This window comes from Gadus morhua, chromosome 22 (assembly GCF_902167405.1).
Source record: "Gadus morhua chromosome 22, gadMor3.0, whole genome shotgun sequence".
Classification (NCBI taxonomy): domain Eukaryota; kingdom Metazoa; phylum Chordata; class Actinopteri; order Gadiformes; family Gadidae; genus Gadus; species Gadus morhua.
The window spans coordinates 858,259-928,258 of record NC_044069.1 but is presented as its reverse complement, the minus strand read 5'-3'; the positions used below and the strand labels follow the sequence as shown (position 1 = coordinate 928,258).

Sequence of the window (70,000 nt, the reverse complement as noted above, 5' to 3'; positions counted from 1 at the left end):
AAAACAACTAGAGATCCACTTCAAACTAAAGAGATCCACCGTCATCTATAGCCACGATAGATCCACTTATCTATAAAGAGATCCACTTCAAAAGAGATCTACTTCAATCTTAAGCGATCCACTAAAATCTAAACCACTAGAGATCCACTTCAATCTAAAGAGATTCACTACAATCTAAAGAGTTCCACTTCACTCTAAAGAGATCCTCTTCAATCTAAAGAGATCCACCTCAATCTGAAGAGATCCACTTCAATCTAAAGCAGAGGTCTTCAACGAGGGGTCCGCGACCCCTAGGGGGTCCGCACAGGTACTGCAGGGTGGGGTCGCGGTCGTTTGGGTTGATTAGACATTTTTTTAAATCCCCCCCGTAATTCTTTCCACAAATTGAAATGTCTTTAAATACACATTAACATGAATCCAACACACTAGCCGCGTTTCCATGGACACTTTTGATCCGATTTCTAATCAGAATAGATCTATTCCTATCATGCGATCCAAATGTACTATATATATGGGATTTACAGAAGTGGTAAGCATACATTCGTACGTACGGTCTCTCGCGCTCACCTGACACATCTGGACTGGGTGCGAAATTGCATGCATTGGATTTTAATGAAAGCCCAGCAGGAGAGAGCTTTTCTCTGCCTCCTCCTTCAAATAAGAAGAAGGACAGCACAGCGACGTCAGTTTCTCATCTGGTCTTTATGTCTACCTCCTCCTCTGCCGAAAACAAAACGTATTTGGATGAGAGTGAGCAGCGAAGACTGTTGGGAGAGAGAGTGTGCTGTTAAGGGATAATGTACAGAACGCCGGTCATTATCGGGAAAATAAGTGATCAGCAGAGAAATAGCCCGCCAAAGACGTTGACGTTGCTTAGCAACCGGACACGCTGGGGTTGATAAGTTACCGGACTACTAGCGGAGTAAAAGAAAGACACTAACAAACATCACTAATTTTCGTTTCCACATTTATGTTTTAAGAAATGTCCATTTGACTAGCTTTAATGCATGATTACATGCAACTGACAGACATTGTTGATCTTGGCAGGTATCAGTTCATTATGTTATGTTCTGTTTATGAATGGCAGTGGCATGGCCACCCTACTCACTGTACCTTGCACATGTTTAAAAGGAAAACATGAATATATGAACCTGTGTATTATTTGAATATCTTAGTATTGAATGCAAAATAACACGGTACATTTATACATGGCACTATAGGACCAGTTTAATATCAAACACATTGTATACAATATATAAGTAGGGGGTCCCCGCTCCATCTCTCCATCGGTTTGGGGGTCCTTGAGGACCCCTGCTCTAAAGCCACTAGAGATCCACTTCAGTCTAAAGAGGTCCTCTTCCCCCCCAGACCGCGGGCTTCCTGGCGCGGTGCGGCCGGGCCGGGGGTCCGGAGGCCCCGGGGGGCATCGAGCTGAACCACGGGACCACCACGCTGGCCTTCAAGTTCCGCCACGGGGTGATCGTGGCGGTGGACTCCAGGGCGTCGGCGGGCAGCTACATCGGTGAGGCTAACCCTGCTAACCCCCCCCGCGGCGCGTTAACCCCCCCGCGGCGCGCTAACCCCCAGCGGCGCGCTAACCCCCAGCGGCGCGCTAACCCCCAGCGGCCCGTTAACCCCCCGCTGCGCGCTAACCCCCAGCGGCCCGCGGCGCGCTAACCCCCTGCAGCCCGCGGCGCGCTAACCCCCAGCGGCGCGCTATCCCCCCGCGGCGCGCTAACCCCCCCGCCGCGTGCTAACCCCCAGTGGCGCGCTAACCCCCAGCGGCGCGCTAACCCCCAGCGGCCCGTTAACCCCCCGCTGTGCGCTAACCCCCTGCAGCCCGCGGCGCGCTAACCCCCAGCGGCCCGCGGCGCGCTAACATAAGCGTCTGTCTTGCAGCGTCCAAGGAGGCGAACAAAGTGATCGAGATCAACCCCTTCCTGCTGGGGACCATGTCAGGAAGCGCCGCCGACTGCCAGTACTGGGAGAGGCTGCTGGCCAAGGAGTGCAGGTCTGTCTGCCTCTCTGTCTGTCTGTCTGTCTGTCTGTCTGTCTGTCTGTCTGTCTGTCTGTCTGTCAGATGGTCTGTCTGTCTCGCTGCCTGTCTCTCTGTATGTCTGTCTCTCTCTCTGACTGTCTGTCTGTCTCTCTACCTGTCTGTCTGCCTGTGTTGGACGCAGGCTGCCCTAACATACAGTGTGTGTTTATGTGTGTGTGTCTCTGTGTTTGTGTGCATGTCTCTGTCTGTCTCTCTCTCTGTATTGTTAACAGTAGTCTCTCTCTCTCTCTCTCTCTCTCTCTCTCTCTCTCTCTCTCTCTCTCTCTCTCTCTCTCTCTCTCTCTCTCTCTCTCTCTCTCTCTCTCTCTCTCTCTCTCTCTCTCTCTCTCTCTCTCTCTCTCTCTCTCTCTCTCTCTCTCTCTCTCTCTCTCTCTCTCTCTCTCTCTCTCTCAGGCTGTATGAGCTGAGGACCAGCAGGAGGATCTCAGTGTCTGCTGCCTCCAAGCTGCTCACCAACATGATGCTGGGCTACAAGAACATGGGGCTGTCCATGGGCAGCATGATCTGTGGCTGGGACCAGAAGGTCTGTCCGTCTGTCTGTCTGTCTGTCTGTCTGTCTGTCTGTCTGTCTGTCTGTCTGTCTGCCTGCCTGCCTGTCTGCCTGTCTGTGTGTACTGCAGTGGTGATGTCCCTAAGACTGCAAGGGAATTTCAATTTCAATTTCGAAAATGAACTGGTCAAATATATACTGTTGTGTTAACATTTGATTTCCATTCCATTCCATTCCATCTCGAAGACGCCTTCGTTCAGAGTCAGATGCTTAGCGCAGGTCGACTGACTCGATCTCCTTCTCATACGTTCCCGTAGCGTCACAGTGCATTTGCCTGTTGAAGCTCAGCGTCCATCCACTTCAATGGGGCTGCACAGAACAGCTTTTTTTAGTGTGTCCAAGGTCACCGTTCATTGGCTAATGCTGGGATTATGTCCCTCCCACGGACGCTCAGCGTCTCTGAGGCTGAATGGAGGAGTGGGCGGGCCTGGACGCTGGGCTCTGCGTGATGATTGGAGGGTCTGCGAAAGGCTGAGGCCCTGTCCACACGAAGCCGAAACGGGCGAAACCGTTAAGGCCCATCCACACCCTACGGTAAATACGGATACGGACCGTTTCGGCCGGTCCCGGAGGTGTTTCGTCCGTCAATGGGTCCGTCGCCTCTGAGGTTACGAATCCGAGGTGCTCCAGGAGAAACGGAGCAATACCACCGGAAATCGAGGCGGTAGTATAGAGTCAAAAGTCAGACCATTCACGAAGTTCACGAGTAGTAATATCTGATATGTATATATATTGTATTTAACGTTTTATACTTACATTATACTATATACCTGACCTTTTTATTTTATGGCAATGAGTTGTAACTGGTCATTTGCCGATTTCGGATGACACAAAGCAAATCATCTCTACAGATGTCATGTTTGCGATTGTCGATGCCGTTAATTTGTGAAACGACTGTCACTGCCCTCTAGAGGATTTATTGCGTAACATCCACAAGAACGCTGAAACCAGACGGAGGTATAAAGGGTAGTTCCGGGGGCAACGTTTGGGGCGACGGACGAATTTCGTCCGGATCCGGAGGTATGGATCGGCCTTTACGGTTTCGATCTATCCAGTTTCGGAGTATCTCCGTAAAGACGGAGTCAAGCGAAACCGGGTAGATCTGTAGAAACGCTGTAGTACACATGCCAGGCCCATAAGGGGCGCTGCATCTGCTACAGAAATCCAGAAGGAAAATAAATAGGAAGAAGAGGCGAGCATGCGCATAAAGGGTGAGGCTCCGCGGACTTAACAGTCAATGGCTAGAGGGTCGAGGGGTGGGGCGATGACGTCATGGTTTACGGTTTCAGTCGGTTACAGGCGTCCACACAAATCCAAAAACGAAACCGGGTAGATTTGAAGGCACCTCCGAGGGTGGTTTCAGAAGTTTGCGGTTTCGGTCAGCGGATTCGCCGGCTTCGTGTGGACGGAAGGCCGAACCGTACAAGACCTTTGCGGTTTCGCCATGAAATCGGCTTCGTGTGGACGGGGCCTGAGTTGCATTTTGATTGACAGCGATTTTGAACTATAAAACATCGACGGAGCTCTCTTTAGTCCTCAGTCCCATCGCGGATTTTGCAAGCGAGGCGAAAGACAAACTGCAACCTATTTCTTGATATTTGATTGGCGAAATTGCTGGACAGTTTTCATCTTACATTTCATACACACAATTCCTTGTTTCAGTTTAACACAACTCCCACTTTTCCTTGTTGGAGTTTAATATCGTTTTGGTGGCCATCACTTTGATTCAGGGAGCCGTAGGCCTGCACTCCAAGTCCTGTATTCAGATCAGGACTTGGAGGGTGACAGGAGAAAATGTGATTTCTTGGTGTTCCTTAAAGACATGGAGTTGGACAGTGCAATGCCTCCGCTTTACAAAGTGTTCTCATTAGTGGCAACAATTGGAGCAACATCTGCAGGTGTAGAAAGGAGCTTCTTCTGTTTAAAGCGTTCCTACACCCGTAACACAATGGTCCAAGACTGTTTAAGCAGCCTAGGTCTGCTGGCCATTGAGAGCCCACTGGTCAAGTCACTGGAAAAGACAGCTAGTTGGTATGACAGGGATGACAGTCACACAGCATTCCCTTGAAACGGAAACGAGAGCAGAATTTACACATAAATAAAGGCCAGCTGCCACTGGGGTACTGTGTGTTCTATGTGTACTATGTGTGTACTGTGTATACTATGTGTGTACTATGTGTGTACTGTGTATACTATGTGTGTACTGTCTGTACTATGTGTGTACTATGTGTGTACTGTGTTTACTATGTGTGTACTGTGTGTACTCCAGGGTCCTGCTTTGTACTATGTGTGTACTGTGTATACTATGTGTGTACTGTGTGTACTATGTGTGTACTATGTGTGTACTGTGTGTACTCCAGGGTCCTGGTCTCTACTATGTGGACGACAACGGCTGCCGTCTCTCGGGGGCCATGTTCTCCACGGGCTGCGGCAGCAACTACGCCTACGGCGTGATGGACAGCGGTTACCGTGAAGACCTGACGGTGGAGGAGGCGTGTGAGCTGGGCCGGCGTGGCATCGCCCACGCCACGCACCGCGACGCCTACTCCGGGGGCGTGGTCAACCGTGAGTCCTCCAATCAGAATTTAGGGACGCACGATAGGACCAATCAGCACTCAGGGAGGTACGATAGAAACTTGTCTGCTCCGACACGGCTGAGAACTTACAGTGAGGTCTGTAGCATCACATGACCACAGAGAGGTCTGTAGCATCACATGACCACAGAGAGGTCTGTAGCATCACATGACCCCAGAGAGGTCTGTAGCATCACATGACCCCAGAGAGGTCTGTAGCATCACATGACCACAGAGAGGTCTGCAGCATCACATGACCACAGAGAGGTCTGTAGCATCACATGACCACAGAGAGGTCTGCATCATCACATGACCACAGAGAGGTCTGCAGCATCACATGACCACAGACTGACGAGATGTGAGGATCATGATGGAGGATAGATGGGGGGGGGGGGGGGGGGGTCTGTTCATATTGATCAAGGCCCAGTACATATCCGTACTAGTATTCTGAAAGACACAAAATGTGTGTGTGTATAATGTGTGTGTTTCTTTGTATTATGTGTGTGTGTGCGTGTGTGTGTGTGTGTATGTATAATGTGTGTGTTTCTTTGTATTATGTGTGTGTGTGAGTGTGTGTATAATGTGTGTGTGTTAGAGATGCGCGGTTGGCGGTTGCAGCCGTTGACTCCGCGGCTAAACCGCGGATCGGGCGGATGACGCAACAAAGAGTTATATTTTAATTAAATTCGGCGGGTGGCGGTTTAACCAATCAAATTAAAAATATGTATACATTGTTACACACACACACACACACACACACACACACACACACACACACACACACACACACACACACACACACACACACACACACACACACACACACACACACACACACACACACACACACACACACACTCCCGAAAGAAAGAAAAAGTTTAAATGAAGTGCCGATCCATCCCATGTCGCGTCTCGTTGCAGCGCCTTCCTTATCGGCCACTAGGCAAACGTCTCACAGATAAGACTGCGCCTGGGTTATTCTGTTTCGATATTAGTTATGTTTTAAAACAGCCCATCATTGTAGCCTACCACTCGTGGAATAAGGAATTTAAAAGAGATTACGGAGTGATTTGACTCAGATGTACAATTTGGCAATGGCAGCGTGAGATGCAAAGAACAAATTCAACTTGTTGTTCAATAACATCCACAGCTAAGAAAGAAGGTAGGAAAAATTGTCAGGCAGGCAAGTTTTTGGGGACCTCATGTACAATTAAAAATGTGAACATGAATGTTGCACTGTTGTGCGGTGGACTTTTTTTTTGAAAAAATTAAAAAAGTGCAATAGGCATTGGCCTAATTAGTACGCTCAAATAAGGTCTGTAGCATCACATGACCACAGGAGGTCGGCAGCATCACATGACCACAGAGGTCTGTAGCATCACATGACCCCAGAGAGGTCTGCAGCATCACTCGACCACAGACTGACTAGATGTGTGGATGAAATAAGACGGATGATGCGTTTGTGATGCGGTTGCGGGTAAAATAATAACCCATCCGCGCATCTCTAGTGTGTTTGTATTATGTGTATGTGTGTGAGTGTATAATGTGTGTGTGTGTGTGTGTGTGTTTCTATAATGTGCGTGTGTATAATGTGTTTGTGTGTATGTATGTGTGTGTGTGTGTGTAGTGTACCACATGAAGGCGGACGGCTGGGTGAAGGTGTGTAAGGAGGACGTCTCAGAGCTGATCCACAGATACAGGAAGGACATGTTCTGACCTCTGACCTCCCACCTGGAGCCCCATGTGACCCGGCCAGAGGACGGGCTCCTGATCAACTCTCATCATCACATCACTCATGATCACCGAACGTCGTGTCCAGGAATGTTTTAATAAAGCGCAGAGAGCAGAACACTGGGACTCCTGTGAGCTCATTACACCAAACATACTCAACGCCTTTAGTTCCAGCTCGTTTTCATCTACAAGCTTCAGTTAAAACCCCTAAATAGCATCGCTCGGGTACATTGGAACTCCACTGAAAAGGTGACGACTGATTAGTGACTTTTCCTTTGTTTTTCCTGACCTTCCAAGCCCACTAAGACAGACTTCCAGTGGTGTTGTGAGATAAAACACAAAGTCTTCGATATGGTGAAGAGAAGATTCAGTTAAGCCTTTAAAATGTGAGTCCGAAAAAGTTTATACACACAATTTCAATGCGTTGAAATCACACATTATAGCCTAGCTTGTGTTGTTAGCATGAATGCTACGTTCAGGTGTCTAAATGATCTACCGGTATTCAGGTCGGCTACAGGCTACGTGATAACTAAACCGACATTTAGACATTGGTCATTCATAAATAGTAGTTATTGGGTAATAAATACATTGTGGTACATCGTACCTGACGCAGACTGAACCGCCCCTGCGACTCGGTCCGACCGACTCCACGGTCCAGTGAACATAGTAGGAACCGTTTAAGCTTGACATTGTGTTTCTAGGCCACATATTGACGTTGTTTAAGCTCTGTGACGTCTGCAACGGTTAGCTTTAGGGATAGCCACCTTGGGCTAAAGCGTCAAGAACGTCCTCACACTCTAGCCTCAACGTCAAGGAGACACACGGGAAATACAATCCGGTATTCAATTAAACTATTAAAGTGGGATTCTGAAAATATAATTTCCGTTCGAAAAATAAGTTTGAACGCAGGTTAACGGTTAAAATTGACCAAGTTGAAAAGTCTGAAGTCAAATACTCTTAAAACATTACCATCACTGATGAATACTGTTAGAATATTACTATCACAATAGATTGATAGATAGATAGATAGATAGATAGATAGATAGATAGATAGATAGATAGATAGATAGATAGATAGATAGATAGATAGATAGATAGATCGATCATTTATTGTCCCCTTGGGGAAATTCTTCTCAGTGAATAGCCAGATACACATGACCGTTAACAACATAAAAACCAACAAAAAATAAACAACCACTGACAAAACAAGCCCCCAAAATCATATTTCCCACGTAGTTCAAGGACACAGCTAAAGATGTTGGCATTTTAAACCAACAATTAAAACCTTTTTAAATGTTTGTTTAAAAAGCTGATGGATTGTGGAATGAATGACTGTTTTGTCCTATTTTTGGAGAGGGCTGGGTATCGAGACCTGCTACCTGAGGGTAAGAGTTCAAAGGTGGAAAAAAGTGTTTTTTTTTGTATTTTCTAAATTATTTTCTGCTGTACTCTGAACTCTCTCTGTAGGTGTTTTCAAGACTATTTAAATGAGTACCTAACAGCTGGCAGTGGTCCCTATTTTCCTAAGCCTACTCTCCTGTGCTTCTGCTGTGTTGCCGAACCAGCAGATTATGCAGAAGGTACAGACACTCTCCACATAAGAAGTGCAGAACATCTTAGCCATTTTGCAGTCTACATCAAATGGACCGAATTAAAGCCTTTGCTGTCCTTTTTTCTGAATGAGTTCTGTGTACTGCTCCCACTTGAACTTGTTGAATGGGTTAACCAAGTGATGGTTAGTGCTTGGTTCTATGAACAGAGATATATTGTTTCTCTTTCTGCTGACTAATGTATTTTGGAAAATCTTACTTTGGATAAAAGCGTCTGCTAAACTCCCTCAATGTAAATGTAAATGTTAATACGGTTTAATTCTCATAACTATATATTCCTTAATCCATCATTTTATTAAAATTCATTTTTACATTCTCAAGGATGTCTGATCCAGGAATGATTTAGTGAGATTAAATGTCTCTTCTGTTGATCAAGTGAACATTTTAATGAAACTGCTTCCTTAAGTATTCCAAGATATGAATAACTTAAATAAACATTATTATCACATTATTAATATAATGTTAATGTGTATGAATGTCCATCTAATGCGCAACACTTCATTGACCTGGGAGGCAATATTTTTTCTTTCACTTTTCACTTGATTACTTGTGTTTAATTTGAATTTAAATACGATGATATGAATTGAGATAGGATTAAACTGAATAGGCTCGAACAGTAGAAACGCAGTCGAAACAAAACGCAAACTGATTTCTGAAAAATCGGTTTAAATATCGGAACAAGTGAATGATTAATCATCCTGTGGATTAATTGTTCGAGTTTGAGATTGTACCATACGCCGTATGCAATTAAAAGGAAAGACAGCGAAAGTAAGCATTGCTTCTGGACCACTCAATGTCTAGCTCTGGTTCTACATGTAGTTGGGACCGAGACGCTTTAATAGGACTCTTTAATAGGTCCATGTTCTGGGCTCCTGAAGGTCTGATCCGGCGGGGCTGAAGGGGAGGGAGGAGGCGGACCCGCTCGACCAATGGGAATTCAGAAAGGCAGTCGCGACCATTGTTGAAGTGGAAATAAGTGAAGCAACCGAACGGGCATAAGAGCCTCCAGAAAGCCCTAGTAGACCTCGGTGGAGATTCATTTGAATAGATTTTAACAGATGAAACACGCGCGCACGCACGCACGCACGCACGCACACACGCACACACACACACACACACACACACACACACACACACACACACACACACACACACACACACACACACACACACACACACACACACACACACACACACACAAAATGCAATCATAAAATATAAACATAGTTTACTGTTTTAATGTAAATTTAGAGTTTGTCGGTGGACATATAGGTTGACTCCATGTGTTCTGGTCTACTGTTGTCTCAGCGTCGTGGTGCTGAGGAGATCAGCAGGACCGCAGCGCCCCCGTGTGGCCGCCCGGTGAACCGCGGGTCGCTGACCGCAGCCGGTGTTGTGCCGAATTTCGACCCCCCCGCATATTACGACCCCCCTTCGCGTGAACGCGCATTCGCTTATTGTCAACGCCCCATACTTTCATTTAGTTCGAGGCGCTCTTCCTGCCGACAATATTAGTCTAAATTAGTGTTTAAATTATATCACAACATCACAAGTTGAGCAACTTATCACAGAAAGCGATGGCATATTTTAGATTGTAAATTTGAAGACGAACACATCGCCATGGAACCTCCGACGACCCATGTACGCTACAACATTCACGATAATGAACTACGAGAGCACTTAAATATGTAATAGTTAAAAGTAATACATTTATGCATTATGTTATTTACTCATATTAATTTTGACAACCTCTTGGTAGCCTACCCTGGAAAGCACATTTAACTGTGACTGATCCAAAACTAAGGAAATCCTTTACTAGGTACCTGTAGACTCAGTGAGCACAGCCTAGCCTTCGAGAGAGAGTGAAGGATATTGGATATATATTGAATTTATCCAATATATATTTTCGATATATTGAATATATACTGTTTGTTTTCACCACAACCGCACTGTGCCTTTTTTTAATATTACCTATATTTAATGGATTACCTGTGCATCGACCTGTTAGCCTGACTAACGTAGTCTCCGACTCCTAGCCTGCTCCCTTCCTGGACTTCGCCTACCCATCAGATCTCCTGTGTGTGACCTCCTGCCGGTCCCTTGACCCATCTCCAGCCTCCTTCTTGGGAATTGTGTTAATAAACATTCCATCATGCTCTGCGCTTGAAACCTATTCTTGGCATCCTTCGTATTCATCACCGTCAGGTTATTATCACAAAAAAATGTAAATGTATACACTACTTTTGTACTTGCACCAAACTTTACTTCTTGTCTTCTAGTTTTGGCCACAAGACATTGTGGCTATTTTACAAAGGTGTGGGTTTTTTCTGCAGGGAACAGTTAGGGCTCATTAATGTAATGTGTGTTCAACTATGATATCTGTTGATGTTACATAGGATTTCTGAAAGGAAGTCTATTCTAGAATATTCCTCAAAGTCAGAAGTTGTTAATTGCAATTACTTCATGCATACATACATATGTACATCCATACACATATTCATAATATGTACTGTTCATTATATTGACATGGTAGGCATCAACACTGGGAGCATTTTGAATGAGTGAGTAATTCTGCCGGCATGAATTGGCTGTCAGAATACAACCCCCCCCCCCCCCCCCCACCTGCCAAATGTCCCCTGTTGTGACTACACGTCTGAAATGTCTACAGTCACATCCAGTGGCCTAACGATGTAACCCCAAAAAATGTCAAGTGTCTCAGCCTTTGCAAACCAGAAATAGGAGTGGGGTGATGAATATGGCAGGCTAAATTGGCTGGATATTGAATATATCCAGTATATACAGTATATATTCAATATATCGAAAATATATATTGGATATATTCAATATATATCCAATATATCCAATATCCTTCACTCTCTCTCGAAGGCTAGGCTGTGCTCCCTGAGTCTGTACCTAGTAAAGGATTTCCTTAGTTTTGGATCTGTCACAGTTAAATGTGCTTTCCAGGGTAGGCTACCAAGAGGTTGTCAAAATTAATATGAGTAAATAACATAATGCATAAATGTATTACTTTTAACTAATACGTATGTAAGTGCTCTCGTAGTTCATTATCGTGAATGTTGTAGCGTACATGGGTCGTCGGAGGTTCCATGGCGATGTGTTCGTCTTCAAACTTACAATCTAAAATATGCCATCGCTTTCTGTGATAAGTTGCTCAACTTGTGATGTTGTGATAGAATATAAACACTAATTTAGACTAATATTGTCGGCAGGAAGAGCGCCTCGAACTAAATGAAAGTATGGGGCGTTGACAATAAGCGAATGCGCGTTCACGCGAAGGGGGGTCGTAATATGCGGGGGGGTCGAAATTCGGCACAACACCGGCTTTGGGTGAATTATGAATATGATAGTAGGAAAACAACGCCCTGACAAGTAGCCTAAATGGCGTCGTTATAACCGAAAGTACAGGATTGTATTAAAAACAGACTAAAAACGTTATAAAGAAGTCAATCATCGAAATTAAAGTAATGAAATATAACTCAGTATCTCTGTTGGCGTGCACGAGGTGTGGGTGTGTCCGTAGCGCTACGGGGCGGGGGCGATATCAACACGGTGAGAGCCGAGTGTTCTGGGAGCCGAGCCGTTCTGCTGCGAGAACACTCGCAGGTTAGGGTAAGGGATAGGGTTAGGGTAAGGGTTAGGGTAAGGGTTAGGGTTGGGGTTAGGGTTAGGGCTGGGGTTAGGGCTGGGGTTAGGGTTAGGGTTAGGGTTAGGGTAAGGGTTAGGGTTAGGGTTAGGGTTAGGGTTAGGGCTGGGGTTAGGCCAAGGGCAAATGACGACTGAAATGTCCCCACCAATATTCAGGTTGAAACGATCAAAAAGCGCCTCATCTCTCCCTCCCTCCCTCCCTCTCTGGCTCAAACAGATACGTTGGATCGGTCAATACAAATTACACATCTAGTGAATAAATGAAGTGATACCACAATCAATAAATAAATAAAATAAAAGGGTTAGGGTTAGGGTTAGGGTTAGGGGGGGGGGGGGGGGGGGGGGTGGTTGGGTTATGTTGCGCAGAGGTTGCCTAAAATGAACACATGTTATATGCAATCTAACAACTGCATATAGACTTATGGCATGTAAAAGAGTGACGGTATTGCGAAGTAAATTGAGTTTATTAAGTGTGCATGCAATTAAAAAAAATAAATAATAATAATAATAATTGTATTCAAATATGGTATCCGGTACCAAATGACCCACGGACCGGGGGTTGGGGACCACTGAGTTGATTGACTGGTTAATCGATATGCACTTGTTGGACCAGATTCTCTTTGGTCGGGCAATGGCTGGTGTTCCTTTAATAAGAACAAAGAGCTTCTTCATCCATTTTTTTATATTGGAGTGACGGGCTATATTGTGTTAGAAAAAACATTAATTATGAATAAAAATAATGTTGAAGGCTTAGTAGTTTCTGTTTCAACGATAAGACTTATACGACAAGGGGTCAAACCCTCAGGTTCTCAACGTTGAACTGGCCCATAAGGAAGACCGCTAGTCCTAACTTACTCAACCTTTACTCCGCTACTAACTCAATGATTCCAACAAAGTCATCGATCTGGCAGCATTTGGTTAAAAAGGACGACAAAATAGCATGCAAAGTGTAGAGTAAGTTTGTGGGCAGATCAGCTAAAATGGTGGCATGAGTACTTTTTTCTTAATACGTCTGTGATTCTTCATCCCCCTTCGTGTTTAACGCTCACTAGGCTTTGAGTGGAACACATCAGAATTGGCTTCTTGTCACTAATCCCAGCAGCATCCAGTGGGCCCCGTTATATTACACACAGATAAAAGCTATAATCAATTCTTCGGTGGTGTCGTCTATAAACGACGCTGCCCGACGCTCCGTGGCTCGTCCGCTGTCTGCTTCATATTGAAGCTCTGCCCTAACCGAGTCCACTCGGACCGAGAGGGGGTCTGAAACCCACTGCCCTTCTCCAAACAGCCCTTATGTGATATTGAGGCTAGCAGGTAGAGTACAACGCACTGTGGTAGATTATGTTGATCCAGAGATAACTTGCACATTGTTTTATAATCATCTTTTCACCATCGACCAATCGATTGGTCAGAGAGTTGGTTGAATTTAAGATTACAGCACAAATCATCATCTCTAATCAATACTTACCTTTTCTCAATAGACTGATTTCCATCTTTCAACTCAGCAGGATGATTCATAGAGTGGTCACTCTTCATGGAGACACAGCTGGGTCCAGGGGAGTCTGCTCTCTGCTGCTGCTCTGGGCTTCAACACACAGACACAGACACAGACACAGACACACACACACACACACACACACACACACACACACACACACACACACACACACACACACACACACACACACACACACACACACACACACACACACACACACACTTTAATTTTTCCTGACTTGGAAACATCAGTACCAGCAAAGTCTGATAATAAGAGTCTGCTCACTCCTGCTGGACTCTTTGAGAAAAACAAGAACCAGGATTAATGGATGTTTGATAGAAGCTGTATCTTTATAATATATGATAAATCCTCACCTCTTCTCAATAGACTGATTTCCATCTTTCAACTCAGCAGGATGATTCATAGAGCGGTCACTCTTCATGGAGACACAGCTGGGTCCAGGGGAGTCTGCTCTCTGCTGCTGGACTCTTCTAGAAAGCAAGAAACAGGATTTCGTTTGATAGAAGCTGTACCGATATAATCTCTAGGGCTGTCACGTTCTGGTCGGTTGATTCAGGGGTCCACAACCTTTTCAGCATCAAGGACCGGTATGATTCTCCGAAAAGTTTCACGGACCGGGGGGGGGGGGGGGGGGGGGGGGGGGTGGTTGGGTTATGTTGCACAGAGGTTGCCTAAAATGAAAACATGTTATATGCAATCTAACAACTGCATATAGACTTATGGCATGTAAAAGAGTGACGGTATTGCGAAGCAAATAGAGTTTATTATGTGTGCATGCATTTTGCATGAATTAAAAAAAAAAAAAATAATAATAATAATAATTGTATTCAAATATGGTATCCGGTACCAAATGACCCACGGACCGGGGGTTGGGGACCACTGAGTTGATTGACTGGTTAATCGATATGCACTTGTTGGACCAGATTCTCTTTGGTCGGGCAATGGCTGGTGTTCCTTTAATAAGAACAAAGAGCTTCTTCATCCATTTTTTTATATTGGAGTGACGGGCTATATTGTGTTAGAAATAACATTAATTATGAATAAAAATAATGTTGAAGGCTTAGTAGTTTCTGTTTCAACGATAAGACTTATACGACAAGGGGTCAAACCCTCAGGTTCTCAACGTTGAACTGGCCCATAAGGAAGACCGCTAGTCCTAACTTACTCAACCTTTACTCCGCTACTAACTCATTGATTCCAACAAAGTCATCGATCTGGCAGCATTTGGTTAAAAAGGACGACAAAATAGCATGCAAAGTGTAGAGTAAGTTTGTGGGCAGATCAGCTAAAATGGTGGCATGAGTACTTTTTTCTTAATACGTCTGTGATTCTTCATCCCCCTTCGTGTTTAACGCTCGCTAGGCTTTGAGTGGAACACATCAGAATTGGCTTCTTGTCACTAATCCCAGCGGCATCCAGTGGGCCCCGTTATATTACACACAGATAAAAGCTATAATCAATTCTTCGGTGGTGTCGTCTATAAACGACGCTGCCCGACGCTCCGTGGCTCGTCCGCTGTCTGCTTCACATCGAAGCTCTGCCCTAACCGAGTCCACTCGGACCGAGAGGGGGTCTGAAACCCACTGCCCTTCTCCAAACAGCCCTTACGTGATATTGAGGCTAGCAGGTAGAGTACAACGCACTGTGGTAGATTATGTTGATCCAGAGATAACTTGCACATTGTTTTATAATCATCTTTTCACCATCGACCAATCGATTGGTCAGAGAGTTGGTTGAATTTAAGATTACAGCACAAATCATCATCTCCAATCAATGCTTACCTTTTCTCAATAGACTGATTTCCATCTTTCAACTCAGCAGGATGATTCATAGAGTGGTCACTCTTCATGGAGACACAGCTGGGTCCAGGGGAGTCTGCTCTCTGCTGCTGCTCTGGGCTTCAACACACAGACACACACACACACACACACACACACACACACACACACAGAATCTGGGCAGAATCCCCGGGTTGGTGGTTTGAACCTGTTGTAGTAGCAGAGAATGGCCTGCGGGGGCAGTATTCAAGATTCAAGATTCAAGATGCTTTATTTATCCCGAGGGAAATTATTGTGCAATGTATGTACATGGTTAAATACATGAATAGGCTTGAATTTAGTAGTAATATGGATGTTTGTATTTTTGCAAAATGGATTATGTGAACAGCATCCATCATGTATATTAAATGTATTGCAGGAGTTTAGCTTGACATTAACCAAGTTAAAGGACAATTTATGAAACGCACCAAACATGTAGAAGTCAATGTAGGATTTTAATATACAGTATAAACAGAAAACAGAAACACTTGACAGAAGTTGAATACATACTTTTGTAAAGGAAAGCAGAGGAAAACATTTTCCCAAATTAATCATTTCAAAATGTCACCACCATTCACAAAAGCAAGTGAAGAGGTTTGTGTAAAACCAGTCCTCCCTGACCAGCTCTGTCCCTGACTCTAAACCCTGACTCTCAACCCTAACGCTGAACCCTCTGAGGGCAGGAAGACGTTCCTTCAGTGTAAAGCTTCAAGAAGACACTCCTTCAGAGTAAAGGTTCGAACCACGGAGAAGGAAGAAGAAGGCAAGGAGTAGAGATTAGTGAAGTAGTGAGGTTAGTGACAGACGTGAGGGTAAGGCGTGTGGAAGCACACAGGTACATGTGGGGTCAAGAAGATCACTCCCACTGGAGGTCATTGATCCATCAGGATCAGACCGCTGAGTTCAGCAGGTCTTCTGGAAGACGAGGCTAAGATGAACTGAGGAGACGGGACCAGCAGGATCAGGTGGGGTTCAGCTCAGGTGAGTCCGACCCGACCAAACAGGATCAGGTGAGGTTCAGCTCAGGTGTGTCTGCCCGGAGCAAACAAGGACATGGATTACGTTCAATATTCAAAAGATGCAACATTATCTGAACCAAAGATAAGACATTAAGGAGCAGGCAGGCTTTAGGGCGCCTTGCTCAAGGACGCATCACTGTATTCTGAAGACTTGAACCCGGCACCAATGGTCTGAGAGTTGAACCCCCAACCCCCTACCTGGTCCACTATGTTCAGATAATGCAAACTTACGAGGAATCCTTGATGGTAGAGTCCTGGTCGTCCTCAGGATTTGCCTTCCAGATGTATGGCTTCTCCGTCAGTCCTCCAGATTCCTGGTCTGGTTACAAACGTAGTTTGGCTCTAATGTAAGGTAACAAACAGGAGTAGGTGGGCTCTAATGTAAGGTAACAAACACAGGAGTAGGTGGGCTCTAATGTAAGGTAACAAACACAGGAGTAGGTGGGCTCTAATGTAAGGTAACAAACACAGGAGTAGGTGGGCTCTAATGTAAGGTAACAAACACAGGAGTAGGTGGGCTCTAATGTAAGGTCACAAACACAGGAGTAGGTGGGCTCTAATGTAAGGTAACAAACACAGGAGTAGGTGGGCTCTAATGTAAGGTAACAAACACAGGAGTAGGTGGGCTCTAATGTAAGGTAACAAACACAGGAGTAGGTGGGCTCTAATGTAAGGTAACAAACACAGGAGTAGGTGGGCTCTAATGTAAGGTAACAAACACAGGAGTAGGTGGGCTCTAATGTAAGGTAACAAACACAGGAGTAGGTGGGCTTTAATGTAAGGTAACAAACACAAGAGTAGGTGGGCTTTAATTACGCGTAACAAAATAGCAGCTGTAGTTTGTCTGGTAACCAACAACAGTAGTATGCCTTAACTCAACTACTGGACAAACTAATCCTGCGTTACAACAAGGCGATCCGTTTACTTTATGCAAACTAACGAGGATCCTTGTTGATAGAGTGATGTCGTCCTCCAGAGTCTTGGCTCCTCTATCAGCGCTCCTCAGCCAGAGTCCTGGTCTGGAACAAACAGCTCAAATCTGGCCCCAACGTCTGGTAACAAACATGTAGTTTGTTTTATTTTCAAGCTCTCTATTTCCACTTTGTTATGTTAATAAAAACATACAATCCAAATTGTTAGTGATTTTCATCCTCCAGATTCACGGCTCCCCTACCAGCTCGCCTCCGCTCCAGAAACACGTGGTAGTTTGACAAATGTCAAAGTAACAGCTGTATTTTGCCCTTTTCAAGTTAACCATGTTAAGTAAAGAAAAACTTACGAGGAATCCTTGTTGGTAAATTCCTAATCGTCTTACAGCTTCTCAGCTCCTCCACCAGCTCTCTTCAGACAGATTCATGGTCTGGAACAAACAGCGGAAGTCTTGCTTTAATGTGTGGTAAAACAGATGTAGTTGTCTGGTATATTAACAAACGCCGGTAGTTTGTGGTAGCAGTATTCTACGGTAACTGGCACTTAGTGTGATGATCACTTCAGGGTCAGGCTCCATCTACCCAACAACAGGAATCCTCCACCAGGCAGGGCCTCCATCAGCTCCTCCACCAGGCAGGGCCTCCATCAGCTCCTCCACCAGGCAGGGCCTCCATCAGCTCCTCCACCAGGCAGGGCCTCCATCAGCTCCTCCACCAGGCAGGGCCTCCATCAGCTCCTCCACCAGGCAGGGCCTCCATCAGCTCCTCCACCAGGCAGGGCCTTCAGCACGGCTCCTCCATCAGGCAGGTTCTTCAGCACGGCTCCTCCATCAGCCCCTTCAGCCATGGATTCCTGGTCTGGTCACAAACAGTTGGTCTCAGCAGTAAATCACCTGGAGACGCAACACACCCCACCTCCCGCATCTGAGGTTCACTTGTAAAATGGAAGATGAATTTAAACATATTTAAACACTTGAATTAGACAACGTCTACAGATTGACCCATTCAGCAATTCATCCACTACGGTCGTAGCAGCACTCTAACAATAATGGCTCATATGACTCCTACATAACCCCGGTATGAATTAACTGAAATCCCAGCTTGGCACAGATTTAAAGTCATAAGATGATCAAAACCAGACCTAAACTACTGAGGATTTTAGTTTTTCAGATGAGATTGGTGATGGTTACCCCCTGGTCCGGTGCTGCAGGCCCCTGGTCTCCAGCCTCAGTCTCCGGTCCATCCTGGCACCACAAGCCGGTCCCCAGCCTCTCAGCCTCGCCTTTCAGCTACAGCAGCAGGTTTACATCAACATTTGCCCAACAATAAACTTATTTGACTCCGAAACCGATTTACACGATTAATTTAACTATTATTTTATAACTCAAGGCTAGAAAAGACTGGAGAGATCAGACATGAGCATCCCGTTTGGGGAATGAAGACAGAGCAGTTTAAAGAAGTTTAAAGAAGTGGTTCAGCCCATGCATTGAAACTGACTCACACACCAGAGCACTGACCTGTTCTGGAGGACTTCTGACAGGAGGTGGAAGTCTGGCTCTGGGTGAGGAGGTGGAGGTCTGGCTCTGGGTGAGGAGGTGGAGGTCTGGCTCTGGGTGAGGAGGTGGAGGTCTGGCTCTGGGTGAGGAGGTGGAGGTCTGGCTCTGGGTGAGGAGGTGGAGGTCTGGCTCTGGGTGAGGAGGTGGAGGTCTGGCTCTGGGTGAGGAGGTGGAGGTCTGGCTCTGGGTGAGGAGGTGGAGGTCTGGCTCTGGGTGAGGAGGTGGAGGTCTGGCTCTGGGTGAGGAGGCAGACACCTTGGGACAAACTAGATGTTACCTTTTTAACCTTGTACAGTTGCAGAGTTTCTTCTACTGTAACATGTGGGAAAGACGGCCATTATTTTAGGTTTGTTATTATCCAGTTGGTAACTAAGCACCAAAGTCGTTGTTTAACGTCATTCCATTGGGTAGGGTTTTACTTCTGTGGCAATTATGGACACCAGATATTTAGAACGTACGAAAGCTGAAATAACAAAGAACACTAAGCAGTATCGATAATAAATCAAATATACTCAGCCATATTCAGGTGCAGGGTTCCGTCGAAGAAATGCCAAATTATGTTCCACCTTGAAATGATCTTCAGCCTTCACTGATGATCAGAAATGAGCCCGCAAGTAGAACGCTGTTTTGAACGCAGCGAGAGTCCCGTCAACGTGGTTAAAGTCGGCGCAACAGTCGGAAATTATCAACATATTGTACGATGTACGCGTCAGTGTGTATTTAATATCAAACTTAAATAGTTTAAGATAAGGGGCAACAATTCCTAATGGAAACTGACAACAAACTGTACAAGATACGCAAATACATCCAGAACGTTCTGCCAGATCCCCTCAGGGGATTCACGTCCAACTAACGCCACGTGGGTTCTTAAGGTTGTCTAGACTACAACGTTCTATGCTAACGATTGAGACTAAATACCAGAACCTTCCACGGTGGGAAGCACAAACCGTCCGACTGGAATCCGAACATTCCAGCCGGAACCAACCAAAGAAAAAACAGAACCAGCGCCTCACCTTGAGCTGAACGGAGGAAGATCCTGAAGTCCAGCGATGGTCTTCATAAAAACAAAGCCAACAGACTTACCTTGATGTGATCTGTTTGTTGCTGTTGGTCATTACTGCTATTCAGTGTACCTTTACATTATTATGCACCCAGTGTGTACAAGTTATATCACTCAAAACCGTACGAAGAACCGAACTACCATGTACGTTCCACAACAACTTTAAACCTCAATTCCTTGCTTAAAAACAATGGAATAATTCAATACAAAACCGTGACTACATTATAAAATTAAAACATTTATCTCGATATTCAGGGTACAAACCATACAGATCAAATCTAAACAGCGAGCTCACAGAGAGCCGACCATAGCCAAGCAATGTCACCCTGACCGCCTCATTACCAAAAGCAAATCATGCCAGCCAACCAACACATGTACAGGTCCAGTGAGAAGTGGGCATTTGAGCGAAAGGACTGCCCATAGTAAAATTAAGCCCAATTCCTGAACGATCCAACCATCTTCATGGTTTAAAGATTTAAAGACTTAAATTGCAATTGTGTTCGAATCACCGTTGTCTGCTCCATCTTTACTTATAAATCTCTACATCTCCATCGCTAGAGTGTTGCATCCTACTCATGAGGGTGGGGTCTGAGTGAGCAGAGATGCGTGCTGGGATACAGTGCTGTCTGAAGTCTTCAGTTCTATAGACACGCCCCTCAAGAGAAACCAAGTGTTTGAGAATCTGTTGTGACATCAGTTACATGAGCTGGAATATTCTTCAAGATGGCGCCAGGATTCTCCAAGGAGGAAGGCCAAGAGGAGGATGTGAGGGTTCTTCCTCTCAGACAGTGAAACACAACAACGGTCTTCATCAGAGTACCATTGAACACTTCGAAACGTTCTCCTCTATACACCTCGAAGCCCCAGTGAAGGTTTCCTTGCCTCCTCTGCTGAAGAGCACTACTTCAGCTTGAAGAGCGCACTAGTTGGAGTTCCCAGATTGGTTCTGATTTAAGGGAACCGATCGTTCAGCTAGTCCTGTACAGCAAATACAGTTCAGCCTGAGAAGACGTGCAACTGAGAGCAAGACAAGATCCACAGGGCTCTCCATCAATCCAGCCAGGTCGGAAGATCCGCCTCATTACAGGTCTGAAGGTCATCTTGAACATCCATTGAGGTTCCTTTCCAACTTCAGAGTCCTTGTGGAATGCCTTTAGGTGTCCATCCTCCATTGATCCTGATTGGTGTAGTCCTAGTTTGAAGTCGCTGATCTGAACACGCCGCTTGCATCCTTTTACACTTGAGTTGGATACTCTCCTTCCTGCCCAGTGTGTTGGATATCGCTCCGGAGCGTCGCTCAGGGCTCTTCATGTCTCCTGGAGGCCTCAAGTAAACGTGTGGCCGTCCAGCAGGTATGACTTAACTGACCATTCCAATACACCAAGCCAATCACACAGACCCCCGTAAGAAAATTATCAATGTCAAAGCAAGCAGGACGCAGAACCCAGGACACACACGTAGAACCCCGTTCCGGGTGTGAGTGGGACACACACACACACACACACACACACACAGTAGAACCCTATCGATGTTCAAAAATCTTCCATCTCATGTCAAACCCACACACACACCACTGAGCCATAAAAGACCAAACACTCCTGCAGGGTAAAAACCTCATGCCAAATAACATTCCATCATCCACCCCCAGCTCTCCTGTCAGGGCACCCAGAACAGAACCACCAATATCTCCAGAGACGTAAATTATGCACAACATTCTTCAGTGGCGTCCCACATTGGTGATGGATTATGCTTGGTGTCTCCATTCACGCTGTTTCAACGTCTCTGAAGTCATGTGTTTGTAGTCCAGTGGTTTAGTGATTGAGGGGCCTTCACAGATGCAAACGGTGCAGCTTTAGTCAGCCTGAGGACAGGAAGGAGATCATCTGTTCAGAAGACCATCCAGTGGAGGGGGGTGGCTCTTGAGGAGCAGGATCCATCTTGGAATGGCCCCAAATGAGACCTTCTCTGAAATGAAACTGTTCCTGAGGAGTCACGATGCCTGGAGGGGACTGTTGAAAGTGTTCCATGGTTCTCTGTGTCAGACTGAAGTTGTGTTTTAGTCGTTGAGATGAGGAGCCCCCTCATCTCCCCCTGGTGTTTCTCCTTCTGAATCCCTGTCTCCATCTTAAAGAACATTCCGGTCCATGTAACTGACGTCACGACGGTTTCTCAAACACTCGGTTTCCCCTGAGGGGGCGTGTCTACAGACCTGTAGACTTCAGACAGCTCTGTATCCCAGTATGCACCTCTGCTCACTCAGACCACACCCTCCTCAGTACAGCAACATTCATGTGATGAAGATGCAGAGCTCAGGAGAGTAGCTGGAAAGAAGACTGAAGACATCAGAACCCAACCCATTGCTCCAGCTTACAACAATAACTTGGAGCCTGAAACCATTTTAACAAACCATTCAAACCAACATAAACCGAACGCCCAAGTAACCCATGAACCAATAAAAGATCCTTACTAATCAGATCAACCTTCAGCTAACGGGTTAACTCACCAGGAAGCTAACATACATCAATGAGCCCAAGAGTAATGAGAAACTAATGACTTACAGTTCACAGTTCATCTTCATGTTAAAGTTGGGATACTCACAGTACTGCAGTTAGATATCCATGATAGACCTTTGAAGGAACAAACAGTTTACTTATTATTGTCCCCAAACTTGGGCACTGTCCCAAGGTTGAACTTCTACCATAGCCATTAAATCAGATAAATGAATGCCAATACAAATTCAGGGCTTTTGGGATCATCCAACTTTTAAATAATGTTTAAGATAAATAAGTTATACTAATTATTTGACTGTCATTATTCAAGAGTGATTACTTCTTACTTTGAGAAGTTTGAATGTATAGTCTCTAAAATGTTACTTTCAGGTAAAATCATTATTTAATTTCAAATGAGTTAAAACACCACAATCCCTGATTTCCTTCACACATTATCAGTGATTAATATTCAACATACAAGTCAATGCAGTTGTGCTTTGCTACATTTCTACTCACATCAGGTCCAGATTAGATGCTCCACTTTACTTCAAAAAGTCTTTAACCTGAAACAAGAAGAGATGACAAATAAGTCACAACAGAGCTCAATAGAACATTACACACACGTTCTAGTTTCTGCGAACACAACAACATACCGTGTTTGGGAGACGATAAACTGCCAAACAGTGGAGGACACAAATGTATTGTCCGTTTCCCTCTCATGTGAAATGCACCAGATGCAACCAATGAACCAATTAAGGAAACCACATGGCGTGCGAGCTGCGCAGGTGAGCTAAATAGTAAAACTCAACCCAGGTTCGACCTCCTCTGGTCGCCTTGGTAATAGTGAAAGTCTGTTTAAGCTCTGTGTTTGATCTTAAATGACCTCCCTCAGTTTGATTAAAATGATGAGTCTGATTTGACAGATTTAAATTCATACTTCAAAACAAAGAAAGTCTTCATTCAATTCACCTTACTGTGTGGTTTGTGTGTGTGTGTGTGTGTGTGTGTGTGTGTGTGTGTGTGTGTGTGTGTGTGTGTGTGTGTGTGTGTGTGTGTGTGTGTGTGTGTGTGTTACTACTGTGTGATGTCAAGTTGGTGAAAAGCAAGTCACGTGTGATCTTGCATCCATCTGTATGTAGTGAGCGGATTTGGACAGCAGAGGGCGATGTTTCCACACGAGAACCTCTGCTCTCTGAGCGCTCTGCGAGATACCGTCTCCATAGCAACCATAACTTGGCAGCATCCTGAACGGCCCTTTGAGGAGTGAGAAGGAAGCTTTCATCAAAGAGACCAGAGAGACTCATTCACTGGTTAGCTGGAGTCATCGCCCACCACACACAGACACACACACACACCATACAGACATACACCAATACACCGTATAGATTCACACCATATGCAGGCACACACCACAGATACACATATATAGACCAGGTCCAGGACCAGGACCCGGTGGACCAGGACCAGGACCCGGTGGACCAGGACCAAGACCCATTGGACAAGGACCAGGACCAGGACCCGGTGGACAGTGGACCAGGACCCGGTGGACCAGGACCAGGACCAGGACAAGGACCAGGACCAGGACCAGGACAGTCAGGAGCCAGGAGGAGCCAAGGGGAACAGGTCAGCGCCGGAGCCGGTGGGGGCCAGAGGGGCCGGGGCCCTAGAGGGCCCCCCACAGCGGACGGGTCAATACAAGTTACACATCTAGTGAATCAATCAACCAATGCAAGTGATACCACGATCAATAAATAAATAAAATAAAAGGGATGTGTTGTGTGTCTCACACACACAAACACACACACACACACACACACACACACACACACACACACACACACACACACACACACACACACACCACACACACACACAAAATAAATCATGGTAAACAAATATCTATAATAAATAAAGGGTTTAAGGGAGAAGGACCAGGCGCCCATTGAAGGTTTTTTGTTATGGAACAGGACGTGGGGACCCAAGTGCTGAACACAGGAAGGCAGAGACTTCCAGATGGGAATTTTTTTCTTTTAAATGATTGCCTTATTTCCCTTAAATTAATCAAAGTGTTAAATAAATTCTCCCACTATTTATCATTCTTAATGTTATTCAGGTTTTTTTTTACTTAAACTTAGTTCTAATTATAAATATATTTACTTCTCATTTAAATAATAACATCCCACCATAATCCTTTTAAACATGAGCCCACTAGACAATAATGTACCATAATTCAATCCGTTTAACTTCAACAATCATATTGTGGCGAGCAGCAGGTGAAGGACGAGACGGGAGCCCAGGTTTAGCAGTCGGCCGCAGCTCCGCGCCCCATACACCGCTGGACAACGGAGCTGCCTTTAATAACACCAGCACGGTACACACTAGAACACACGCCACCATTCAACCACACTAACACTTTCAGTGATGGTGCAATGAACACAACATGCACACAAGAGTCACCAACACACCCCGACATCGATAAACCCCAACCCATGAACCCTGATTAGTTTACCAACCACTAATGACCCAGGGGGGCCCCGAAACGGTCCCACCCCCTAGAACAGGAGAACCCCCAGAATCCTTAGCGAAGGCCCTCGTCTGCCAGACCCCAGAGTCAGCAGGAGCCCTGGGGGTGTGGTCGGGGACCACCTCCTTCGGGGCCCCCACCTGATCCGTCGTAGGGGGCCGTTGGAGCGCCGTTCGGGGACCCCGTCCTCCGCCGCCCTCCGACGTCTGGCCCGTCGACGGCCACGCCGGCGGCTGGGACGAGGAGGGGTGGCGCGCCCCGTCCCCCCGCAGCCCTCCCCCAGCCCCAGCTGCCCACACTGCGGCGGTTGGTGTTTAGTCCCGTTAACACGGCAACAGTTTGATGTTATCCCGGGTAAAGTGTTGGGCAGGACGTTAGCCTAGGGCTAGTCATGGACCTACAGAGCGGCAAAGCCACGCCCCTTCTGGTAGAGCCCATGGGACCTATGAGATCGAAGAATATGAAAGGGTTTCAATGGAGAGAAAGTCATTATTGTCTGGTCCCAGTCTTTATATGCCCCGGGTTACACATATGATGTTTGTGGATTTTAATGATCATTTTTCATGCAAAGAAAACTCAACATTTTCGTGAAGAAGTTTGATAATGTTAGGTTTTTTCCAAGGGGAGGATAAAAGCATCCAAAGAGGTGAACACCATTATAAGTTTGGGCATGTGGAGAGTTACAGTCATGCCGGAGGGGAGATTGGCGGTCTTGTCCACCATAGTTACAGGAGCGTGACGGCACGTACGAGACATGTAGTCTATCTCATTGTGTTTTATCTACAGCCTTTAACTGAACTATTGCACAATAATAGAGATGGGGAGACAGAGAGAGAGAGAGAGAGAGAGAGAGAGAGAGAGAGAGAGAGACAGAGAGAGAGAGAGAGAGAGAGAGAGAGAGAGAGAGACAGAGAGAGAGAGAGAGAGAGAGGAGAGAGAGAGAGAGACAGAGAGACAGAGAGACAGAGAGACAGACAGACAGACAGACAGACAGACAGAGAGAGAGAGAGAAAGAGAAAGAGAGAGAGAGAGAGAGAGAGAGAGAGAGAGAGAGAGAGAGAGAGAGAGAGAGAGAGAGTCAGGCCGTCTGTCTATGGTTTCTTTCTACAACCGACACAGAGAGACTGAGTCGGTTCCACACAGACAACCAAATCCAAGGGAGGAGGTCCAAGAATAATATCGGAAAAACATTTGTTGTTCCATTAATAATTTCTGATTTATATATTATTATTCTTAAGGCACTTATGGACTTATTATTCACTAATAAAACGAGAAATCATCGGCTGAACACAGGAGAACATTCAGTTGGATCCACTGAGTTGTTTATTGCAATTATGCTTCATTAACAAATAAGACAGAAAAATAGTCCCTCACATGTACAGAATAAACACTAAAACAAAGGACTAAAACAATAGAAGCAGCAGACTTTCATCAACAGGTGTGCACGTATCTTTAATAACTGAACATGTTCTGCGGCCATTTGGTTCCCAACAGAACACAAAAAAATCAAGATTCAGTTTAAAGTAATTTACAACATGCAACATTATCCCACAGACCTCTTGGTTATTGTGAATAAAATATAAAATCTGCTTTAAATCAGGTTGTAAATCAGGATTATGACAAAATATATATCAGAGTCCTGATGACCAAAACTGGTGAAGTCTGAAATTATACAAAGATTAACCATCAATAGGTATTTTATATACAATTACAATAATGAATGTGCTTATCTAACTATGGGAGATCTTAAAAGTCTTTTCATGGTTTATCATGTTATACTTTAAAGGAGAGAGAGAGAGAGAGAGAGAGAGAGAGAGAGAGAGAGAGAGAGAGAGAGAGAGAGAGAGAGAGAGAGAGAGAGAGAGAGAGACAGAGACAGAGACAGAGACAGAGACAGAGACAGAGAGAGAGAGACACTATGTGTGTGTGCGTATGTGTTTTTTTTATGTGTATGTGAACGTGTATGTGTGTATGTGTGTGTGTGTGTGTTTGTGTGTGTGCCGGGGCGGCACACACACAAACACACACACTGAGTCTGAGGCACCCCGCTGACCCCCCCCCCCCCCCGGCGCTCCCGGGCCCGTTTTTTTTTTCTACGACCGACTCAGAGACGCTGAGGACCCCACTGAGGACCCCACTGAGGACCCACTGAGGACCCCTTCCACCGCCAGAACCCCACCCCCGGGAGGAGGTCCTCCTGGGTGAAGGAGGAGCAGAAGGTGTGGAGGTGTGTCAGTGTGTCTGAGGACCCTCCTCCACCTGGGGACACTCTGTAGAAGGACAGAGAGCCAGCAGGCCAGTCCAGATACACTCCTACTCTGGTGGAGCCAGCGGGGGGGAGAGGGACGGCTGTCTCTATACCGTCGTACCGGGCAAAGTAATAAACATCAGAACAAAGAAGACTCCAGGACTTGTTGTTCCCTCCAAGCACGCTGTCACCACCCGCTCCTCTCCTTGTGATTCCTCTGTATGTCACTCCTATATCAACCCGTCCTTCCCACTCTACCTCCCAGTAACAGCGGCCAGTCAGAGCCTCTCTACCCAACACCTGGAGCCAGTAGTCAAATTTGTCTGGGTGATCCGGATACGACTGGTCCTCTCCAACCCGCGTCACCTTCCTGTTGTCCTCAGACAGAGAGAGTCGTCTGTTGGCCGTGTTGGGGTCCAGTGTGAGGTCACAGGCATCTGAGGGAGAACCAGACATGATGAGCTGCTGAACCATTCTTCATCCTCATCATCATCATCACTAGTACTGTTCTCCTGCGCTCTGTGTACATATACATAGATATGAACACATACATACATGTACATATGTACACATACATAGATACACACACCTCAACAATAACGTTATGAATACATCAACAACAATATTATGAAAACATCAACAACAATGTTATGAAAACATCAACAACAGTGTTATGAATACACTCATTCATCACTAGTACTGTTCTCCTGAACATGACATGTGTGGGGGGGGGGGGGGGGGGTCATGTGATGATAGTTACACTATTGCTACATCAACAACAAACATCTCTCCTTGGATCCAGGACTTACCAAAGACAAGCAGCTCAGCGCTGTGATTGGCCGTGCCAGCGCTGTTGCTCGCCATGCAGCAGACCGTGTTCACGCCGTACCTCCCACCTCTGACGAAGAGGAAGCCCCTCTCCACCCAGGCCTCTGATTGGTCGTCTGTGCCGTCCCTCTCCAGGGGCCTGCCGTTGTGGAGCCACTCTACTGTGGGCTCCGGCGTGCCGCCGGCGTGGCAGGTGTAGCGGGCCGTTTGGCCCACGGGCAACACGTGGGTAGAGGAGTGGAACTCTGTGATGCTGGGGGCCTCCTCCTCCTCCTCCGTGAGCATCACTGAACCTGAAGAAACCAGGAGGAGAGGAGTGAACGTCTACAACACGGATCTAGAGATGCAGCGTCAGACACTCCCTTCACTCTCTCCTAACACCTGTCCACTAGAGGGCGACCCAGGGGATTCACACCCAGTATTCTCTCCTGCCTTTTCATACATGATTGAGGATCACAGCAGTGTCTACAAAGATTACCCAGGGAGGGGAAGTCACTCCACGAAGAGGTTAACGGGTCAGGGGCGGAGCTTGAAGAGAAGAACGCCAAACCGTTCAGCAGCTCCAATAGAAACTAGTGCAGGTGAACCCAGAAAGGGTTGAACCTTGTGACCTGACCTTAGGAGACCACAATAGAAACCTGACCTCAGAAGACCACAATAGAAACCTGACCTCGGTAGACCACAATATAAACCTGACCTTGGTAGACCTAAACACATCCAACAACCTTTTAACTCTTAAAGAGTGTATTTACTGTATCTACGGCACAGAGAACAGAAAGGAGGAACCGTTCTCCACTCATGAACACAAACAAAGTCTACGGACCCTCTTTGTTCCGCTCAGCCTCCAGATGATCCAGGTCTAGGACCTTCTCACAGATCCAGTGGTGCAGTCTGTTACACGGTTCTTCAGACCAGCCGTCCTCCCCTGCTACGACACAGTCTCTTGCTTCCGCCGTCATCGCGTGGTTTAACGTGTCTCCAACTGAGAACCACGAGGAAGAGACAGTGGAGGTCAGTCTGTCACTCTCAGAGAAGAGATGCTGCTGAACAGAGTCTTCAGCCTTACCTTGAGGTCATGGGGGTACCATCCACCACTTGTGGGTCCCCTCTTTCTCTCGATCACTCAGTCCAATCCAGGAAGTATCCATCAATCTGCTGACAAACGCCTGTTTCCAAAGGTAATAGCATCTGTTGTTATGCAACACAGATGAACACACACACACACACACGCACACACACACACACCCACACACACAGACACACACACACAATCTCTCTCTCTCTCACACAATGTTGCTCTCTCTCTCTCTCCATCTCTTTCTCTCTCCATCTCTCTCTCTCTCTCTCTCTCTCTCTCTCTCTCTCTCTCTCTCTCTCCCCCTCTCTCTCTCTCTCTTCTTAATCACTCACTCACTCACAAAAACAATTGGTCTCTCCCGCACGCGCTGCGCGCGCACACACACACACACACACACACACACACACACACACACACACACACACACACACACACACACAACACACACACACACACACACACACACACACACACACACACACACACACACACACACCAGTTCTTCTCTGCTGTTGATGACCACCAGGTCTGCCTTTCTCTTCTGACAGTCTTCTCTACTGGCCCTCCAGCCCTTCTTAGTAGTAGAAACACGGTAGAGACTCTTGTCGTGAAGCATCCAGCCCTGAAGTGTCAATTCATCTGTTGAATGTAAGAGAACATTCTGAAATACAGAGAACTGCTTATCTTACGGTCTTCGTTACGTACACACAACCCTGAGACCTGACCTTAACAGACCACATAGAAGCATGACCTTAATAGACGACAATAGAAACCTGACCTTAGTAGACCACAATATGAATCACAGAAGCAGAGGGTGTTTTTGAAATTAATGTTAATGACGCGATTGATTTAATAACTTGGATAAAACCCTCACCGAGTTCATCCAGTAAGTGCTCTCTCCCTCTTTCCAGGGTGACGGTGAGTCTAGGACAGGACAGAGGAGCACAGAAGATATGAGCTCTAAAACAGAACGACATCGTCTCTAAACATCACAGGACCCACAGCCAACCAAACACAAAGTCCATAATATTAATACTAATTAAAATAGCAATAACTACAGTTATCAATATCATTATCGTTGCTATTGTTACAATTATTCATATTAGTAGGCCTAACACAAATTGTAACAATACAATAACTATGGGGTCAGAACAGTCTCATTAATAATGAATGCACAGAGAAGGATTCACAAATGTACTTTGTGATTTATATATAAATTACTCTCTTCCCACAAATACATTTCAATGCACACATAAATGGATATCGGTATGTATAAATGTAAAATAAATCCATAAACAAAAATAAGTTTCACAAACTCATTTCTGATCCACACACAAAGGTACCTTGTTTTAAATAAATGTAATATAAATCCATAAATATATTAATTAAAAAAATATTTGCAATTTTCATCACAATGTATTTGGATGTTGTAACATTTATATACAAACTGTTAAACTTGTATATACAAGACGTTTTTTCATTTGTGAACTTACTTGCATTTGTGTGGGAACTGGTCTGTATTTATGTGTGGATTTTTGAGACTCTCCTGACGTCGCTAGATTCACAAATGCATTTTTTTCAACAAGGAAATCTCTGTAGCCAATCAGATGCCTCCCTCGTTTTCAGTCAACCACATGACTGCTGTGACTGGGTTTTTACGTCGGTGCCGCTTACTACTTTAACGGCACCGATAATCCCAAACCCAGTCGAAATTAGATGGAAAAAGTGTGTAGCTAAACGTGACGCAGCATTTACTTCTTCACCACCTAGAGATTGTTATGTACGATCATTCAAAAAAACATGTTCTTTCCGATAGAGTAGACATTTGACAGAGAACCGGGAGGCTCGGAGGCTGGACTCAGAGGTCGGAACTGCAGCCATGTGATTGGCTGAAAACGAGGGAGGCATCTGATTGGCTACAGAGAGTTCCTTGTTGAAAAAAATGCATTTGTGAATCTAGCGACGTCAGGAGAGTCTCAAAAATCCACACATAAATACAGACCAGTTCACGCACAAATGCAAATAAGTTCACAAATGAAAAACGTCTTGTAAATACAAGTTTAACAGTTTGTATATAAATGCAACAACATCCAAATACATTGTGATGAAAATTGCAAATATTTTTTTAATTAATATATTTATGGATTTATATTACATTTATTTAAAACAAGGTACATTTGTGTATGGATCAGAAATGTGTTTGTGAAACTTATTTTTGTTTATGGATTTATTTTACATTTATACATACCGATATCCATTTATGTGTGCATTGCAATGTATTTCTGAGAAGAGTGTAATTTATATATAAATCAGAAAATACATTTGTGAATCCTTCTCTGTGCATTCATTATTAATGAGACTGTTCTGACCCCATATAACGATCATTATCATTGCTATTATTACAGGTTGAGCGCGCGCATTGCACGCTCAGCCTCGAGTTGTAATTAAACCCATAGCTATAATGTGGAAACCCCAGTCGATAATGTAACACATTTCTGAGCACATAATATAATAACACTTTGCCTATAATGTTACAACGTATAACATTTAGGTTCAGCTATAACGTAATGAAGCAAGCATAATCATTTCCTCTCTACGTTATGAAGCAAGCATTTTTTGCCCGCCAACGGAGCTTCATGCCAATTCATTCTCAACCACGGCCGAGATAACCACCGTAGCATGTCTTTACCTGTTGTGGAAGAGGGAGGGACGGCGGAGAACCAGACGCAGTCGATTCTTAATATCGTAATGACCACGGAAGAGGCAGTGAATGAAGTATTGATTAGACCGCGATTTATTAGATACCACCGCTAATAAACCGTTGGAAAACACTAGACGGTAACCATAGCAACGCCAGTAAACAAACCCTCGAAGCCCAATCCCGACGCGCTACGGCCGTCCGGAGGCTCACACAGCTTCTGGCCGTAATATTATATATGACATTTATATCATATTATAAACTATTATAGATAGAGCTCCGGGAGTGCAAACGGCAACAATCCCTTCTCCTCCATGCTGCGGTTCACCCGCACGGCACTGCAGGAGGGAACGGTTGGCCGGTTGAAAGCTGATTGGCTGTTACGTTACGTCACTCAGTGGCCACGCTGTTGAACGCTGATTGGCTGTTACGTTACGTCCCTCAGTGGCCACGCTGTTGAAAGCTGATTGGCTGTTACGTTATGTCACGCAGTAGCCGTTGAATGATGATTGGCTGTCATCACACGAATGTCGCGGTGAAGTTCAAATATTTCAATAGAGTGGCGAAATCACGCCCCTTCCAGTAGGGCTCATGGGACCTATGAGATCGAAAAATATGAATCGGTGTCAATGGAGAGAAAATAATTATTTTCTGGTCCCAGTCTTTATATGCCCTGGATTACACATATGTTGTTTGTGGATTTAAATGATAATTTTTCATGCAAAGAAAACTAAAAATGTTCGTGAAGAAGTTTGATAATTTTAGGTTTTATGTGAGGCCGCTTTGTGAACTACAGCTCTTCGCTGCTCTCGACGCATATGATATACGTCACCACACCCGCCCTTGGAACTCGGCACAGAGATGGCGATCTCTCTGCCACACTTTACCGCTTTTTCCAAGGGGAGGATAAAAGCATCGAAAGAGGTGAAAACCATTATAAGTCGGGGCACGTGCAGAGTTTCAGTTATCCCGATGGGAAGATTGTCGGTCTTCTCCACGCCAGTCGCAGGGAGCGTGACGTCACATACGAGCCGTGTAGTCTTTCTAGTGGTGTTTTCTCTACAGCCTTTATCTGAACAATTGCACAATAAACGGTCGAACTCTTTGCATGAAAAATTATCCTTTAAATCCACAAACAACATATGTGTAATCCAGGGCATATAAAGACCGGGACCAGAAAATAATTATTTTCTCTCCATTGACACCCATTCATATTTTTTGATCTCATAGGTCCCATGAGCCCTACCGGAAGGGGCGTGACTTCGCCACTCTATATCATCCCACTGCAGACACAAATGGGCGTTCTCGTGTGGTGGGGGTTCCCGTTCACGCAGACTGGAACGCCCCCTTCTTATTCTTCGTCGCCTTTCTCGCTGAACTGTATTAAAATGTCAAAGTGTACTACTCCGAAACCATGTAAATAGTGTTGTAAATAAACTTCCAAAGTTTTTCAAATCTTATTTGGAAAATAACTTCACATGGTGTGTCTTTTCACAATTTATTCGTTACCAGCATTCGTAGTGTTGATCAGCAGTGAAATAGTCTGCCGCTGGGGTTGACAAGTTACGGGACTACTACCCATGCAAGTGAACGGAGCGTTCCACGGCATTGAGAAGACCCGTGTAATAAAGGCCTATAATATTTCTGTTTATGGCATAGATTTTCTCCTCAGATTAGCCCAATAAAGGGCTAATGGGCTAATCGATCAAAGGCCCGGCCTTTGATCGAGTCTCTACGTTGAATTTGTATGGAGTCATGTCGCCCTTCGCGTTTGGTGTGGACGCACCTTCACCTGTGCGACAGGCCTGCTATTCTATAGCAGTAAGATGTTTAAAAACATAACGTCTAACCTGGGCGAGTCGCGGTGTGTGCGTGTGTGGTCTTACCTGGGCGCATGTGTCGATGACGGAGCCGTTATGTTTGAAAACATAACGTGTTACCTGGGCGAGTGTCGCTGCGATGTGTGCGCGTGCTAGTGTGTTCTTACCTGCGCGTGTGTCGATGGCGGAGCCGTTACGGTTAAAACATAACCTCTTACCTGGGCGAGTGTGTTGCTGCCTTTGTATTGGCTAGTGGTGTGAGTGTGCGTGCGTGTGTGTGTGCTTCCGTGTATGTTTGTGCACAGCTGCGTATGTGTGTGGTGTGTTTGTTCGGTGTGTGTGGATGCGGTGTGTATGTGCGTGCTTGCGGTGTATGTATGCGTTTGCGTGTGCTGTGTGTGTGTGAGAGCTGCAGGCTGCTTGGCACGTGCACACTGACCAACTTGAGTAACTGGCGCGACAGGCCTGCTATTATATAGAAGTAAGACTAGAGTGTCCGTGTGTGCGTTGCCTGCGCTCAACCTCTAGTAGTTTTTAAACCCATAGCTATAATATGGAAACCCCGGTCGATATTGTATTTAACCATATCATAATGTCATATAATTAAATATAAAAAAAAAAAATTGCCTATAATGTTACAACGTATAATATATTGGTTCACCTATATCGTAACGAAGCAAGCATAATAATTTTCTCCAGCAAGCATAATATTTTTAAGTTTGCCGTATTTGTATATCAGAAGATTCGACCCTGAGGGTTTTTCACACTTGATGCTTTATATGCGGACATCAATGTCGTTCAGACATCAGCAGAATCAAGGGGGGTGGGCTTGCAAAGGGCGGGATTGGACGCATGGTCGAAGTTCGCATGAGGCGGGATAAGTGCGGCCGCTGAAACTGTAGTTTGTTTTGGTTTGACCGCAGACAGCACGGAGGCAGAACGGGCAGAACTCATCGCCATCATCTTAAATGTTACTGCAACGATGCATCATATATTCCGTTGCATTCACAACATCCGAAGAATCGATCAATGAAAGATTAGAGCATGAGTTAGAGACAAATTGAAGAAAAGACGAAGAAGAAGGGCGTCGCGAACGATACTGGAGAAGAGAGTGTATTTTATTGCTTAAAGGTCCCATGGCATGAAAATCTCCCTTTATGAGGTTTTCTAACATTAATATGAGTTCCCCTAGCCTGCCTATCGTCTCCCAGTGGCTAAAACTTGCGTTCGGTGTAAAACGAGCACTAGGTATCCTGCTCGCCTATAAAAAATAATAAGGGGCTAAGTTACCTCCCCTTTCTCTGACTGGCCCGCCCAGAAAATTCGGTCTGCCAATCAGACAATGAGCTACGACCATGCGAGCGCCACATGTGTGGTGCTTTGTAGTTTGGATAACCGTTCTGCTTTGATGCTATGGCGCATAAAACGTCGGTTCTTTGACGTCCCTAGTAATTCCACAACCAGACTGTAGTTGGGGTTATCTCCGCCATGGTTGAGAAGGAATTGGGGGAAAGGAACTTTGGCTTTGACTCCCTGAAGTACATGAACCATGAAATTGAGGAGAAAGGGTTTGATTGTTGTATGCTTCGTCATTGTGAAACATCCACTGTAAGCAGAGCGCATGGTACCGTGGCCTCAAGCTGCTCAGGGCCACACCCCCACCCTCCTTCTTGACCCGCCTCTCTCCTCCTCATTTGCATTAAAGCTACTGACACAGAAACGGCATATTTGGGGAAAGCTCAATGTGCGACTGGCTCGTAGTGGCTGTAATTCTGCACCACGCTGGAATTTCAGGAACATCTTCAAATACTGTGTTTGGGGCCAACTAATACCTATATTAAAGCATCCATGAAGTAGCATGCCATGGGACCTTTAATTTCCCATAGCACAAAACACTGGGACAAATGCAGTTGATTTCTTGTTTTAAACAGGGTGAGAAAACAGGGAGTGGAAGGATGCGACCATATAATGTTCAGCTAACTGTTGGGTTACAGGGGTATTTGTTTAATGGAAAGTGTAGTAGACTATGCATGCATCAATCCTTCAATAGCTTTTACTGTTATTCAGGGCTCAAAGTGCATTGATACTAAAAAAAATGCATGGCAACTACTATTGGTTAGTTGGAAATAATAATAACAACAAACAGCTGAAAAATGTGTTCATGTTACAACAGCTAAGGCAGCAACCTACCTAACCATAGTGAACTAAAGCATGGGCTTGTGTGGGGGGGGGGTGGGGGGGTTGTGAGGGGGGGCGGGTTGTGAGGGGGGTTGTGAGGGGGGGGGGGGCTGTGAGGGGGGGTTGTGAGGGGGGGCGGGTTGTGAGGGCTACATTGCAGATTGTACATTGGCTACCTGACATGAGAGATGTTTTTTTTTTTGTTAACAGAAGAATGCGTCATTGAGATTAAACATATCTTCAAGTGATCTGGCCAAGACAGGCGGCAGTAGCCTACAGTCACACATAGCCTACACATAAAACATAAGAAAAATAAAACAACTGAAACAGTCGGCAGGGGGGAGGGGGGATTTCAATATCACAAGACATTTCGGGAGGCTCAAGGAGGTGGATAATGTTTAAAGAAAAATAAGGTTTTGCAAAAAGTGTTGATGATAGACATAAGGCTCAGGTGGGAGAGTGTGTCGACGGCGGGGCTGTTATGTCAATCTTGCCGTTGTCTTGAAATATCTGCATCCGCGTGTGTGCAGTGTGTTTATGCACGTGCATGTGTGTGCGTGCATGGTATGGAGTTAGAATCATGCCAAAACCCCACACACACGCAAAACGATTCACACAAACACAAAACGTGTTTTACACTACACAACGAATCACACACACGCTCAGTGTGGTTTGCAAATGCAAAACATCATTCACAAACTAATGCATTTTGCTTCAGAAACAAATACATTATGTGTTACACATACAAAGAAACATATTTCTTCAATTACAAAAAAATATCCTCCAAGTACGAACTAAAATCTTTTTCACACTACACAACAGCAGGTGGCGCTGTTCCTGCCAAACCGCACGGATTCCGTACGGTTTCCGTGCGGTTTAGCAATTTTACCGCGCGATATTAAGGCCAGTTAGTGGCCTTCTTGGCTTTCCATAGCATCCACACACGGTTGGCCGCTATGAAATAAAGGGTGTGTTCGAAACCATACTTGCTTCCTACTCTTACTAACTATGACGTCAAATTGAGTAAGTAGAACGTAGTAAGCGAGTTTTAGGTAAGCGATTAGTATCCGAATGTCTTCTACTTCCGGAAAGATTTTGTGTAAGCATCGCTAGCTTACTAGACGTACTCAACTGCCCCAGAATGCACTGCGTCTATTCAAAAGAACAGTGGAAGCAATGGCGCTAAACGGGGAGCCGCAGCAGCAGAGCCCCGCAAATCCTTAGGTTGAAGGTGTACTGTGACGTTAAATGTGACGTTTACATATTTATTTATAATATTTATTAACGGCGCCCGGCCGGTAGGTTATTGACTCGTCATTTGATTCACGTCATCTGAGGTGGTTAAGTAAGAGCGGTCTTCCGAACGTCGATTACTCAAATGTATTACTGAATCATTATTTAAGGATTCGAGAAGTAAGCCAAGTATTGAGTAGGTAGTAAGTAGTAATTAGTAAATCATTTCGAACACACCCAAAGATTTTGGGAGAAAAAAGATTGTCCTGGCGGCCTTAAACTGACTCAACAGCGCCACCTGGTGTTGTGTAGTGTGAATCACAGGACATTTGTTTGTCACGTGACTTTTTTGTACTTGGAAGATTTTAGTTTGTACTTGGAGGATATTTTTTTGTAATTGAAGAAATATGTTTCTTTGTATGTGTAAAACATTATGTATTTGTTTCTGAAGCAAAATGCATAAGTTTGTGAATGATGTTTTGTATTTGTGAATCGTTGTGCGTGAGTAAAACACGTTTTCGTGTGTGTGGGGTTTTGGCATGATTCTAACTCCATAGCATGTGTGCATGTGTGTGTGGCGTGTGTGTATGCGGTGTCCTGCGCTGCCCTTGTCTTGAAACGTTTGCATCAACGCGCCCGTGTGTGCAGTGTCTGTGTGTGTGCGTGTGTGTTCGTGCACATGTGGCTGGATTGTGTGTGTGTGTGTGTGTATGCGGTGTTTATGTGTGTGCGTGCGGTGTATGTGCGCTAATCCCATTATTATCACTAAATCTAGCAAAAACAACATTTAACATTATCATTGCTATCAATACAATCATTGATATGATTATACTGTATTGTAATTCTATTCAGGATGATATGATTTATACTCACTCGAGTGCAGGGAGTTGAGGAGAATACTCAGCAGTCCGATGCTCACAATGACAGTGATGTGAAACCATAGAGCTGTTCAGGAGTAGGACACACACACACACACACACACACACACACACACACACACACACACACACACACACACACACACACACACCAACACACACACACACACACACACACACACACACACACACACGGCTAAAAAAGCCAAGTGACCGTGTGTAATTGTAATGCAATTTTTTTTTTTAATGTACGGTATTTTCTCAACCTTATTTTACAGTGTTGCACTCATATCAGAGCCCATGCCTTTAAAATCACATTTTTCCTGTTGTTTGTTAAATAACATAGGTCTGAATAAGTTTGTGAGCTGTGGTAAGTTTGAAATCTATGCAGTGTGTCTGCTGAATGCAATAGGCAATGAAAGGAAAAAGGCAGAAGAAATGAGCCAATCTGGATAAGGTGACACTGTGACGTAGCGTTGTCAAACTATTATTCATGGCCCTGCCCACTTGGTTGGTTCGTAACCACCCACAAGAATTCTGAAGGAGTCGTGATTGAGCTAGTGCTAAATGCTAATACGTGTATGGTAGTTGCTTAGTTCGTAGTAACAGGCTAGTTACAGAATTTTGAATGCAATGGCAGAACAACATCGAAGTACATGAACTGCGACATGCTGCCTGCCGCCGGTTGCCGCGGCGCGAGGCCCCACCGCCGCGAAGCACCACCGCCCGGCAGCGGGCAGCCGGGCGGTGGTGCCTCGCGCCGGCAGCAGGCAGCGCACGGTTCTGTCTACTACAGATTGATGTGGAAGTGGAAGAACCAGAGACGTCGGAGAACCCGACGAAGTCCTTTGTGATTCATTATATCGTCTGGACGTGCACACAGCTTTTGGCCGTGATAATATGTATTATTTGATATAGATATCTATGTATTATATGATATTATTTAGATATAGAGCTCCAGGACTGTAACGCAAGTGTTGTACACTTCCTTGTTATTTGGATAACCGTTCTGCTGTTGGTGTGATGGCGCATAACACGTCGGACTCTCGTCTATGGTATTTCTACAACTAGACCCGTAGTGGGGGTTATCTCAGCCATGGTTGAGAATGAATTGGGGAAAGGAACTTTGGCTTTGACTCCCTGAAGTAGGCTACATGAACCACGACATGGAGGAGAAAGGGATTGTTGACCGCGGTCGTCTCCCGCCGGAGCCTCGCTGCCGATGGACCACCGCCTCGGCTTCAGGATGCGGTGATTAGCGCTGACCGCTGCCGAGGCGGCGGGAAGCAGGGCTCAAGCGGGATACATTCGCGGCCAACAATCCCTTTCTCCTCCATGTCGTGGTTCATGTAGCCTACTTCAGGGAGTCAAAGCCAAAGTTCCTTTCCCCCAATTCATTCTCAACCATGGCTGAGATAACCCCCACTACGAGTCTCGTTGTAGAAATACCAGAGACGAGAGTCCGACGCGCCATCACACCAACAGCAGAACGGTTATCCAAATAACAAGGAAGTGTACAACACTTGCGTTACAGTCCTGGAGCTCTGCTCTATATCTAAATAATATCATATAATACATAGATATCTATATCAAATAATACATATTATCACGGCCAAAAGCTGTGTGCGCGTCCAGACGATATAATGAATCACAAAGGACTTCGTCGGGTTCTCCGACGTCTCTGGTTCTTCCACTTCCACATCAATCTGAAGTAGACGCGGTCGTTTGAGATTCATAATAACCTATCGTCTGGAGGCTCACACAGCTTTTGGCCGTGATAATATATATTATATATTATATGATATAGATATCTATGTATAATATGGGTTTCTAAGAGCCATTGCGATACATCCACCGTAAACAGAGCGCATGGTACCGTGGCTACAAGCTGCTCAGGTGCCAGGTGATAATATATATCATATATTATATGATATAGATATCTATGCATAATATGGGTTTCTACGAGCCATTGCGATGCATCCACCGTAAACAGAGCGCATGGTACTGTCAGTGGCTACAAGCTGCTCAGGACCACACCCCCACCCCCCTCCTTGACCTGCCTTGACACGCCCACCGTATACAGAGCGCATGGTAGTGGCTACAAGCTGCTCAGGGCCACACCCCCACCCCCCTCCTTGACCTGCCTTGACACGCCCACCGAAACAGCGCGTTTGGGGGAAGCTCAATGTGCGACTGTTTCGGAGTGACTGTAACTCTGCACCACGGCTGAATTTCGGGGACGTCTTTGAATACTGTGTTTGTGGCCCACTAATACCTATATTAAAGCATCATAAAATAGAATGGCATGGGATCTTTAAGAAGCTTATCTCCATATAAATCTGAGCTGTACATGAATCTGTTAATGAAGTCTCATTTCGACTCCTTCCTCCACTTCACTATTCATGTTCTGTTGCTTGCAGTTAACTACAGCCACCCTTCCTGGGTAACGCCACCACCAATCCCTGGTCATCCATTGAAGCCATCTCTCTCACTCTGCACAGTCACACTGTTGCTGCTTCATTCTCATTGTCTCATAATCTCATTATTAAGGCTGCTGTGGATGCTTTAAAAAATAAACATTTTTCTCTTCGGTAAAATCAAACCAGTGGGATGTTAGATTGAAAACCTCCAAAGCAATGTATTAAAAATTGAAAGACAGTCCTATGTGAAGTTTCTTTTTTGGGGATTTTCAAAATGAGGTACGAAGCTAGAAGGGATTGTCCCACTGTTTCTCAACCCTCTGAGATTATTACTATGAGTAGTAGTATTGCATGCATACAGTACTCACATCAGCGCCACAGTAAGCCTATAGAGGCTGCAACCATTTGCTTCTCAACAGATTGTGGTGTTTTAGAATGAAGGACCACTAGAGAGACAAGACAGGCGCCGCTACTATGCTAGCTACTAGGTAGTAACACCAGACCAGCATTAATCAATCAAAATAAGCTATCGACTGGCTGCTTTTCACAAACCAGAGCTGATCCAAGTGTTCTCATCAAGGGGTTGCGGGAGATGATGCCACACTCTCCACCGCTTGTTCTTGCCTTACCCTTTTCTTCCCAAGGAATTTTCTTATGTCCATCTCTTATCAACGATATTTTATAACTGTACTTGACCTGAGAAGACCTCTGAGAAGTGGCGGGCGCCAGGGTGTTGCCATAGCAACACCTGAATTTGTTTTCGACACCAAGTTGGCTAGATTTATATATGTATTTATATTATTTTTTTATCTATAAGAATGAAAGAAATTGTGTAATGAAAGAATAAAACAATGATTGATGCATTTTTTGTTTGAATAACATCTTGCTCCCGCGGCCAGTGCCAGCGCCGGCATTGCAAGGGGAGGAAATTACGTAAATTCGCAGGAGGCGGGACAAGTGCGGGCCGCTGTCACTCAGGTTTGTTTTGGTTTGACGCAGGACAGCACGAAGGCAGAACAGACCGCAGAAGTCAACGCGATCGTCTTCAATATTGAAGCTGTACCTTTATAATATATAATGAATCCTCACCTCTTCTCAATAGACTGATTTCCATCTTTCAACTCAGCAGGATGATTCATAGAGTGGTCACTCTTCATGGAGACACAGCTGGGTCCAGGGGAGTCTGCTCTCTGCTGCTGGACTCTTCTAGAAAACAAGAAACAGGATTTCGCTTGATAGAAGCTGTACCGATATAATCTCTAGGGCTGTCACGTTCTGGTCGGTTGATTCAGGGGTCCACAACCTTTTCAGCATCAAGGACCGGTATGATTCTCCGAAAAGTTTCACGGGACCGGGGGGGGGGGGGGGGGGGGGGTGGTTGGGTTATGTTGCGCAGAGGTTGCCTAAAATGAAAACATGTTATATGCAATCTAACAACTGCATATAGACTTATGGCATGTAAAAGAGTGACGGTATTGCGAAGTAAATTGAGTTTATTAAGTGTGCATGCATTTTGCATGAATTAAAAAAAATAAATAATAATAATAATAATAATTTTATTCAAATATGGTATCCGGTACCAAATGACCCACGGACCGAGGGTTGGGGACCACTGAGTTGATTGACTGGTTAATCGATATGCACTTGTTGGACCAGATTCTCTTTGGTCGGGCAATGGCTGGTGTTCCTTTAATAAGAACAAAGAGCTTCTTCATCCATTTTTTTTATATTGGAGTGACGGGCTATATTGTGTTAGAAATAACATTAATTATGAATAAAAATAATGTTGAAGGCTTAGTAGTTTCTCTTTCAACGATAAGACTTATACGACAAGGGGTCAAACCCTCAGGTTCTCAACGTTGAACTGGCCCATAAGGAAGACCGCTAGTCCTAACTTACTCAACCTTTACTCCGCTACTAACTCATTGATTCCAACAAAGTCATCGATCTGGCAGCATTTGGTTAAAAAGGACGACAAAATAGCATGCAAAGTGTAGAGTAAGTTTGTGGGCAGATCAGCTAAAATGGTGGCATGAGTACTTTTTTCTTAATACGTCTGTGATTCTTCAACCCCCTTCGTGTTTAACGCTCGCTAGGCTTTGAGTGGGAACACATCAGAATTGGCTTCTTGTCACGAATCCCAGCAGCATCCAGTGGGCCCCGTTATATTACACACAGATAAAAGCTATAATCAATTCTTCGGTGGTGTCGTCTATAAACGACGCTGCCCGACGCTCCGTGGCTCGTCCGCTGTCTGCTTCATATTGAAGCTCTGCCCTAACCGAGTCCACTCGGACCGAGAGGGGGTCTGAAACCCACTGCCCTTCTCCAAACAGCCCTTATGTGATATTGAGGCTAGCAGGTAGAGTACAACGCACTGTGGTAGATTATGTTGATCCAGAGATAACTTGCACATTGTTTTATAATCATCTTTTCACCATCGACCAATCGATTGGTCAGAGAGTTGGTTGAATTTAAGATTACAGCACAAATCATCATCTCTAATCAATACTTACCTTTTCTCAATAGACTGATTTCCATCTTTCAACTCAGCAGGATGATTCATAGAGTGGTCACTCTTCATGGAGACACAGCTGGGTCCAGGGGAGTCTGCTCTCTGCTGCTGCTCTGGGCTTCAACACACAGACACAGACACACACAGACACACAGACACACACACACACACACACACCACACACACACACACACACACACACACACACACACACACACACACACACACACTTTAATTTTTCCTGACTTGGAAACATCAGTACCAGCAAAGTCTGATAATAAGAGTCTGCTCACTCCTGCTGGACTCTTTGAGAAAAACAAGAACCAGGATTAATGGATGTTTGATAGAAGCTGTATCTTTATAATATATGATAAATCCTCACCTCTTCTCAATAGACTGATTTCCATCTTTCAACTCAGCAGGATGATTCATAGAGTGGTCACTCTTCATGGAGACACAGCTGGGTCCAGGGGAGTCTGCTCTCTGCTGCTGGACTCTTCTAGAAAACAAGAAACAGGATTCCTGTAAGTTTCATAGAAGCTGTACCTATATAATCACTAGGGCTGTCAAGTTCTGGTCGGTTGGTTGACTGGTTAATCGATATGCACTTGTTGGACCAAATTCCCTTTGGTCGGACTATGGCTGGTGTTCCTTTAATAAGAACAAAGAGCTTCTTAATCCATTATTTAGAGCCGGGAGGGACAAATGCAGACCGATGTGTTTTAAATTTGATTGACGGGCTATATTGTGTTAGGAATAACATTAATTATGAATAAAAATAACGTTGAAGGCTTAGTAATTTCTGTTTAAACAATCATATGGTTTAATAAACTATAGGACTTATAAGACAATAGGTCAAACCCCCGGGTTCCTCAACGTTGAACTGGCCCATAAGGAAGACCGCTAGTCCTAACTTACTGAACCTTTACTCCACTACTAACTCATTGATTCCAACCAAGTCATCGATGGCAGCATTTGGTTAAAAAGGACGACAAAAAAGCATGCAAAGTGTAGAGTAAGTTTGTGGGCAGATCAGCTAAAATGGTGGCATGAGTACTTTTTTCTTAATACGTCTGTGATTCTTCCTCCCCCTTCGTGTTTAACGCTCGCTAGGCTTTGAGTGGAACACATCAGAATTGGCTTCTTGTCACGAATCCCAGCAGCATCCAGTGGGCCCCGTTATATTACACACAGATAAAAGCTATAATCAATTCTTCGGTGGTGTCGTCTATAAACGACGCTGCCCGACGCTCCGTGGCTCGTCCGCTGTCTGCTTCATATTGAAGCTCTGCCCTAACCGAGTCCACTCGGACCGAGAGGGGGTCTGAAACCCACTGCCCTTCTCCAAACAGCCCTTATGTGATATTGAGGCTAGCAGGTAGAGTACAACGCACTGTGGTAGATTCTGTTGATCCAGAGATAACTTGCACATTGTTTTATAATCATCTTTTCACCATCGACCAATCGATGGGTCAGAGAGTTGGTTGAATTTAAGATTACAGCACAAATCATCATCTCTAATCAATACTTACCTTTTCTCAATAGACTGATTTCCATCTTTCAACTCAGCAGGATGATTCATAGAGTGGTCACTCTTCATGGAGACACAGCTGGGTCCAGGGGAGTCTGCTCTCTGCTGCTGCTCTGGGCTTCAACACACAGACACACACACACACACACACACACACACACACACACACACACACACACACACACACACACACACACACACACACACACACACACACACACACACACACACACACTTTAATTTTTCCTGACTTGGAAACATCAGTACCAGCAAAGTCTGATAATAAGAGTCTGCTCACTCCTGCTGGACTCTTTGAGAAAAACAAGAACCAGGATTAATGGATGTTTGATAGAAGCTGTATCTTTATAATATATGATAAATCCTCACCTCTTCTCAATAGACTGATTTCCATCTTTCAACTCAGCAGGATGATTCATAGAGTGGTCACTCTTCATGGAGACACAGCTGGGTCCAGGGGAGTCTGCTCTCTGCTGCTGGACTCTTCTAGAAAACAAGAAACAGGATTTCGTTTGATAGAAGCTGTACCGATATAATCTCTAGGGCTGTCACGTTCTGGTCGGTTGATTCAGGGGTCCACAACCTTTTCAGCATCAAGGACCGGTATGATTCTCCGAAAAGTTTCACGGACCGGGGGGGGGGGGGGGGAGTGGTTGGGTTATGTTGCGCAGAGGTTGCCTAAAATGAAAACATGTTATATGCAATCTAACAACTGCATATAGACTCATGGCATGTAAAAGAGTGACGGTATTGCGAAGTAAATTGAGTTTATTAAGTATGCATGCATTTTGCATGAATTAAAAAAAATAAATAATAATAATAATAATAATTGTATTCAAATATGGTATCCGGTACCAAATGACCCACGGACCGAGGGTTGGGGACCACCGAGTTGATTGACTGGTTAATCGATATGCACTTGTTGGACCAGATTCTCTTTGGTCGGGCAATGGCTGGTGTTCCTTTAATAAGAACAAAGAGCTTCTTCATCCATTTTTTTATATTGGAGTGACGGGCTATATTGTGTTAGAAATAACATTAATTATGAATAAAAATAATGTTGAAGGCTTAGTAGTTTCTGTTTCAACGATAAGACTTATACGACAAGGGGTCAAACCCTCAGGTTCTCAACGTTGAACTGGCCCATAAGGAAGACCGCTAGTCCTAACTTACTGAACCTTTACTCCGCTACTAACTCATTGATTCCAACCAAGTCATCGATCTGGCAGCATTTGGTTAAAAAGGACGACAAAATAGCATGCAAAGTGTAGAGTAAGTTTGTGGGCAGATCAGCTAAAATGGTGGCATGAGTACTTTTTTCTTAATACGTCTGTGATTCTTCCTCCCCCTTCGTGTTTAACGCTCGCTAGGCTTTGAGTGGGAACACATCAGAATTGGCTTCTTGTCACTAATCCCAGCAGCATCCAGTGGGCCCCGTTATATTACACACAGATAAAAGCTATAATCAATTCTTCGGTGGTGTCGTCTATAAACGACGCTGCCCGACGCTCCGTGGCTCGTCCGCTGTCTGCTTCATATTGAAGCTCTGCCCTAACCGAGTGGACTCGGACCGAGAGGGGGTCTGAAACCCACTGCCCTTCTCCAAACAGCCCTTATGTGATGTTGAGGCTAGCAGGTAGAGTACAACGCGCTGTGGTAGATTATGTTGATCCAGAGATAACTTGCACATTGTTTTATAATCATCTTTTCACCATCGACCAATCGATTGGTCAGAGAGTTGGTTGAATTTAAGATTACAGCACAAATCATCATCTCTAATCAATACTTACCTTTTCTCAATAGACTGATTTCCATCTTTCAACTCAGCAGGATGATTCATAGAGTGGTCACTCTTCATGGAGACACAGCTGGGTCCAGGGGAGTCTGCTCTCTGCTGCTGCTCTGGGCTTCAACACACAGACACACACACACACACACACACACACACACACACACACACACACACACACACACACACACACACACACACACACACACACACACACACACACACACACACACACACACACACACTTTAATTTTCCTGACTTGGAAACATCAGTACCAGCAAAGTCTGATAATAAGAGTCTGCTCACTCCTGCTGGACTCTTTGAGAAAAACAAGAACCAGGATTAATGGATGTTTGATAGAAGCTGTATCTTTATAATATATGATAAATCCTCACCTCTTCTCAATAGACTGATTTCCATCTTTCAACTCAGCAGGATGATTCATAGAGTGGTCACTCTTCATGGAGACACAGCTGGGTCCAGGGGAGTCTGCTCTCTGCTGCTGGACTCTTCTAGAAAACAAGAAACAGGATTCCTGTAAGTTTCATAGAAGCTGTACCTATATAATCACTAGGGCTGTCAAGTTCTGGTCGGTTGGTTGACTGGTTAATCGATATGCACTTGTTGGACCAAATTCCCTTTGGTCGGACTATGGCTGGTGTTCCTTTAGTAAGAACAAAGAGCTTCTTAATCCATTATTTTAGAGCCGGGAGGGACAAATGTAGACCGATGTGTTTTAAATTTGATTGACGGGCTATATTGTGTTAGAAATAACATTAATTATGAATAAAAATAATGTTGAAGGCTTAGTAATTTCTGTTTAAACAATCATATGGTTTAATAAACTATGGGACTTATAAGACAAGAGGTCAAACCCCCGGGTTCCTCAACGTTGAACTGGCCCATAAGGAAGACCGCTAGTCCTAACTTACTGAACCTTTACTCCGCTACTAACTCATTGATTCCAACCAAGTCATCGATCTGGCAGCATTTGGTTAAAAAGGACGACAAAATAGCATGCAAAGTGTAGAGTAAGTTTGTGGGCAGATCAGCTAAAATGGTGGCATGAGTACTTTTTTCTTAATACGTCTGTGATTCTTCCTCCCCCTTCGTGTTTAACGCTCGCTAGGCTTTGAGTGGAACACATCAGAATTGGCTTCTTGTCACTAATCCCAGCAGCATCCAGTGGGCCCCGTTATATTACACACAGATAAAAGCTATAATCAATTCTTCGGTGGTGTCGTCTATAAACGACGCTGCCCGACGCTCCGTGGCTCGTCCGCCGTCTGCTTCATATTGAAGCTCTGCCCTAACCGAGTGGACTCGGACCGAGAGGGGGTCTGAAACCCACTGCCCTTCTCCAAACAGCCCTTATGTGATATTGAGGCTAGCAGGTAGAGTACAACGCGCTGTGGTAGATTATGTTGATCCAGAGATAACTTGCACATTGTTTTATAATCATCTTTTCACCATCGACCAATCGATTGGTCAGAGAGTTGGTTGAATTAAAGATTACAGCACAAATCATCATCTCTAATCAATACTTACCTTTTCTCAATAGACTGATTTCCATCTTTCAACTCAGCAGGATGATTCATAGAGTGGTCACTCTTCATGGAGACACAGCTGGGTCCAGGGGAGTCTGCTCTCTGCTGCTGCTCTGGGCTTCAACACACAGACACAGACACACACACAGACACACACAGACACACACACACACACACACACACACACACACACACACACACACACACACACACACACACACACACACACACACACTTTAATTTTTCCTGACTTGGAACCATCAGTACCAGCAAAGTCTGATAATAAGAGTCTGCTCACTCCTGCTGGACTCTTTGAGAAAAACAAGAACCAGGATTAATGGATGTTTGATAGAAGCTGTATCTTTATAATATATGATAAATCCTCACCTCTTCTCAATAGACTGATTTCCATCTTTCAACTCAGCAGGATGATTCATAGAGTGGTCACTCTTCATGGAGACACAGCTGGGTCCAGGGGAGTCTGCTCTCTGCTGCTGGACTCTTCTAGAAAACAAGAAACAGGATTCCTGTAAGTTTCATAGAAGCTGTACCTATATAATCACTAGGGCTGTCAAGTTCTGGTCGGTTGGTTGACTGGTTAATCGATATGCACTTGTTGGACCAAATTCCCTTTGGTCGGACTATGGCTGGTGTTCCTTTAGTAAGAACAAAGAGCTTCTTAATCCATTATTTTAGAGCCGGGAGGGACAAATGTAGACCGATGTGTTTTAAATTTGATTGACGGGCTATATTGTGTTAGAAATAACATTAATTATGAATAAAAATAATGTTGAAGGCTTAGTAATTTCTGTTTAAACAATCATATGGTTTAATAAACTATGGGACTTATAAGACAAGAGGTCAAACCCCCGGGTTCCTCAACGTTGAACTGGCCCATAAGGAAGACCGCTAGTCCTAACTTACTGAACCTTTACTCCGCTACTAACTCATTGATTCCAACCAAGTCATCGATCTGGCAGCATTTGGTTAAAAAGGACGACAAAATAGCATGCAAAGTGTAGAGTAAGTTTGTGGGCAGATCAGCTAAAATGGTGGCATGAGTACTTTTTTCTTAATACGTCTGTGATTCTTCCTCCCCCTTCGTGTTTAACCCTCGCTAGGCTTTGAGTGGAACACATCAGAATTGGCTTCTTGTCACTAATCCCAGCAGCATCCAGTGGGCCCCGTTATATTACACACAGATAAAAGCTATAATCAATTCTTCGGTGGTGTCGTCTATAAACGACGCTGCCCGACGCTCCGTGGCTCGTCCGCCGTCTGCTTCATATTGAAGCTCTGCCCTAACCGAGTGGACTCGGACCGAGAGGGGGTCTGAAACCCACTGCCCTTCTCCAAACAGCCCTTATGTGATATTGAGGCTAGCAGGTAGAGTACAACGCGCTGTGGTAGATTATGTTGATCCAGAGATAACTTGCACATTGTTTTATAATCATCTTTTCACCATCGACCAATCGATTGGTCAGAGAGTTGGTTGAATTAAAGATTACAGCACAAATCATCATCTCTAATCAATACTTACCTTTTCTCAATAGACTGATTTCCATCTTTCAACTCAGCAGGATGATTCATAGAGTGGTCACTCTTCATGGAGACACAGCTGGGTCCAGGGGAGTCTGCTCTCTGCTGCTGCTCTGGGCTTCAACACACAGACACAGACAGACACACACACACACACACACACACACACACACACACACACACACACACACACACACACACACACACACACACACACACACACACACACTTTAATTTTTCCTGACTTGGAACCATCAGTACCAGCAAAGTCTGATAATAAGAGTCTGCTCACTCCTGCTGGACTCTTTGAGAAAAACAAGAACCAGGATTAATGGATGTTTGATAGAAGCTGTATCTTTATAATATATGATAAATCCTCACCTCTTCTCAATAGACTGATTTCCATCTTTCAACTCAGCAGGATGATTCATAGAGTGGTCACTCTTCATGGAGACACAGCTGGGTCCAGGGGAGTCTGCTCTCTGCTGCTGCTCTGGGCTTCAACACACACACACACACACACACACACACACACACACACACACACACACACACACACACACACACACACACACACACACACACACACACACACACACACACACACACACACACACACACACACTTTAATTGTTCCTGACTTGGAAACATCAGTACCAGCAAAGTCTGATAATAAGAGTCTGCTCTCTGCTGCTGGACTCTTCTAGAAAACAAGAAACAGGATTCCTGTAAGTTTCATAGAAGCTGTACCTATATAATCACTAGGGCTGTCAAGTTCTGGTCGGTTGGTTGACTGGATAAACAATTATTATTTTAGGGCCGGGAGGGACAAATGCAGACCGATGTGTTTTAAATTTGATTGACGGGCTATATTGTGTTAGAAATAACATTAATTATGAATAAAAATAATGTTGAAGGCTTAGTAATTTCTGTTTAAACAATCATATGGTTTAATAAACTATAGGACTTATAAGACAAGAGGTCAAACCCCCGGGTTCCTCAACGTTGAACTGGCCCATAAGGAAGACCGCTAGTCCTAACTTACTGAACCTTTACTCCGCTACTAACTCATTGATTCCAACCAAGTCATCGATCTGGCAGCATTTGGTTAAAAAGGACGACAAAATAGCATGCAAAGTGTAGAGTAAGTTTGTGGGCAGATCAGCTAAAATGGTGGCATGAGTACTTTTTTCTTAATACGTCTGTGATTCTTCATCCCCCTTCGTGTTTAACGCTCGCTAGGCTTTGAGTGGGAACACATCAGAATTGGCTTCTTGTCACTAATCCCAGCAGCATCCAGTGGGCCCCGTTATATTACACACAGATAAAAGCTATAATCAATTCTTCGGTGGTGTCGTCTATAAACGACGCTGCCCGACGCTCCGTGGCTCGTCCGCTGTCTGCTACATATTGAAGCTCTGCCCTAACCGAGTGGACTCGGACCGAGAGGGGGTCTGAAACCCACTGCCCTTCTCCAAACAGCCCTTATGTGATTTTGAGGCTAGCAGGTAGAGTACAACGCACTGTGGTAGATTCTGTTGATCTAGAGATAACGGACGCATTGTTTTATAATCATCTTTTCACCATCGACCAATCGATTGGTCAGAGAGTTGGTTGAATTTAAGACTACAGCCCAAATCATCATCTCTAATCAATGCTTACCTTTTCTCAATAGACTGATTTCCATCTTTAAAGTTAAAAGGATGTTCCATAGAGGATGTTCCATCCACTCATCATGGAGACACAGCTGGGTCCAGGGGAGTCTGCTCTCTGCTGCTGCTCTGGGCTTCAACACACACACACACACACACACACACACACACACACACACACACACACACACACACACACACACACACACACACACACACACACACACACACACACACACACACACACACACACACACACACACACACACACACTTGTAAATATCAGCAGCAGTAGAGACTGATAACAACCAATTGGTCTGTTTTCCTCGTCTGTTTAAAAGTCCTACCTCTCCTCTCTGGGGGGGCGTCCATCTTTAAACACCAATGGTATATCCATAGACCAGCCACTCTTCATGGAGACACAGCTGGGTCCAGGGGAGTCTGCTCTCTCCTGCTGGACTCTTCTAGAAAAACAAGAACCAGGATTTATGGACGTTTGATAGAAGCTGTATCGTTATGATCTCTGATAAATCCTCACCTCTTCTCAATAGACTGATTTCCATCTTTAAAGGTAACAGGATGATCCATAGACTGGTCACTCTTCATGGAGACACAGCTGGGTCCAGGGGAGTCTGCTCTCTGCTGCTGCTCTGGGCTTCAACACACACACACACACACACACACACACACACACACACACACACACACACACACACACACACACACACACACACACACACACACACACACACACACACACACACCTATTACTCAGACTAATGATGGAGTCATGATGCATCACTGCTGAGCTCTGAGATGGACAACAGTCACAGACAGAGAGATCCTCTTCTTACCTCTTAGCTTTGCTCCGGCGGCCATGTTCCCCAGACAGAGTGGTCTTAGAGGTAGGACCCCCCTCCTCTCTCTCCTCATCCATAGTAGACTGGAGACAAACACAACTCATCCATCACTTCAATTGCCTTTTCAACTTCAGCCGTTTATTGAGAGAGGTCATTGAGACTGCGTCACACTAAAGCATTATGGACGTCATAGACCATCAATATGAACCCCACAACATAACCACAGCGCCCTCACTACAGTACAGATGGGTACAGCAGATGACCGATGAATTATTAAACACCTTGGAGACTGTAACTGTGCTTAAACTACAACGCAAAAAAGATATACAATAGACTCAAAAAATGCATTGCGGTACAATTAAAGTAAAGAACGTTAGAACAATTTCTCCACTGGACCAAAGTCTGAATTCTGTCACATTACTGAACCACAGATTCAATATAGATCAACTGGTGAAGCTCAACACATCGATAGTCAATACGCACAAATATATAACTTATATCTAAATATCACCACATTGAAAGGACTTCTTTCACGTCCTTCCTTTAATTCGGAGTAGCATCAAGACAAACGAATCTCTTGAATATTGAACGCAGTGTTCAATTTACCACACGGGTCAGAAAAGCAGTGAAACATGAACTAATGTATTCTCTACAGTAAACTCTGTCTTTAATTGATAAGCGATACACGGAGACACATACCGAGATGAGGTCAATATTATATACAGCAACCTAAAGACAATATTAACGGTAGTAAACTGGTTGTTCTTTATCATATACATAACCGAAAGACAATATAAACGGTAGTAAACTGTCGGCCTACCTTACCTTATCGTTTCTACTCCGGGATTATATTGCGTCCATACGGTATAAAGTTGTAAAAGTTTAAATGTAAGGGAAGAAACGGAGGTTAGAGTGTTTCTAAAACAAGTTAATCAGGTGAAAGGAAGTCAAAGAAAGTCTCTTCGCTGCGACACCGTTGACTCGCAGTTGAAAAAACCCGGGACACGCCTCTCTCAGCGCGGGCACGTGATATCTGTGAAGACGAATGTTATGAATGCAGTGCTCGCGCACAATACACACACACACACACACACACACACACACACACACACACACACACACACACACACACACACACACACACACACACACACACACACACACACACACACACACACACACACACACACACACACACCTCTTAGAGTCAGGTAGAGAGAGATAGAGTATGGTAACATCCCCCTTATAAGGTAGTGGTGTCATTAGCCACCTCCTGAACAAATACAGTTACATGCATAATGATGCAATCATACACTTATCCACTCTCAAAACACACACACACACACACACACACACACACACACACACACACACACCAAACTGTTGGAACGGGAAGTACTTCAGGAACCGAGAGAGGAGAGATAGAGAGCGAGAGACAGAGAGACAGAGAGAGAGTGATACAGAGAGAGAGTGAGACAGCGAGAGAGTGAGACAGAGAGAGAGTGAGACAGCGAGAGAGTGAGACAGAGAGAGAGTGAGACAGAGAGAGAGTGAGACAGTGAGTGAGCAGGAAGAAGCAGAAGAGATCTCAAGTTAGTTTTCTCTCTGTGAGGAACAAGCTGTGAGGGTCTGGTCTGAGGAGAGGGTCTGGTCTGAGGAGAGGGTCTGGTCTGAGGAGAGGGTCTGGTCTGGGGGGTCTGGTCTGGGGGGTCTGGTCTGAGGAGAGGGTCTGGGGGGTCTGGTCTGAGGAGAGGGTCTGGGGGGTCTGGTCTGAGGAGAGGGTCTGGTCTGGGGGGTCTGGACTGGGGGGTCTGGTCTGAGGAGAGGGTCTGGTCTGGGGGGTCTGGACTGGGGGGTCTGGTCTGGGGGGTCTGGTCTGAGGAGAGGGTCTGGTCTGGGGGGTCTGGTCTGAGGAGAGGGTCTGGGGGGTCTGGTCTGGGGGGTCTGGTCTGGGGGGTCTGGTCTGAGGAGAGGGTCTGGGGGGTCTGGTCTGAGGAGAGGGTCTGGTCTGGGGGGTCTGGTCTGAGGAGAGGGTCTGGTCTGGGGAGAGGGTCTGGTCTGAGGAGAGGGTCTGGTCTGGGGGGTCTGGTCTGGGGAGAGGGTCTGGGGGGTCTGGTCTGGGGGGTCTGGTCTGAGGAGAGGGTCTGGTCTGGGGAGAGGGTCTGGTCTGAGGAGAGGGTCTGGTCTGGGGGGTCTGGTCTGGGGAGAGGGTCTGGGGGGTCTGGTCTGGGGGGTCTGGTCTGAGGAGAGGGTCTGGGGGGTCTGGTCTGGGGGGTCTGGTCTGAGGAGAGGGTCTGGGGGGTCTGGTCTGGGGGGTCTGGTCTGAGGAGAGGGTCTGGGGGGTCTGGTCTGAGGAGAGGGTCTGGTCTGAGGAGAGGGTCTGGGGGGTCTGGTCTGAGGAGAGGGTCTGGGGGGTCTGGTCTCACACACACACACACACACACACACACACACACACACACACACACACACACACACATACAGACACAGAACTGTTGGAAGGGGAAGTACTTGAGGAACCAAGAGGGAGAGCGAGAGAGAGAGAGAGAGCGAGAGAGAGCGAGAGAGAGCGAGAGAGAGAGAGAGAGCGAGAGAGAGCGAGAGAGAGAGAGAGAGAGAGAGAGAGAGAGAGAGAGAGATTAAATCGGTTAAACTATCAGAACAAGTGAATGGTTAATCGTCCTGTGGATTAATTGTTCGAGTTTGTACAAAAAACCAGTTTCACATCAAAAGCAAAGACAGCGAAGCTAAGCACTGCTTCGGGACCGCTATAGTTCTAGTTCCGGTTCTATATATAGTTGGGACCGAGACGCTCAGTCTGCTCTGTCCTGTGTGTGTGTGTGTGTGTGTGTGTGTGTGTGTGTGTGTGTGTGTGTGTGTGTGTGTGTGTGTGTGTGTGTGTGTGTGTGTGTGTGTGTGTGTGTGTGTGTGTGTGTGCAACCCAGTCGCCAAGAAAAAACGTTGACGGTGTACGTTTCCATGAACACTGGATACGTAGCATTTCAACGTAAAACAGCGTGTTATACCTACAGTATCCACGCGTGCCGCTGTGGAGGCGGGTTTCGGGGTTTGGGTTTCACGGCAAATTGTGGACACGATTGTTGAGGGTAATTGTTGTTGCCGTAGCCCACCAGGCTACGGCAAGCGACTGACTTCCTCCTCCACACTACACTCCCTGTTAACCACCTCGGCCCCCCCCCTGCCCACCCCCCCGCTACTCAGGGGGAGTAGGGCGTCCCACCGCTCCCTACACCACCACAGGTCCCCCTAGCCCCGCTTAGACACCCCAACACACTCACTTTACCGTTTAAACCTCCCGTTATCCCCTCTCGGTTTCTCCACCACTCTCCCGACTCATGACAGAGCCCTCAGGCGGGCCCACCAGGCTACGGTCTGGCTGCGGTCCTGCTTAGATTCCCCTCCCCCAGGCCTGGCATCAGACCGGTGGTTTTTAGGTAGACATAAACAACGGTCTTAGGGAACAAACAGCCGTTACCGTTATCAAAGACATCGACGTCGCGTTGGAACAGCCAGAGCTGAAGTCCCTCAGGCCCGTCTCGTCATTCCTCTCCTCTCTGTTTCCATCGAGCTATCCCTTCACCAGCTCCACTGCACTGAGGCCTTCAGCAGCTTTGTGAGAGACAGCATAGAGGAGGTGGACCCCCGATGCGGTCACCTTAAACAACGGTCTCTCCTTCAACTCCAGACGACCCAGGACAGCGTCCATTGGGCTCGGGGACGGGGGTTAGGGCTATGCTACCCATAACCCTAACCCTTACCCTCTTATTCATTGGAGGCTTCTTTTATGTGACAGGATGGTATGGATGTGTGAATGGTTTTACTATCTCTTATTTATCTTTTTTTATATTCCTATTTTTTTATTTATTCATTTAATCTATTTTGCACTTATCTGCCAGCAATTATCTTTACCCTGTGTGTTTTTAATACTTCTTGAAATGCTTATACCATGTTATTTATATATATATATGTATATGTGCAATTTTGGGGTTCCTGCATTTTTCGCCCATGACTTCTACTGAGATTGCAGTGTGCTCCTTTTTATTCCTATATTTTGTATAAATGCGCATGATTTACTATTAATGAGAGGATGTGTATGGATGGGTCTGGATGCGTGGATGTGTGTGTGTGTGTGTGTGTGTGTGTGTGTGTGTGTGTGTGTGTGTGTGTGTGTGTGTGTGTGTGTGTGTGTGTGTGTGTGTGTGTGTGTGTGTGTGTGTGTGTGTGTGTGTGTGTCTCTCTTGTTTTGCCCTCTACCCCCAGCACCTTGCCAGGGTTGACAGATAGTATAAACTCCTCTCCATCAAACCACGCAGACGAAAAGTTACAGTTCACTCTTTATGGTGAGGTGAAGTAGGGTAAAACTGAGGAATGGAAGTACAGCATTTCAGTATGAGAATAACAGAATGCTGTAAAATTAGCTTAGCTACTAAGTTAGCTTGCTAATGTAAGAATATCCATCCATCTAATTTGTTTACAAAGTCTCCTTAATCTCATTATACATCAAACCCCCTTAACATAGCAATACAGATAACGTACCAACGATGCTTTCAAAGGCTAACTTGAAACCAGAGGAGACGCAATTATGAAGACGAGTGCGAGTACCACGCTTTCCGATCAAGTGAATGTAGTGTAATGGAGTGAAAGGCATGCATATCGGAACATATTCCAGAAAGATACCAAAGTCCGCCAGTAGATGGCATCACAGGACCATCAATAAACATAAAAGACTGAATTAGCCAGGAGAAAACATACATGTAACAGAACACATATATTTAGAAATATATACATATATATATATATATATATATATATATATATACTTCTATGCGTGTGTGTGCGGGCGGGGTCCTCAGACCCCCCCTTTTATTTACTCTGATGTACTTTTCATCCTTTCCAATAGAAGTGTGTTTCTATTGGCCCGTTGGCTGTGTCACCGTCAGCAGTTACCAGGGACCGTCCTGCCGTCGCCTCTACCCACCACGGGACCACCACCCTCTCAGGCTACCCACCACGGGACCACCACCCTCTCCTCTACCCACCACGGGACCACCACCCTCTCCTCTACCCACCACGGGACCACCACCCTCTCCTCTACCCACCACGGGACCACCACCCTCTCAGGCTACCCACCACGGGACCACCACCCTCTCCTCTACCCACCACGGGACCCCCACCCTCTCCTCTACCCACCACGGGACCCCCACCCTCTCCTCTACCCTCCACGGGACCCCCACCCTCTCCTCTACCCACCACGGGACCACCACCCTCTCCTCTACCCACCACGGGACCCCCACCCTCTCCTCTACCCACCACGGGACCACCACCCTCTCAGGCTACCCACCACGGGACCCCCACCCTCTCAGGCTACCCACCATGGGACCACCACCCTCTCCTCTACCCACCACGGGACCACCACCCTCTCCTCTACCCACCACGGGACCCCCACCCTCTCCTCTACCCACCACGGGACCACCACCCTCTCAGGCTACCCACCACGGGACCACCACCCTCTCAGGCTACCCACCACGGGACCACCACCCTCTCCTCTACCCACCACGGGACCACCACCCTCTCCGTCAGCAGGTCAGAGCCCCCTCACAGCTCCACCCTTTTGAAATAGATCTATCTTTATTGAAGTGTCTTCACCCTGGAGGCCTACCTACACCAATCGCACCAACACCACACAGCCACACTACCACGCACACAACAGACGCACGCTACCTCCCCCACCTACATCCCGTTATAGACCCCCCAGCCTTCAGTATAGACCCCCACACACCCACCATCACCACAATAGACCCACACACACATATCAAACCACAGAACACACCAGACCCACACCAACACACCCACACACACAACCACTCAGACCACAAAGACCACCTCCACCCTCCACCCGTCCTCTCCTCCCACCACCACCAACACACACCCGGTACATTGCACCAGATGGCCCAACCCGTGGAAAAGACAAAGTATATTTTAAAATACTCCAGGCCCTGCACCACAGGGACACAGCGGAAAGAGCGGTGTCCTCCCGGGAACTCCCCAGGGGGATGTCACGACAGGTCCACAAACGATCCCACTTCATCAAACCCATCACCCACAGACACCACATCACAAAGAAATAATGACAACACCAACACCTGGATGCACAATGACATGTTGATCCTAAAAGAACACTACACACACACAATAGACCAACTCACACAAACACCCCAGCCCACCAACACACTCTCACTTAAGACCGCTACCAACTGGGCACACAAGAGATTGGGCCACAGACTATTACCCACCACCTTCCATCAACTAGAACACACACTACTCCATACACCGTCCGCCCCTCACTCACCACTCATCACCAACCCACACCCCCTCAACCTACTCCCCCCCTCCCCCATACCGACCAGTCCCCATACCACCCCACCTCGAGCCTGGACCTTCCCCTCACCGACACCTCCACAGCCCACACTCAGCCACACAGACCCCCCCCCCCCCCTCCCTCCCTCTGCCTCCCCAACCAGCACCCACACACACCCTAGATCACTCTATTCAGGCCCACGCCCCACACTGACGGAGCTCACAACTATACACACAACCAGAAACACAACAGACCCCCCCTCACACAACCAGCCCTCCCCCTCCCCCCTCCCTCAAGGATAAGGGGGAGGGGGAGGGCCCCCACCTTCCCTACCTGCAGCAGGAGCCAGGACCCCCACAGAGTCGCACCACACACCCTCCACACCACCTCAGATCAATTACCCCCCCCCCCCAACTCAACCAACCCCCCCCCACCCATCCCCACCCTCTCCCCCGCTCCACCCAGTCAGAAATCCTCCCACCAGATGAACCTCCACCTCAGAGGACCGAGCAACAACCAACACACCACCATACACCACCCTCTCTCCAGAGTCCCCCCTCACTCCATCCAGACACTTGACTCCAACCTCTCCCACTCCCAACCCCCGCAAGGAGACGATCCTCCACCCAGACGCACAGGTCATTCATACCCAGAACTCCCCACCAGATTCCACCACACCCCACACACCAACACCCAGCAGACCCCTCCTTAGATCACACACACGCACCAACCTCATTGTGGACCTTGTTGACTCCCCCCCCCCCCCCCCCTCATAGGTGTCACCAGTGGCCTGGCGAAAAATTTAAGAGCAATGATGAAGGGGCCTACTAAGGTCAACACGACCACAACGAACCCAACTGACCAAAAGTCTCCCCCCTCCCCCCACAACCTTCTTACCAGGTCACTGTTGACACCAACCCTCCGGCCCCCACTGCCCCCCCCCTACACTACCCCCTCCAGATATCAAACCACAGTCCATCCCCTCCCCGACCAATCCTGCAGTCTTAAAATACTATCGACCCCCCTACCATAAGGTTAGGGGGGGCCACAAGCTGCAGGATTAGTCGTACCTAGGACACACACCCACACTCATCATCCGCGACTACAATCTCTATAGAATTCCCCCACAACAACCTCATCGGCCCCCACGGGGCCCTGCTCCCTCTTGGTTCCCCTGGGGCCCTGACCCGACCAGAGGACGGGCTCTGACCTCTGACCTCCCACCTGGAGCCCCATGTGACCCGGCCAGAGGACGGGCTCCTGATCAACTCTCATCATCACATCACTCATGATCACCGAACGTCGTGTCCAGGAATGTTTTAATAAAGCGCAGAGAGCAGAACACTGGGACTCCTGTGAGCTCATTACACCAAACATACTCAACGCCTTTAGTTCCAGCTCGTTTTCATCTACAAGCTTCAGTTAAAACCCCTAAATAGCATCGCTCGGGTACATTGGAACTCCACTGAAAAGGTGACGACTGATTAGTGACTTTTCCTTTGTTTTTCCTGACCTTCCAAGCCCACTAAGACAGACTTCCAGTGGTGTTGTGAGATAAAACACAAAGTCTTCGATAAGGTGAAGAGAAGATTCAGTTAAGCCTTTAAAATGTGAGTCCGAAAAAGTTTATACACACAATTTCAATGCGTTGAAATCACACATTATAGCCTAGCTTGTGTTGTTAGCATGAATGCTACGTTCAGGTGTCTAAATGATCTACCGGTATTCAGGTCGGCTACAGGCTAAGTGATAACTAAACCGACATTTAGACATTGGTCATTCATAAATAGTAGTTATTGGGTAATAAATACCTTGTGGTACATCGTACCTGACGCAGACTGAACCGCCCCTGCGACTCGGTCCGACCGACTCCACGGTCCAGTGAACAACGTAGGAACCGTTTAAGCTTGACATTGTGTTTCTAGGTCACATATTGACGTTGTTTAAGCTCTGTGACGTCTGCAACGGTTAGCTTTAGGGATAGCCACCTTGGGCTAAAGCGTCAAGAACGTCCTCACACTCTAGCCTCAACGTCAAGGAGACCCACGGGAAATACAATCCGGTATTCAATTAAACTATTAAAGTGGGATTCTGAAAATATATTTTCTGTTCGAAAAATAAGTTTGAACGCAGGTTAACGGTTAAAATTGACCAAGTTGAAAAGTCTGAAGTCAAATACTCTTAAAACATTACCATCACTGATGAATACTGTTAGAATATTACTATCACAGATAGATAGATAGATAGATAGATAGATAGATAGATAGATAGATAGATAGATAGATAGATAGATAGATAGATAGATAGATAGATAGATAGATAGATAGATAGATAGATAGATAGATAGATAGATGGATTGTGGAATGAATGACTGTTTTGTCCTATTTTTGGAGAGGGCTGGGTATCGAGACCTGCTACCTGAGGGTAAGAGTTCAAAGGTGGAAAAAAGTGGTTTTTTTTGTTTTTTCTAAATTATTTTCTGCTTTACTCTGAACTCTCTCTGTAGGTGTTTTCAAGACTATTTAAATGAGTACCTAACAGCTGGCAGTGGTCCCTATTTTCCAAAGCCTACTCTCCTGTGCTTCTGCTGTGCTGCCGAACCAGCAGATTATGCAGAAGGTACAGACACTCTCCACATAAGAAGTGCAGAACATCTTAGCCATTTTGCAGTCTACATCAAATGGACCGAATTAAAGCCTTTGCTGTCCTTTTTTCTGAATGAGTTCCGTGTACTGCTCCCACTTCAACTTGTTGAATGGGTTAACCAAGTGATGGTTAGTGCTTTGTTCTATGAACATCCTTAATGTACCCACAGAGATATATTGTTGTTTCTCTTTCTGCTGACTAATGTATTTTGGAAAATCTTACTTTGGATAAAAGCGTCTGCTAAACTCCCTCAATGTAAATGTAAATGTTAATACGGTTTCACTCTCATAACTATATATTCCTTAATCCATCATTTTATTAAAATACATTTTTACATTCTCAAGGATGTCTGATCCAGGAATGATTTAGTGAGATTAAATGTGTCTTCTGTATATCAAGTGAACATTTTAATGAAACTGCTTCCTTAAGTATTCCAAGATATGAATAACTTAAATAAACATTATTATCACATTATTAATATAATGTTAATGTGTATGAATGTCCATCTAATGCGCAACACTTCATTGACCTGGGAGGCAATATTTTTTCTTTCACTTTTCACTTGATTACTTGTGTTTAATTTGAATTTAAATACGATGATATGAATTGAGATAGGATTAAAGTGAATAGGCTCGAACAGTAAAACGCAGTCGAAACAAAACGCAAACTGATTTCTGAAAAATCGGTTTAAATATCGGAACAAGTGAATGATTAATCATCCTGTGGATTAATTGTTCGAGTTTGAGATTGTACCATACGCCGTATGCAATTAAAAGGAAAGACAGCGAAAGTAAGCATTGCTTCTGGACCACTCAATGTCTAGCTCTGGTTCTACATGTAGTTCGGACCGAGACGCTTTAATAGGACTCTTTAATAGGTCCATGTTCTGGGCTCCTGAAGGTCTGATCCGGCGGGGCTGAAGGGGAGGGAGGAGGCGGACCCGCTCGACCAATGGGAATTCAGAAAGGCAGTCGCGTCCATTGTTGAAGTGGAAATAAGTGAAGCAACCGAACGGGCATAAGAGCCTCCAGAAAGCCCTAGTAGACCTCGGTGGAGATTCATTTGAATAGATTTTAACAGATGAAACACACGCGTACACGCACGCACGCACACACACACACACACACACACACACACACACACACACACACACACACACACACACACACACACACACACACACACACACACACACACACACACACACACACACACACACACACACACAAAATGCAATCATAAATTATAAACATAGTATACTGTTTTAATGTAAATTTAGAGTATGTCGGTGGACATATAGGTTGACTCCATTTCTGGTCTACTGTTGTCTCAGCGTCGTGGTGCTGAGGAGATCAGCAGGACCGCAGCGCCCCCGTGTGGCCGCCCGGTGAACCGCGGGTCGCTGACCGCAGCCGGTGTTGTGCCGAATTTCGACCCCCCCGCATATTACGACCCCCCTTCGCGTGAACGCGCATTCGCTTATTGTCAACGCCCCATACTTTCATTTAGTTCGAGGCGCTCTTCCTGCCGACAATATTAGTCTAAATTAGTGTTTATATTCTATCACAACATCACAAGTTGAGCAACTTATCACAGAAAGCGATGGCATATTTTAGATTGTAAGTTTGAAGACGAACACATCGCCATGGAACCTCCGACGACCCATGTACGCTACAACATTCACGATAATGAACTACGAGAGCACTTAAATACGTAATAGTTAAAAGTAATACATTTATGCATTATGTTATTTACTCATATTAATTTTGACAACCTCTTGGTAGCCTACCCTGGAAAGCACATTTAACTGTCTGTGACTGATCCAAAACTAAGGAAATCCTTTACTAGGTACAGACTCAGTGAGCACAGCCTAGCCTTCGAGAGAGAGTGAAGGATATTGGATATATTGGATATATATTGAATATATCCAATATATATTTTCGATATATTGAATATATACTGTTTGTTTTCACCACAACCGTACTGTGCCTTTTTTTAATATTACCTATATTTAATGGATTACCCGTGCATCGACCTGTTAGCCTGACTAACGTAGTCTCCGACTCCTAGCCTGCTCCCTTCCTGGACTTCGCCTACCCATCAGATCTCCTGTGTGTGACCTCCTGCCTGTCCCTTGACCCATCTCCAGCCTCCTTCTTGGGAATTGTGTTAATAAACATTCTATCATGCTCTGCGCTTGGAACCTATTCTTGGCATCCTTCGTATTCATTACCGTCAGGTTATTATCACAAAAGCCACAAGACATTGTGGCTGTTTTACAAAGGTGTGGGTTTTTTCTGCAGGGAACAGTTAGGGCTCATTAATGTAATGTGTGTTCAACTTTGATATCTGTTGATGTTACATAGGATTTCTGAAAGGAAGTCTATTCTAGAATATTCCTCAAAGTCAGAAGTTGTTAATTGCAATTACTTCATGCATACATAATATACATATGTACATCCATACACATATTCATAATATGTACTGTTCATTATATTGACATGGTAGGCATCAACACTGGGAGCATTTTGAATGAGTGAGTAATTCTGCCGGCATGAATTGGCTGTCAGAATACAACGCCCCCATCCCCCCCACCTGCCAAATGTCCCCTGTTATGACCAGTGGCGTCACTAGGCTGTTTTATTCGGGGCTAAAGCCCCGGATCTAATTTGATTAGCCCCAAATCTTTTTTGTTAAAAAAATAAAAAAATAAAAAATATATTTTTTTAGATATTTTGCTGCATGCAGAGCCTGTGCCATATCCGCCCGTCGCACACGCTCCCATTGGTTAGGACTCCTGCGTAGGTTACTGCTAGGAATCTCTGTTCTACTGCTCAAGATTTTAAGCCATGAATTGATGAACTTGCATTGAAGAAAATATGTCAGTTTTCTGTGGGCTGTAAATAGGCCAATCTATGAGGTTAAATAGCATTTCCACTATAAAATGATGCAGAAAAGGCACAGATAGATGAATAAGAATCCACCAGAATGCAGGAAATTAAGTGTTTGACGCTCAAAAAATGTTTGGGAGCACCCCCATACCCCCACCTATAATTTGTCCCCGAAAATGTTGAAATGAACCTAGCCTATATGACCCTATACGCAGGTTGTATGCAATATATTCATAGATATGTTGTCTTTACTTTTTGTATTAAAAAGAAGGCATGTCAGTAAACTCCATGCCGGCCCTTAGTGTGATTATCACTTCATCATAGAGTGGCCCTTTGTGAAAATGAGTTTGACACCCCTGATATAGATAATGTAAGGTCTGTCTCACTTGTATTCATTTTACTCTGAAATAACTTGAATGGAACTTTAGATGTCTGGGGATAAGCAGCAGTCAGGTAGCAAAGCTATAATTACCTGCCTATTTGGTTTATTTAGGGAAAGCATTATGAAATTTTTTTTGCATGTGCAATACAGTATACAACAAAATTTGCCACGTGCGCACTGTCCTATTCCCTCTTGGGCTAAGCCCCAGATGTTTCAGGAACCTAGAAACGCCCCTGATCAACTTTATGAATCCCACACGGGGGAATCACTTGTTATTGCAGCTCATGAGTCAAAAGTACAGCGAAAGAGAGATTAGGGAAGAATACAAATTAAAAAAGATATGTATAATAAAATATGTGTTGCTCTCCGTCTCTCTATATATGTCTGTCTGTCTGTCTGTCTGTCTGTCTGTCTGTCTGTCTGTCTGTCTGTCTGTCCGTCTCGCTGTGTGTTTGTGTGTGTGTGTGGATCTGGAGGCTAGTCTGTCCCCGCGTGGCTTCAGGCCTCCAACCGCAAGAAAGATGGGAACCACTATCACTGAGGTGGTCTTCAAGATCAGGAACCCCCAACAGACACACACACACACACACACACACACACACACACACACACACACACACACACACACACACACACACACACACACACACACACACACCGTGTGTTCGTGTGTTCGTGTTTGTTTTACATACGCACAGTGGTGTAGTCTATTTTATTGTAGTGGGTATACTGTGATGATTCCCTTCCAGCCTCGTACAAACCCGTCCCACCGGTACGTGTACGTGTGTGGCGCTTATGGGGTGTCGCACCACACTCACCAACGCAGGGGTCTACAACCCGCTGATTTAAAGGGATAGTTCACCGGTGGGAATATGAAGGTTTTATGAATTAAATAATTCAATGTATTATAAATGTGAAAAATAAATTGAAATTGGTTCATCCTAGCCTGAAAAAAGGCAGAAAGAGTGTTTTCATGGTCTCTCTGGCTCAAAGTGAGAAAACTACCACAGTGCATTGCGCTCGCTGCCCCGCCCACCTGTTTCCGTTTAAAAGGGGGAAGGACCCATGCGAGCAAACAAACTTTATTCACAAAGTTATTCACGAACCGTCGTTGACTAGTTTTGACTCGTTTTTCCAAAAGCAATCATGCCCAGTGGTTGTTTGGTACCCGGTTGCACCGAAAAGTCGAGGTTGGGACAGAGTGTAAGTTTTCACGGTTTGCCAGTGAAAGACGCTCAGCGTTGCAAACTATGGCTGCGGGCGATAAACAACCCCAGAGTTGGAGAAGACACCGGGAAGGAAATTATAAAAGGAAAAACGATATGCAGTCTCCATTTCAAACTGGAGGATTTTGATGGAAGACTTTTCGGCAAGATTAGGTCCGCACTCAAACCAACTGCTGTTCCGTGCGTCTTCGCTGTGGGCCCGTGCCCAGATGACGAACAGGCCGGGGCTTCTAATGCACCTCCCGCAGCGAAACGCAGTCGCCTACAGGTAAGACTGTCGTAATATTCTACTATATTTCTGTGCTGCTACTAGTGAGCACTTCAGTTTACTGCTAGAGCTCACTAGCAGTGAAAAGGGTCCTATGTTCCCCGTGCCGTTTGCGACTCCCGGAGCTCTTAGTATATAATATAATTTGTATAATAATATCACGGCCAAAGGCTCTGCGCATCCGGTTGGCCGTAGCGCGGGGAGCTCTCGTAGGGATTGGGCTTCTCGGGGTTTGTTTACCGGCGTATGAAAAGACTGCGTCAGGTTCTCCGACGTCTCCCTCTTCCACAAAGGTAAACACATGCAATGGTAGTTTTCTCGGCCGGTATTTGGCAGTAATGGTAGGAAAAACTAACATATCGGGGAGCATAGGACCCTTTTTGGGAAAAGCGGTCCTTTGTTCCCCAGTCTCATACAAAGAGGGGAACATAGGACCCGGGGAACATAGGACCCGGGATCATAGATACGCTCCCTCGGCTGCTACCCGGGTCTCTGTGTGCTTAGCTTAGCTTAGCATACTGTCGATTTCGCTATGGACGCCGGGGATGAGTTTTGACCGAGCATTGCCCGTTGCCTTGCGCTAGGTATGTAGTATGTACTGTTGTGCCCACTGCACAACAAATTGCCGGCATGAGTTACCACTGAAATCAATGGGTCAGTGGGTGAGATCGGTCGTCAAGATGGTGGCGCAAAGCTACAGTGACGTCACGTGACCCAAACGAATAGCAGCTATCGGGGCAAATTGCTAAAATAGTTCAAAAACAAAGTAAAGCAGGAAAAAAGCCTTTTCAGTGAGTGATATAATCTAACATTATACTAGGAAGCAAATGCATATTGAGCAGTTTTATTCTTGTCCCTACATTCAATTTTTGTGTGTGTGGTACCAAAAACATGACAAACTAAATGCCTGTGTCATTACAGAACGCTGATAGTGGTCATGGCGCATTGACTCTCTCTGCATCCTCCAACCCGCTGAAGACCTTCCCTTTGACATCCACACCAGTGAAAACCTTTCCCTCGGACCAAGGACTATCGGTAAGATTCTGAAAAGGCTACTTTACAAAATCACTCCGTAATGATCATGTTTTCATTCTCGTATTCTTTTCCCTTTTTATTTTATTGCATACAGGCCCGCTGGAGATCTTTCACAGTGCAATGCTCAAGTACCTCCCAAAAAGGCAGGGATTCTCTTTCCAGGGAATGAGAGAAAGGGTTCATCTTGCATGTTTTGAGCACAATGAAAACATTGTCAAAAGAAAGCAGGCCACAACCAAGACAGGTGTGTAGTAAAAGTGGCTCAATGAAGAATCAAGAATATAATTTCACAGCTTACACGGTTTGCAGATTTAGCTGAATAATTCGGGTATTTCATTTGAAAAAAGTACAGCATCTCAAATGTTGCTTTTATAGTCTTATCTATAATTATTTGTAATTTATTTTGCAGGACAACCACGCTTCAACCAAGTGTTTTGCAGGAGATCCAAGCAGTGGGTCGTGAAGCAGATTTTTATTCCACACACCACCCAGTTCATTGACACACTTGTCACAAGTGTCATAACCAGAAGACGAAACCCAACGATTCTATATAAGGTTTCAACATCCTCACTTGCCCTGCCCCAGCCTGCGCTGCCACCTAACATTGCACCAGTGCCAAAACCACCAAAGGAGGCGGCAGTGGCTGAATTAAAAAGGCGCTTCTGAGAGGGACATCTGACCTATTTTATCTATTTAAACGTATCTTTAATAAAACATTTGTTTTCAATCTTATCTTTGTAAATATTGGATCATTTTCCTTTGTGAATAAAATCTTATTGTTTTTACTACCTTACCTTGGACTCCTGTATAAACCCATGTTCACCATAACAAACTTCACTGCAATAATTATTTAAATTTCTGTCATTACATTTTTTGTTGCAAAGTAGGTTCAACATACAGCCATCATGTATGAATGTAGCAAGAATAGATTTATAATTATTTTAGGTATCATTTGTATATTACTGTACATCAAACATTTGCTAATTACAGTATTTCAGCATATCAAGTAGGCTATATGTAAACCTTTTCTCCCCAGTTGAAATAAGTGTTCATCGTATACAGCAGGCCTACTTTAGTGTAACATCATTTGGTATAGTAAACAAATCACAACAACCAACATGAATTTGAAGTTTTATTCATAAAATATAAACTATATACAAAAACAAAACGTATGGTGAGTTTGCTAAATATCACAGCTCATCTTGGGCATCTACCGTCTCCTGGTAGCCGCGGTACTGCCCATCTTGTGTTGGGTAATTAGCCCTGATGGCCTGGACAACACACGCTGGCAAAACAAGGCGATTGCCTCTCCCAAGTCTCTCACCTTGCAGTATCCACTCCAGGAAATGCCGGTAAGATGTTAGCCTATACTGTCAAAGAAAGAAAGAACAAAATTAGCAAAGCAAGATAAATTATGCCTTGAGTAGCCTACAGCATTACACAGACTTGAAGCTAACGTAACGTAGCCTATGCTCTGCCAATAAGGTCGGCTACTTTCGGATAACTACATTGTCACGTTCCCCGTGACTCAAAACTATTGTAGCCAATGTGTTAGTAAACAAACACTTACTCTGTGCTCAGACGTCCGTTTCTCCCGGCGGGCTTTGGCTGGCGTTTCTAGTTGACTTTCTGGGTACGGAAATAAGTATCCAATACCCAACGGTTCAGATGAGGCGTAAAGCCTGGGTGAGATGTTACACACACGGCCCCTTCCTCGCCAGATTCAGCCATTTCATCGCGAAGAAACTGGCATCGCTGAAATTCGCTGCAGCACAGGGACTCTTTGTGATTCTCCATAGGTGAACAGAGCAAACAGGTACACCACCAGTTCACTCCGGCGCGATCCGGCTCCTCGGCAACAGGCAAGGCTTGTTCAGCTGCAGCCGCAGCAGCCTCCTCCTCTATTCGTCTCAGTTCTTCCTCGCTGTATTCTGGCTCATACAAATAGCCCTGAATATTACAATGCAGCAATATATTTTCAAACTCAGCTGTTGCTTCTGCCATGGTCAGAGGTTTGTGTCGGTCTCCCGTCCCTCTCATTCCCCCTCATAAGCGAGCTGAGCGTGCAAGCGTGCAAGCTCCCGCCCCCTCTCATTCCTTATTGGTGGAAAAATTTCCGGCAAATTTGCCACCAAAAGTGTGTTGTAGTCCTCGGCCCATCTAGCGGGAAGAGAGGTTTCTCCCGAAATGACGTCAAACGCGTCATTTGACGTCATTTCGGGAGAAAATTTGATGAGAAAAAATGGGCCAAGGGGAGACTGGTTTAGACTGATATTTTTTTATATATTAATTTACATTACAATAGCGATTTTATAATGATAGAACTCCGGTTCTAAATGGGTGAACTATCCCTTTAAGAGTATAACGATTATAAACAATCATGGAAAGCTGAATAGGTTTATCAGTTTTAATAACAGTATGTACAAATAGAACACAAAAATGACAAGTTCTCCTTTGTATATCTATAGTAGCAATAGCACATGCTAAACAAGGACAAAATCTACTAAAAATAATTTAATGAACTGTTTACAACCATGGCTAACCAGTGCATGAGAAGGAGATGACAGGAGACTAGCTTAGATAACAACAGCTCTTACTGTTGTTATCTAACATACCATACAGTAATTGAATTGTGTAAAAGTGTGAAATTACTGCACCTTAAAAATGACCATGAATTAGCTATACTCTCATTTGCATAGTGATTAACATTATGAATTTCAATTGTGTATACCAACTGTATGTTGGCTGACATTTACCTATAACTTTTTTTCCCTCCACTCTAACCAAGGATGCCTGTTTTTAAATTCCCTAGCCTGACACCCAGTCTGAAAGGCTGGCCAGGGGTTCTCATCTAAAAGTAACAAGGAGATATAAAGTGGGATTAAAACATTGTCTTCTGTTGACTACTTATTATGTGGTTTACACATTAATATGGGAGGACTGGACACACACACAAACACACACACACACACACACACGCACACACACGCACGCACACGCACGCCCATGCACGCACACACAGGCACACACACGCGAGAAGGAGGGGCTCGGCCCGCCAACTAACGTGCAGAGATGCAGGGGCAGCTTCACGCTTCGTAACAGAGACAGGGCAGAGCGCGTGCGCGCAGGGGGAATTTTATGAATGGTGAATGTAGGAGATAACTTCCCCTGCTTAAAGTATTTTATTGCAGTTATACCCAACCGATATTTCCGAAAAATAAACACAGAAGTG

General features: G+C 45.3%; 1 protein-coding gene and 6 long non-coding RNA genes across 9 annotated transcripts in view; 4 read left to right on the top strand and 3 right to left on the bottom strand.

The window, feature by feature from the left end:
• Window positions 1-7,033, top strand: part of psmb8a (proteasome 20S subunit beta 8A) — an 8,080-nt gene extending 1,047 nt beyond the window's left edge. Inside the window, exons 2-6 of the mRNA XM_030346362.1 lie at window positions 1,369-1,522; window positions 1,900-2,011; window positions 2,453-2,582; window positions 4,970-5,174; window positions 6,810-7,033. Of these exons, the coding sequence (XP_030202222.1) occupies window positions 1,369-1,522; window positions 1,900-2,011; window positions 2,453-2,582; window positions 4,970-5,174; window positions 6,810-6,898 (690 nt within the window). The 3' untranslated portion in view covers window positions 6,899-7,033. The remainder of the gene's footprint in view (window positions 1-1,368; window positions 1,523-1,899; window positions 2,012-2,452; window positions 2,583-4,969; window positions 5,175-6,809) is intronic.
• Window positions 7,034-17,268: 10,235 nt separating this feature from the next.
• LOC115535322 (uncharacterized) lies at window positions 17,269-18,101 on the bottom strand. Its single transcript, XR_003974470.1, has 3 exons — window positions 18,062-18,101; window positions 17,830-17,910; window positions 17,269-17,602 (listed from the first exon to the last, which is right to left on the bottom strand). It is a non-coding gene; the product is annotated as an uncharacterized LOC115535322 (long non-coding RNA).
• A 16,141-nt stretch (window positions 18,102-34,242) lies between these two features.
• On the top strand, window positions 34,243-34,403 carry LOC115535323 (uncharacterized). Its single transcript, XR_003974471.1, has 2 exons — window positions 34,243-34,280; window positions 34,312-34,403. It is a non-coding gene; the product is annotated as an uncharacterized LOC115535323 (long non-coding RNA).
• A 13,917-nt stretch (window positions 34,404-48,320) lies between these two features.
• Window positions 48,321-51,681, bottom strand: LOC115535300 (uncharacterized). Of its 3 annotated transcripts, none has more exons than XR_003974442.1 (4): window positions 51,620-51,681; window positions 51,429-51,545; window positions 51,092-51,215; window positions 48,321-48,394 (listed from the first exon to the last, which is right to left on the bottom strand). It is a non-coding gene; the product is annotated as an uncharacterized LOC115535300 (long non-coding RNA). The 3 variants fall into 3 exon arrangements; XR_003974443.1 differs by lacking the exon at window positions 48,321-48,394 and adding an exon at window positions 49,903-49,927; XR_003974441.1 differs by lacking the exon at window positions 48,321-48,394 and adding an exon at window positions 50,098-50,132.
• Window positions 51,682-59,503: 7,822 nt separating this feature from the next.
• LOC115535326 (uncharacterized) lies at window positions 59,504-61,032 on the top strand. The gene is made up of 2 exons (XR_003974474.1): window positions 59,504-59,930; window positions 60,827-61,032. It is a non-coding gene; the product is annotated as an uncharacterized LOC115535326 (long non-coding RNA).
• A 4,213-nt stretch (window positions 61,033-65,245) lies between these two features.
• Window positions 65,246-67,491, top strand: LOC115535309 (uncharacterized). Its single transcript, XR_003974455.1, has 4 exons — window positions 65,246-65,733; window positions 66,655-66,768; window positions 66,863-67,012; window positions 67,178-67,491. It is a non-coding gene; the product is annotated as an uncharacterized LOC115535309 (long non-coding RNA).
• A 396-nt stretch (window positions 67,492-67,887) lies between these two features.
• LOC115535312 (uncharacterized) lies at window positions 67,888-68,845 on the bottom strand. The gene is made up of 2 exons (XR_003974458.1): window positions 68,339-68,845; window positions 67,888-68,138 (listed from the first exon to the last, which is right to left on the bottom strand). It is a non-coding gene; the product is annotated as an uncharacterized LOC115535312 (long non-coding RNA).
• Between the last annotated feature and the right edge of the window lie 1,155 nt (window positions 68,846-70,000).